The sequence below is a fragment of the Amphibalanus amphitrite genome, unplaced genomic scaffold, assembly GCF_019059575.1.
Source record: "Amphibalanus amphitrite isolate SeventyFive unplaced genomic scaffold, NRLGWU_Aamphi_draft 000814F_arrow, whole genome shotgun sequence".
In the NCBI taxonomy this organism is placed as follows: domain Eukaryota; kingdom Metazoa; phylum Arthropoda; class Thecostraca; order Balanomorpha; family Balanidae; genus Amphibalanus; species Amphibalanus amphitrite.
The window spans coordinates 23,325-84,272 of NW_024882308.1; the positions used below are offsets into that span (position 1 = coordinate 23,325).

At 45.8% G+C, this 60,948-nt stretch overlaps 2 protein-coding genes and 1 long non-coding RNA gene across 3 annotated transcripts in view; 1 reads left to right on the forward strand and 2 right to left on the reverse strand.

Annotated features, from left to right (window-relative positions):
- LOC122366537 overlaps positions 1–8,675 on the forward strand; it is a 20,525-nt gene extending 11,850 nt beyond the window's left edge. Inside the window, exon 2 of the long non-coding RNA XR_006253906.1 lies at positions 8,557–8,675. This is a non-coding gene — a long non-coding RNA (uncharacterized LOC122366537). The remainder of the gene's footprint in view (positions 1–8,556) is intronic.
- A 6,516-nt stretch (positions 8,676–15,191) lies between these two features.
- On the reverse strand, positions 15,192–16,383 carry LOC122366539. Its single transcript, XM_043338911.1, has 2 exons — positions 16,222–16,383; positions 15,192–16,103 (listed from the first exon to the last, which is right to left on the reverse strand). Exons 1-2 carry the CDS (start codon positions 16,350–16,352, stop codon positions 15,710–15,712), a joined length of 525 nt encoding a protein of 174 aa, XP_043194846.1. The 5' UTR covers positions 16,353–16,383; the 3' UTR covers positions 15,192–15,709.
- A 1,447-nt stretch (positions 16,384–17,830) lies between these two features.
- LOC122366529 lies at positions 17,831–59,632 on the reverse strand. The gene is made up of 18 exons (XM_043338893.1): positions 59,561–59,632; positions 58,947–59,185; positions 55,408–55,559; positions 55,122–55,251; positions 53,167–53,244; positions 42,777–43,076; positions 42,170–42,385; positions 41,564–41,758; positions 41,193–41,305; positions 40,887–41,076; positions 36,462–36,632; positions 30,210–30,428; positions 29,779–29,951; positions 28,206–28,584; positions 23,421–23,645; positions 22,128–22,246; positions 21,805–21,911; positions 17,831–18,212 (listed from the first exon to the last, which is right to left on the reverse strand). The coding sequence occupies exons 1-18, from the start codon at positions 59,614–59,616 to the stop codon at positions 17,831–17,833; spliced, it is 3,444 nt and encodes a 1,147-aa protein (XP_043194828.1). The 5' UTR covers positions 59,617–59,632.
- Positions 59,633–60,948: the final 1,316 nt, after the last annotated feature.

Below are 60,948 nucleotides of genomic sequence, written 5' to 3' on the forward strand. Positions count from 1 at the left end.
TCGAACTGAGACCCCTAGAAGGCACGTTGTCAATCCTTGTTCTATAAGTTGCGCAAATTTCAGCGCGCTAGGTGCAACAGTCTGCAGGCCTGCACCCCGCGCTAAGTAACACCATGGAGTATCACCATGCCGGAACCTCGGTAACAGACAGAATCTACATCACCACATTACCACACCACAACAAACCCGGCCAAAGGCAATAAATGTCCCATATGAGCGCGTTAAAATTTCTTGTGAGCTAATTCACGTAATGAAGAAGAATAATGACACAATCTAGGTACTACAGCAGCCAATAGATAACTTTAGGACAGGCACATGGGACTACAAAGTATGTACAGCCCACCGCTAAAGTAATGTAGGGTTTTACCAATCTCAACGGTTGGCTTTGACTGGCGATTGTTTAATGCGGAGTGATCGAAAAGAAGATGTCAATAGCTAAAGTTGCAGCTGCAAGGGTGACGATACATATAAGCTACATTCAAAGTTGCATTGTAGCCTGGCTAATCGTTCCTAAGCTTCAGAAGCAGAACATACCCATGACTGAAACCCCACATTACTTCTGCTGTGGACTGTACATATATCATATCTTGTCCGACAGAAGCAGGTAACAGCTCCGTTTGCATATATGCTATTTATTGCTATGCATATTGCGGAAGGCGTACATTTCGGCCTCGAAAGATACGAATTCATACTTCATAGTAACAGTACCTACCAATATTTCTGTCGTGGTCAATTTGCGTGGAAATTAACCCATTGATGACACACCGGGTGATTACCGTGCTTTTGTTCTATCAAAACTTTCCGATTCAAACTCGCTCAAGGGTTATCGTGCAGATAAAGGGGGCCCGCCCAGCAGAATGTGTATAAAATATGGAGAGATTCTGAAAAATGGGTGGGGGGCCCGCACACTAGGGGGCCCGCTTTGGAGGCGATGACCCCCCCCCCCTCGAAATGAAATCCTGGCTGCGCCACTGCCCTGTATTCATATGTTTCCTGGACGCACGAAAGGCGTTCGACCGTGTAAATCACTGGACATTGTTTGACAAATTACTTGATAAGGGGATGGATTCAAATTTAGTGAAATTACTCAGTTCGTGGTATAGGTCACAGCGTTTTCAGGTTCGATGGGGTAAGGCATTATCTGATGGTTTTTCCGTGTCAAATGGCGTTAGGCAAGACGGCATTCTCTCACCTTATTTATTTAATGCATATACGGATGATTTATCGACTCTTCTCGACCAGAGTGGTGTGGGGTGCCATTATCTAGGTAGTCTCAACCATCTCTATTACGCAGATGATATGGTCATTCTTTCGCCTACGCCTTTTGGGCTTCAAAAATTGCTGAACATTTGCTCCGAGTATGCGAATGATCATGACATTCTATTCAATACTAAAAAGACAGTCTGCATGGCCATGCTTCCCGTGAGTCTTCGAAATCTATCACTCCCTAAGATATCATTGTGCAATAGTGTGCTTTCATATGTCGACGAATATAAGTATCTTGAATATCACATTTCGAGCACACGAACCAAAGTGGACAATGTCGAGATCTGTCATCAATACCGATCACTGTGTTGTCGTGCCAATTCATTGAGTCGCAAATTCGCTTTATGTACATATTCGGTTAAAAAGCATTTGTACAATGCATATTGTTCTAACATCAGCTACATGCATTTATGGCACTCGTTTCATGCATCGGTTCTTCGGAAATTTAAAGTGTGTTTCAATAACGCTGCTAGAATGTTTTAGGCTACCCTAAATATTGTAGTGCCTCTGGAATGTTTGCGCAAGAACACATACACCTTTTTACATCCAAATATAGAAATAGTGCACACAGTTCAGAAAAAGTGCAACCATTTCGACAGTTCGGCATAGTGCACCGCTTCTTAGGCCGAGTGCATGAAATTCAGTAATAGTGCACACGGCTCCGAAACAGTGCAAGCAATTTAAAAGAGAATGCATTCATTTTCAGTAGTTGCGATTTCAGTTTCGCCAGAGTGCATTGCTTCGTCATATGCATTGGTATTCGGCGTACCGCAAAGCAATTTAGTTAACCTTCAAGCGAATTCGGTGCCCCATCTAGAAAATATTTTTGACAACGCTCTTGCTGTTCATCAAGTGTAGCGTGGTGCCATTCAAACAAGCTGCTAATGAAATTTTACTAAATTATTGAAATTTTACTGCTAATAAAAATTAATTTTTTAATGAATGTAATGAAAAGGCCCAATTTAGGCGGCAGTGCACACATTTCAAAAATAGTGCAGGCGATTTCGACAGCACGGCATAGTGCATTGATATATTGAATCGCGGCACGATATTCGCCATATTGCAGCCATTTCGTCATAGTGCAGGTTTAAAGTGACCCAGGTTCAGGCATATTAGACATATCGGACATTATTCGTCAGATCGTTTCAATTTCGGGGTCCCGCATGTAATTTAGGCACTGTTCAGTAACACGGCATTGCATAAATAAGTAAACAATTTTTATTTGACATTTCACGCTACCTGAGCCTCCAATGACACTCGTAGTCAGTCAGCAACGCAAAAAAGTCAAGTAGCCAGCTGCACTGCTCTGGATGCAAAAGGTAAAGGGTATTTAATGTTTCATCTGGGTGCCTTAGCTTCAATCATATAAGACATAGTGCACATAATTCGTCGGGTGCTTATATATTCGGCATGAGCAATATTTTTTCGGCTTTGTTCAATCAAATTCGCCATGATGCTGAAAGGCGATAACAAGAATCCATAGCATTTCTGATCTTTTTGAACCAGTTACGAAGATATGCACCCGATTCAGAAGCCCTGAATGCCACGTGACCGCCACTCGACCGTGTCACCGAGTTCTTAGAGCGAGACTAATGATAAGTTAATTCCTGAGAGCTGAAACTGCATTTGAGCAGGTTTTTGACCAAGATTCACGCTACTCTTGACTGGCAGATAGGGGCTTTCAAAAATATTTTCCCAATCCAGCAGCGAATTCACTTGAACATCGCCTAAATCGCTTTGCTGGACGCCGACTATCAGGCCACATGACGAAACCGTGCACTATGACGAAATTGAACCTACGGCTCATTGAATTTGAACGCACCATCTTCTAAATTGATTGCTCTTCATTTGAAACGTGTGCACTATTACCGAATATCATGCACTTGGCCGAACTAGAGGTGCACTATGCCGAACTGTCGAAATCGGTTGCACTATTATACTGAACTGTGTGCACTATTTCTATATTTGGCCGTAAAAAGGTGTAGCGCATTTCACGTTCACGTGACATCCCACATTCTTCATTAGCTCCAGAGCTTTGCTGAGGGCTTAAGTTGCGTAGGAAGGTGAGATTTGTTTACATAACCGCTTATTTGTACCGTGCTGGATTTATTTGAACGTTACCGTAAGCACATGCCGTATGTCGAAATTGAATTAACCTGACGAATTATTATTTGCACTAAGTCCAATATGTCTGAACCTGGGCCACTTTTAACTGCACTTTGACGGAGTGGGGTGCACAATGACGAATATCGTGCCGCAATTCAATATATGAAGGCACTATGCCGAACCATCGAAATCACCTGCACTATTAATGAAATGTGTGCACTTCCGCCTAAATTGGGCGTAAAAAGGTGTAGATGGCTTTGATGCGGCCTACCGTAGAGCTGTGTAGAATTTCATGTCGCGTTTGAAAAAGTCAGAAAACCGAATAATATCTACACTGTATTACAGTGATATCGCCCACACATCTCCTATGCGTAAATTGTTGACTGCAGCATTGTGTGGTTGTTGAGCGCTGCTGATGTTGGTCATTTACACATGTTATCTTCATACCGTCATCATCATATGATTGTCACGTCTTCATCATTGAGTGTTACTTCTTATGGGCCCAGCGTCTGCCAATAAAGGGATCTCTCTCTCTCTCTCTCTCTCTCTCTCTCTCTCTCTCTCTCTCTCTCTCTCTCTCTCTCTCTCTCTCTCTCTCTCTCTCTCTCTCTCTCTCTCTCTCTCTCTCTCTCACTCGTAATGTTAAATTTCACGGAACGAATCTGCTGTTTGGGTAGAGGCTACGCGCTCATGGGGCGGAGCCACGTAATGACGTCAGCGCTAAGCTTTGCCCTACCCCTCCTGAGTGGCGCGTCATGGTCACGCAACAGTAACCTTGCTAGCAGCCATTTCACTAATTTCTAGTCAGTGATAATGATTCAGTCATTTTCGCTATCCTGTGGCTCTAAATGAATGCTTAAAGCAAAAAAAGATGCCAGATTTTGATCAGCGGCAACAGATAAAACCTTGCATGTGTCAATTCAACCAAGTCACTTGAGGTGACATGAGGTCAACATACATTTTGGCCTCTCCAAACAAAATGTTAAATATTTGTCATTCGACGCTTCTAAATAAGACATGCATTGGTACCGCTGCCTTACCTCTGGGACCATTTCTGTTGGAGCTAGTTGCGAAGACTAAAATCTCAGCGATTGGTCGTTTAACTGACCTCTGACCTTGGGTCAAGAAAATTTGTTGCAATATTTCCTCAGATCATGCTACACAAACCTGCTCGTAACTTTTTTTTTCATCAAACCATTTTTGACCGCTATTTGAATTCCTCGTCTGTGGCGTCGAAATCTGCCGCTCAATGGTCTAGAAAAATTGACTCGGTGACGTCGTCGTGGGGCAAGGTCCATGTTTTATCCAGAGTGTATCAAATTGATAGGGAAAATGTACTAAAATTTTTGTGCTCCTATCCCTAAGCGCTCTGGAGCTATCGCAAATATTCATCAGCGGGGAGAGGCAAATTGTCCCCGGGCCCGCGAGAGTTAAAGGTAGTGTGCCACCTTCCAATGATTTCCCATTTTATTTTTCCTAGGATAAGAAGCTTCTGTTTTTACCTAATATCGCAAAAAAATCGAAAACGGGCCTAAAATAGTGTTTTTTTTTTTCGCCTAAAAGTTTATCGGTTTTTCGATATGTATAACAACTGTAGTGGGCTGACTTGCAAACAGGCGTCGGCAACAATCGCGAATGCGGCGCACATGTGACAATAAGCAAAGGTCATTATAGAGTTACGACGTACGGGAATGAGGTATCAGCTGTCTAATCGTAGACAACACAATGTCGAATTTAAACTGTAAGCCTGTATTGGTATTGTTTCTTTAATTTGGCTGTCGAACATTAATTTATGGTTTGAAATATTATTTTATGTAAAATAATTGATATGAAACAGCCGTCTCTAAAGTTATGACCCCATCCCACCACATGAAGTGGCAGAAATGACAATGATCAGCTGACGCATTTTTCTTGGCCGAAGTCAGAGCGCGCGGCCCGACGCACCACCACCGCACCACAAAGTATGAGCAGAAGCCACCTGCGGTAGACCGTGCCCAAAGCCAGGGCCCCGGTAACGTGAGGTAGCCGAGTCGGGGCAGCGTGCGCTGACCCAAGCCAGGGCCGCGGCTTTGGGCGCGGTCTACCGCATCCCCGCGGGCAGCCCCGGGCTATCACATGACACCGGGAGGACGCGCGGCCCCGGCTTGGGTTAGCGCACGCTGCCCCGACTCGGCTACCTCACGTTACCGGGGCCCTGGCTTTGGGCGCGGTCTACCGCACCACCTAACAGGCGTGTTCGAAACCGCAGGAGATGATGATGAACGGGTTTATCGAAACTTGATTGGATGAGCCTATCGGTAATAGCGATTTCAGTGTGTGCATTTATTGTTCATAGTGGTGTGAAATGTGGTTGGGGTACGACCGACAACCCGTCGGGGCGAATTTCGCACTGGGGTACTCAAAATTCGAAGAATTTAACCCTCGCCCTGGCAGGGCATTTTTCATAACACGGCCTGGCAGGGGGGGGGGGGTCGATGCGACCCCCCCTCGCGATTGGCTCCTATGGCACCTAGAAACACCAAATTTGGTAGGTAGGTGGGCCCCCTGGATTTCTCGCCCCTGTTCAAATTTGGTTGCTCTAGGTCAGTATTTAGGGGGGTTTTGGGGGTATAAATGTAAAAATTTCGCAAAAAACAGGTCAAAAAATTTTCGCTTATAACTTTTCATCTAATTAAGATAGAACAAAAAGAAAAGCACCAGTGAACTCAGCACATCAAGGCGCGTCGAATGATATACTTTTTAGCTTGCTTAAGTGTACTTAAAGTTTTTCTTAAATATTAAGTAAACTTAAATTTATAAATTAAGCTCAAGTTAACCAAATTGCATCATATCGTATATCATTCGATTCGCCTGATCACCAGGAACACAATGATACCATTTTTAAGCTCTAGCGTCATTATGTGCCAAGTTATTGGCAAAAACGTCATTTGACCTCAGTTGACCTCATTTGACCTGACCCATGGATAAGAACACCAAACAAAGAAGCACCAAGTGACCTGCTGTTACGTACTGTGGTTTCAAAGCACAAAAGTGATAGAACGAAGCGGATATCTCCAGTATTTTCCGAATTTAGTATTTTCCCATAGGCTTAACATTACGACGTAATGACCTCTAACTGACCTTAGGTCAGTGACCTCAAAAAACCCGAACTATATGTTATACAACTCGGTGAACTTAGCACATCCTGAAAGTTTGAAGTAAATCAGTCCAAAACTGTGAGTTAGACAGGTGCAAAAAGAAAATTGAAATTTGACCATGACCCTGTACCGGTTTTTCTGACCTGGTGACCTGACCCAAGGTCATCCGGACCTGAAATTTTCAGGTCATATGTAAAAAGGTTGCCCCATAGGCTGTGCCAAATTTGGCGGCGCTGCGCGCCGCCGTTTTTAAGCTAGCTTCGAAAAACCTTAGGGGGGTCGCATCGACCCCCCCTGCCAGGGCGAGGGTTAAGACGTTTCCATGAGTTTCGAAGGTATGGATAAGTTCTAAAAATCCGGTTCTCCTTATCTGGGCCATTAACTCCATACGGTCCAGGGAAGCTGGCACACTACCTTTACTGTTTTCAAACTTCGGTCGATCAAGTTAAGGATATGAATCGATAATTGTCGGATTTAATCCATTTGCCCAAGTGTCCCAAAACGTGTTGATTTGGGTGGGAAATGACATCCATATGAAAATTATTTCTTACTCTCATCTCTAAATTATAAGAGAAATTCACCCTCTCAATTTTACCAAGAAAAGGCATTTGCATGGATGATCGTTTTACATCCTACATTTTACCACATTTTTATATAAATAAATGCCATTGATCCCTTTTTACTCTTTTGGGCCTTATCTGACTGGCCATTTTTCACTCTTTCCCCCTTTTGGAGAGTAGGGGAAGCCGGGGGAAGCCCGGGCGCGGGGGAAGCCCGGCCACCCCGTTTCCGGCTAAATTATTCACAATAAAATGCTCAACTGTTTGTCCTTTCAGCGTGGCAGCTAAGGTAACGCCAGCAAACAAGTTAAGGCTAACCAAAATTGCATATTGTTAAAGTTATAGCGCAAAAATGATATTTTAAGGGTTTTTAGCTAAAAAGTGAGATATGTTGCACTGTTAATGTTATACCATACAGTACTAATATTTATACGAATGTTATGTAAGGACCGTTTAAGTGTTTGTAGTGAGGGGTGACGAGGCAGGCTGGCTTAAGTATGACATTTTTTCGAATATCGCTGTTCTAAAATAAAAATTAGCACATTGGGGTAACCCCGGGCGAGTGGCCAAGCTTACCCCCAACCGAGAGCAATGCCACTAAACCACTGTTTTCCATGAGATAATAGGTACTGAGCAGGTTTGGTTTACACCTAGATCAAAGATAAATTTCGAAAATAAACAAGTTATCATAGACAAAGCCAGTCATGTCACTTAAGGTCAACTAGGGTCAAACTACGTTTTTGCAGATAACGCGACAGACAATGAAGCTAGAGCTTCAAAAATGGTGTCGTTGTGTTCTTCTTCATCAGCCGAGTCGAATGATATGCAATATGATGCATTAAGGTAAAAAGAAAAATAAATTTTAAGGAATTTTGAAAAACACATTTTTTGTCAATTTTGCATCACGATTTTCATCGACCTGTACTGTAGGATGTGGAAGACGCTAGCTAAAATACCAGTAGTGACATAAACTCTAAGATGTCCAGAGCTAATCAGTACCTTAATATTTCACTTTCCGTTAATATTTGGAAGACACATAATGGTTTCATCAACTCGTTGTAAAGCGCTGGGGAGGTGGCCGGCGTTACCCCTATGCCGGGCTTACCCCAGAAAAATCAACACTTTTTTAAAACTCGATTTTCTCAACCTTATACTTATTCCACGAAACCGAATTTTTGGGAAAACACGGCCAATGAACTTAGCTAGCTAATAGGATATCAACATTTTATGCAGCACGTATGGTATGTAATAAAAATGAAAAAGAGCTTACTATGCCGGGCTTCCCCCGGCTTCCCCTAATATGCGCTCTGACACCCAAACAAAAATACAATTTTGAGACACTGATTTGCCCTGAATTCTAGCTTGGGTTGGCAGTGTAATTTAGCGGCATCAGCGCTAAAACCGTCAACTTGTTTACGGCTCAGATACCTGTGATGTGTTAGATCTATCGCTTACTACCATTGACACTGTTTTTTTTTTTCTTTCAGAAACTGTGGAAGCACATTGAACACAAGTATGTGGCTAAGGAAGAGGAAGAATAAGAAGCTTCACTAGTGTCAAATGAAACTGCACCCAGCATGTTTGTGAATATACGAGAAACAATGTATCTTTCTTGTTTTGCCTGGTGACGGGAGCCTCTTTGGAGGGGGACGGGGGCTAAGGTCTACCAGAGTAAGCGAAGTGTGATATCGCACATTATGTACCATCAGCATGTCGGTGTGATAATCACCCATCGCCATGGCGGAAGTCAACAGCTTGGACACCGATAACCGACAGAGTATGGACATTATTTCTGTTGTCCATAATTGGCCACTTTGGCATTATTTTTGTCTATTAACCCGCGCCCCAGTGGCGGTCTCGGCCAACTTCGCCCTAGTGAGGGGGGGGGGGTATATGTTACCACCCACCTCTAACTCAAAAACTAAGAGGGCTAGAAAGACGCGGCAAAAAGCAATCGATAGCTCTCAATACGTACGTTTGAAAGTATTTCGGTCATTTTTCACCTTAGAGCAATATTGGGGTCACCAGAGGTCATCAAAGGTCCAAATTTGCCAATTGTCATTATATTTTTCAGAAAACATGCCGCTATCTCAGGAACTATGGTAGCTAGAAAAACGCATGGAAAAGCAATCGATAGCTTTTAAACTCTTCTTTTGAAAAGGTCATTATCAATATTGTCCTCAGGTCAACGGTTTAGCCTCCAGAGGGCAAAAACTCCAAAAATAGCTGTTTTTACGAAAAGTGTTTTTCGGCAATAACTTTCGACTACAAAAAGCCACGACATTTGTATTGCCAGAATTGTGTTCCCCTCACCGAGACGCGTCGAATGAACTATAATTTGACCTTGAAAGGTCAACTTAAAAATTTGACCTCAGGTCAAGGTCATGACCTGACCGGAAAAGGTCATGTTGCATATCAGTCGATGCGTCTCAACAAGACAAACACAATGAGACCATCCCCAGCGTTCTATCTCTTTCCAATCGCGAGTTATTGGCAAAAAACTGTTTGTAGCCTCAAATGACCTCGGATGACCTTTCTAGAGGCTATCAGCAAAAATGACACCTTGGTCATCACGAGTGGACTAAATCATTGTCATTCTGAAATATTTGGACTGTTCCTATGCGTACACACGGATCTAGAGGCATTTTCATTTTTCTCCATTGACTTGTAATGGAAAGGTCATGCCACTGACCTGACCTTAGGTCACGGATATAAAAAATCCGAGATATACAAATTGTAGGCTCCCATAACAGCATGCAATCCACCAAGTTTAAAACCTTTCTGACAAACACTGCAGGTTGGACATGATTGCAAACTTTTTTTAAGGCTTGGTCAGTTAACTTGACCTGGTGACCTGACCTAACATGACCTGGGGTCAAAAATTTCACACATTGTCCAAAATTGATGTACCAAAAGCTACCCCAAGCGGCGCGGCTTTTTATTCACACGCGAAAAACGCGACAGGGTGGTAACATTTGCCCCCCTCCCCCCCCACTGGGGCGAAGGTTAAATGCAGCGAGGCGATGAAAAATGTGCCCAAAAGTCACAATGCTTTTATTCGCTAACCTCTGAATCGGCTGATGAATGCCAATTTCTTTAAAGTACCTAAATGCTTTGAAACAGTTAACGTAACCGACCTGACTGACCCTTGGGGATGTTGCGACTTTTTAGGACTGTGTGAAGGTTTACCTATGCCATCATTAGTTAAGTCAGTGACCTGACCCGACCTAAAAGAGGGGTTGATGGCAAAAGATCCGGCTCGAATCAAGGGTCGTGGGAAAATAAGCGACCAACTTTTCATTAGTCTCCGTTGCCTGCAACTATGTAATGCTCAAAACAACCCTCGTAATGTTTTTATTCATTATTTTGAAAGATGAGACTAAACTGGGTGACTTTTTCTGTTAAGAATTCCACTAAGCCAATATAATTCTAAATACAATTAGTAACTCTCCGTTTATACTGATTTTCAAAACTGTCGTTCTCGAACGTCGTCTTTTGTGCATTAGAGGTGTTGAAAAAATACACAGTTGAAAGAATACGATGCGCACGATTTATTGACAGCAAATCAAGCACTTTTACACATCACAGTGCACGAACAGCGATGATAACGCTTACGAACGACATGATCTACTTAGTGTCCGTAATGCTTCCACATACAAGAGCCAGGATGACGTGCAGAGCCGTAGTCTACGACTATGGAACAGTGAAGGCACTTGGGGACTAAGGCACTTGTTATTTGGTTGTTGGAAATTTGACCAATTAGAAAAGCTGTTAGAAAAGTAATTAGAAAAGCATTCATGCTGGTCAAAAATATATCGACATTAACTGTTTACATCTATCAAATGGATTAAAAGCTCTGCCATAGAAGAACCCTGGCAGAGTGATCACACGCTAATTTCATTCGCCGTTTTCCTTAAAAAATGGTCTGTATACCCAGTAATTTCCATTTCTGCATATTTCCTCAAAAGTCTGAACTATCTAATCAGAGGATTCCATCCAGTTTCTCCAGTTCTTAACCCGCGCCGGGACGGGGCTATCGAAAGAACGTCCAAAAGAAGGACAAAAACACTTCGGTCATTTTTGGGTCAGGTCAAAGGTCAGCTAACCATAGGTCACCAAAGGTAAAATGTTGACTATTTCAACATTTTGGAAACTGCCAACTTCTATCTCGGGAACCGATAGAGCTACAGCGCCGCGGAAAAGCGCATTCGATAGCCCTTTTACAGACCTTTCTGATAAATGTTCTCAGATTTGATCTTAGGGCAACGGTTTAGCCTCCAGAGGACAAAAACTAAAAATAGCCGTTTTTACGAAAAAATTTTCTCGGCAATAACTTTTGACTCAAAAGACCCACGACATTACTTTTGCCAGCATAGTGTTCCTCTCGTCGAGACGCGTCGAATGAACTATTTGACCTTGAAAGGTCAACTTGAAAATTTGACCTCCGATCAAGGTCATGACCTGACCGGAAAAGATCATGTTGCATATCAGTCGAGCTGCAACGTCGAGCCTAACACATCTAAGGCGTTTTCAGCGCTCTAGCACGCCTCTATCAGAAGTTATTAGCGAAAAACTTCGAGCGATTTTGTTCGTGACCTGAGATGACCTCGGGGACATAACGAGGGGTCACAGCTGCCATTTTCCGGTTCAGTGTGTCAATTTTACCTACATCTCGATGTTTGAGAGTGTCTAGAATAGCGTTCGTGCAAAACAGACGCTTTTCAATTTTCTCCCATTGACTTATAATGGAGAGGCCGCAAAATTGACCTGACCATAGATCACCGATGTCAAAATTCCGAGATATACATTTTATAGATAATGTTGCTCTAATCAATCGCTGAAAGTTTCAGGGCAATCGATGAGTCGGTGTAGCTATCACGAGCATTCTTAATTTTTTTCGAAGGTGAGGTCACTTGGCGTGACCTGGTGACCTGACCTAAGGCGACCTGGGTCTGACATTTTCACAACATGTGTGGAAAAGATGCACGAACAGGTGTGCCAAAAAACGGCGGCGCTCCGTGCCGCCGTTTTTGAGATATCTGCGAAAAGCCGGAGGGGTGTGTGTGTTCAAACACCCCCCCCCCCCCCCCCGGCCCGGCGCGGGTTAACATAGGTACCCACATTTTGTAATCCATACCTAAAGGCTATAACATAAAATACGTGGTTGCTGATTATCCGTGATTTATAACCCTCGCCGGACCTATTGGTTTTCTACATACGCGCCCGCCGAGGGGGGGGGGGGAGGGTACGACCTCCCCCTCGCCGTTTCGCCCTTGGTGGAGCTAGCTCGTCGCGGAAAAAAACGAGCATGTGCGCCGTTTCAAGACGCAGAGATTGATACCCGATTTCAAGGTCCTAGATCAACTGGTAACCTCTGAGGTCAGGTCAAGTGCCCCAAGGTGCGGTTCGGTTTTTGGTGAATAACTTCGCAAAAAAAACGGCCGCAGAGCCGCGATTTTGGCAGCATCGTTTTCGACTTGCTCAGGCGCGTCGAATGATGTACTTTTTGTTTGGGTGACGTCAACTTGTTGAGGTCAGCGCCCCAGGTCACGAAGCTGGTTGAATGAGGTCATATCGCATATCATTCGATTCGGCAGGTCTTCCTGAGTCCATTGCTGGCTTTCCCAACTCGCTAGCTCAATTTAATCGGGAGTTATTGACGAAAAACTAATATAACCTTAATGACGTCATAAATGACGTCACATAAGTTCAACATTGGAAAAGTACCGCATGAAATCTTGCAAAGAGTGCATGAAATCACGATTCTGTGTGTTTGAGATAGTTGGAGATCGTTCCCGGCGCCAGAATAGCAGTTTTCATTTTTCTCCATTGACTTGAAATGGTGAGGTCATGAAAATGGCCTGACCTCATATGACCTTAAGAGAAAATCCGAGATATACAAGTTGTGAAACTCTTAATTGATACTAGGTCCTGCAAGTTTCATTTCCCTGTGACATCTCCTCTGGCAGTGAGGGCGTTGCGAAGTTGCGACGTCTGCAGACCGTGCAGAGGTTCACTTATGACGTCATAGGTCAGTGACCTGACCTGACCTGAAAATGCAGTTGGTGTCAAAAGATCCGGCTTGAATCAAAGCTCAATTATGCCAAATTGCAGCTCTCTATCGCCGGCGTGTTCGGAAAAAAAACGCGAAAAAACCCTATGGGGGGGGGCGGCACCCCCCCCCCCTCGGCCGTCGAGGGATAATATACCGCGCACTCTCCTTTCAGTAACGCATCGAGTAATTGCAGATACGCCTGTAAATTGCGTGGATCCAGCCGTGAGCAACGGTTTTATCAATTATTAACACCACAAAAAAAACGCATGGTGACAAAAGCACATACAAATACACCTTTTTGCATTTGAATTCAACCATTCGCCAAAAATGTTTGAGGAGCCATTTCGACAATTGGCATTGAGCGCAACTATTCCGGCGTGGTGCGTTTCATTTCAGCCATTTAGGAAAACAGATTGAACACTGAAATGTCAAATAAACGATCTGCAAAACAGTTTTAACAGTTCGCCAGACTTCGGCATAGAGGGAGCCAGCTCGGCATATGACGAATAGTTTCGACCATTGACGATTTGTTTTGCACAATGTTGAACCATTCGTTCAATGTCGAGTTGTAGAGAAAGATCGCCGAATAGTTTTGCACAATGGTAATTCTTTGTGACCAACCGCCCATTTGTAACGCCACCTATATGGCGAATGTGTACAAATGTTTTGCCCGATGGTCAAAAGCTAACGCAAAAAGGTGTAGTACTTCAAGTGGCGGCAATAACGCGTGACCTCGCTACAGAGCAGGGACTAATCTTCTCGTGTCTCTTGATCCCGCGCCCCGTAGGGGGATGGGGGGGGGGGCGAAACGGCATCCTGTCCTTTTCCGCAGATATCTCCCAAACGGCTGCAGATATCGTCACCAAACTTTTAAGACCATTCCGGGCATCAATTTTACACATTGTGACCAAAAAAATTTCATAGGCTATGATAGGTTGGCCGTAAATGACGTCAGAATGACGTCATGTTCTGCCATATTCGACCCAAAAAGGTTTTGCGGGAAGAGCTGTCAGCCCTACAGCTTTGAAGATACAGAAAAATGTCTAAGACATGAAAGGTGTAGAATAAATAGGGCTACAAAACTGATACCTCATGGCTTTGAAATTCTGGGGTTTTGACCCCCTAAAATCGAATAAGGATTTTTTTTATAGCAGCAAAACAAATCCAAAATGTTGTTCGAAATAAAAAACGGATGTATATGATAACTCGTACCGTATTCTTATCTACATACTAAACTTGAGATCGATATCTCTTTTTTGGCCAAGTTATAGCAAAAAAAACTTCAAAATTGATGACGTCAAATTTTCAAACTCAGTTGTTAGCAATTCTAGACCATGTAGCGCTAAACAAACACCACCATTGGACTCCTTGTGACGAGCTGCATTGAATCGATATCCATTTAATGCAAAAATGTCAGCTTTGAAATTTGACCTAATTTGACCTGATCTTGACCTGACCTTCACCAGAATATAGCCTTAACTGGCCCTAAAGGTTGCCTGACTCACATAATCGCATTGGTCATGTAAAATGGACCATAAAACATGTATCACACGACCCTTTCGTATTGTGACCCTCAGTGACCTGACCTCTGTGACCTGACCTGGTATTAGTGACCTCGAATAGCAAAACATGTGTTTGACGGACAATTCCCCATCGATGATTTCCAATGGCATTCCTTTTTACTCGATTGTACAGTTTGTCTTAAAAGTACCGCGCAAAGTTACGATGGATCCATCAAGCCTGACCGAGGAAGGGCCTGCTATAATTTGAAAGTGACCGAACCAATTGACCTGGGGAATGCACGAGGATGTCAATTGCTTCGGTGACTCAAATTATAGTAGGTCCTTCCTCGGTCAGGCTTGATGGATCCACCGTCACTTTGCGCGGTACTTTTAAGACAGACTGTAGGTACAACACATTTCTTGAAATGCCTGTAAAAGGTGAAAATTCGACTTTTGACCTGACCTGTGACGTTATCGGTTGGGCCGAGGTCAATGAAATTTGGTCACAAGGTAGTAGTTCCCCGTTGGGACTATCCAACGTCATTTGAATTTTGAAAATCGGCCGGTAGCTTTCCGAGATCTTAGGTGGGGGCGTTTCGCCCCCCCCTACGGGTGGTAGGGTCCACCGATAGCCCTGCGGGGCGGGTTAAATTTGATATTTCGACACGTAAAATATACTTTTGGCCATCTAACCCGTGACTTCTTGGAGGGGGCTGGGGACGGTCAATTGGTGTTATCAAAAACAAAATTTTGGATTTTCCAGGATATTTACACCTTTTTGTCATTGACATTTTCTCTATTCTCAAAACGGTAGGCTCTTCCCGCAAAACTTGTTTATCGAAAATGGCGGAACAAGACGTCATTCTGACGTCATCTGCGGCCAACCTATCGTAGCCTATTTTTTGCCACAAAATTGTAAAATTGATGCCGGGGCGGAGGTCCTGATAGTTTGGTGACGATAACTGTAATACTGAGGAGATATCGACGGAAAAGGAGAGGGTCTGTTTTGGCCCCATACGCTGCGCTGGTTAAGAAGTCTATTCGTTGTGTTTCTGAATGTCCTACGATATGATTTCTGACTGATTATTCAGGTGTTGGCATGGATAGGATAATCTTTTTGTCGGCTTCGGCCGGGTCTGCGCCAAAGTGGAATGTCCTCTTGACAAACATGTTGTTACTCGTGCTCCCGGCCGGATGGACGGTGGTCAGTGTCAGGTTGGCTGGCGGGCGGCCGCCGGGCCGGGGCGCCGCCGCTGCTCCCTTTTGCGGCATCACCCGCTGCCTCCACGGCCGAGCGCCGGCGATGAAAGTGTCGGCGCACATCGCGCCCAGCGCCGCCGCCAGCAGCACTGTCGACACCGCCTCGCAGATGACGAGCGTGCGGTTGCCGAAGAAGGCCGCCGCGGCACCCAGCGCCCAGCATGCCGCCAGCAGCACCAGCAGCGCCGTGGTGGTGAAGCGCAGGCGTCCCAGCGCGCTGGAACGGAACACGTCCTGTTAGATGTGCAAACTCACATGAGCGCACTGCGTGCTGCGACACTGATCAGCGGGACTCGGAGCGGCTGTGGTGAGCCTGCTGCTCTGGCTAGTCTCACCTTTTGCGTTTCGCTTTGTCGGCGTGTTTCATTGCCAGTGGAACTTTGTCCGATGGAAGAGTGAGCGCCCGGAACGCCAGGAACAGTCCAGCAAGCCAGATAATGAGGAGGTGACACGCAACCACCCACATGATGGCGTTGTTTGGGTCCAAATCCAGCCAGCACCTGTAATAATGCGTTCTTAGCTACTTCAATGTTACAACTGGCGATACATTGTCATTGGGTAGCCTGCCAGCAGTCTCTAAAGTTATACGTCATGATACAGCTTGAATACGCTCACTCCTATTGATTGGAAGTTGGTAGTAACTAGTAGGTGCAATCTATCATCGCAACTGGCCTCGGAATGCAACGCAATTAGCCTCTGGTATATGATAGGAGGAGCACACCGCACCCTGATTTCATGTGTCTGTGCCGACGATGTTAACCTTCGCCCCAGGGGGGGGGGGGGGAGCATATGTTACCAACCTGTTGCGTTTTTTTTTGCGTGTGAAAAAAAAAACGCGGCGCGTAGCGCTGCGGCGCTTGCAGTAGCTTTCTGTACATCAATTTTGGACAATGTGTGAATTTTTTGACCCCAGGTCATGTCAGGTCAGGTCACCAGGTCAAGTTAACTGACTAAGCCTAAAAAAGTTTGCAATCATGTCCAGCCTGCAGTGTTTGTCAGAGAGGTTTTAAACTTGGTGGATTGCGTGATGTTATGGGCGCCTATAATTTGCATTTCTCGAATTTTTATACCCGTGACCTAAGGTCAGGACAGTGGCGTGACCTTACCATTATAAGTCAATGGAGAAAATGAAAATGCCTCTAGATCCGTGTGTACGCATAGGAACAGTCCAAATATTTCAGAATCACAATGATTTGGACCACCCGTGACGACCAGGGTGTGTTTTTTTGCTGATAGCCTCTAGAAAGGTCACCGAGGTCATTTGAGGCTACAAACAGCTTTTTGCCAATAACTCTCGATTTGAAAGAGATAGAAGGCTGGGGATGGCCTCATTGTGTTTGTCTTGTTGACACGCATCGACTGATATGCAACATGACCTTTTCCGGTGAGGTAATGACCTTGACCTGAGGTCAAATTTTCAAGTTGACCTTTCAAGGTCAAATTATAGTTAATTCGACGCGTCTTGGCAAGAGGAACACGATTCTGGCAATAGAAATGTCGTGGCTTGTCAAAAGTTATTGTCGAAAAAACACTTCTCTTAAAAACAGCTATTTTTTGATTTTTTGCCCTCTGGAGGCTAAACCGTTGACCTGAGGTCAATTTTGATATTGACCTTATCAAAAGAAGAGTTCAAAAGCTATCGAATGCTTTTCCATGCGTTTTTCTAGCTATCATAGTTCCTGGGATAAGGGCATGTTTTCTTAAAAATAGAGGTACCTAATGACAATTGGCAAATTTTGACCTTTGATGACCTCTGGTGACCCCAATATTGCTCTAAAATGAAAGATGACGGAAATACTTTCAAACGTACGCATTGAGTGCTATCTACTGCTTTTTACCGCGTCTTTCTAGCCCACTTAGTTTTTGAGTTAGAGGTGGGTGGTAACATATGCCTCCCCCTACTATGGCGAAGGTGGCTGAGACCGCCACTGGGACGCGGGTTGTTTAACCAGTCGCGCTGGGGTGGTATGGCGTCCGACTCACGTCTGGGGCGGCGTCCACGTATCCGCGAGAGTCGACGGCGGCGGCGATAAGCAGCATGACCACGGCCGTCTGCGGCCCGGCGGCCAGCAGCGGCACCGCCCAGGCGTGTCTGCCGGGGAAGCGGCCGGCCGCGCCGCCCAGCAGGCCGGGCAGCGCCAGCGCCAGCAGCAGGACGGCCGCCAGTGCCACCGAGAAGGCCAGGTGGGTGATGGCGGCGGCCGCGCGGCAGCCGGCCGTGCCGCCCGCCGACAGCGGGCCGCCGTGCGACAGCAGCACAAACAGATACCCGACCGACACCGTGATGGCCACCGTCACCTGGTAGATGCCCTCGGGAACGGGCACTCTGGAAAAAAATGGCAACTGGGTAGACGAATAGGCCGTTCACTGTTAGGGTAGAGTGGGGCAAAGTGGCCACCCTTACTTTCCAGCCTCAGTTATCAGTAGGTATATCTCTTTAGCTTACTGATTTTAATGACAACTAGTTAGCTGATTTGGTAGCTCATTACCTTGGCTTTCTTCGAATAACACATCAGAAACATGTGGCATGCACCTAGTTTTTTAGATATGCTATCCGAATTGAGAGGACTACAAATCGGGCATTTTGTCCTACCCATAGAGCATAACGCCCATACGAGTCGTGTTACGAGATGTACTAGGTATATTCCACACTTGTGTGCACACTTATCGCCGTTGATCAAATCATCGCGTCGGTACGAGAAAGTAGATATGCGTGTACTTAACCAGACACAATTCAAGGATCATTTCAAAACCGAAAAGCTCACTTTCAATCAAAGTTTCAATGTAAGTTCCAATCTAGGTTCTTCAATCTAGGTTCCTCAATCTAGGTTCCAATCAAGGACCCAACTAGGATCGTTTTCCCACCCAGTCTTTTCTTCGTTCTTTTTCAGTTTCACACATTCCGTCCAAGGCCATATAGGTATAGGCTCAAAACTCAGGCTCCAAAAATACAACGCTCGCGATTTGAAGCGTGACTAAAGGAAATCGGTCCTCCATTTTAGAATCCGCAATACCCTCCCCCGGGTGACCTGCAGCGCTCTCAGCTATTTGTTTCTGCACAGGTGAAGTCTCTGAACGGGGCACTGCAGGTCACAATCTACTGTGCGCAGAGCCGCCGCCCGTGCTCACCCGCCTCGGCCCGGATAAAGCGCCGTGAAGATCCCGGTTTTCCACAGCAGCCTGTTCCTGGACCGGTCGCCCTCGATGAGGACCAGATCGACGAAGTCGTTGAGAGAGAGCGTTTGTCTCCGCATGACCTCGCTCGATGTAATCCTGGATAGCGTCATCATATTTCTTCAGTCGCTTGTTTCTTTTGAGCGAGGCTTCGCAAGCTTCCAGCCGAGTGAGTGCATGACGTTCGTTAGTTGGTAGCTGTGTCTTCCCATCTTCCTTCCAGGGCCAGCGAGTCTCATATCGCCCATCTGGGAGGCGACTGCACGTAGGTACCGTAGAAATGTTGCATGATATCATCTTCTTTTTTGCAAGCTTTATCCGCTCATGTGGCACTAATTCCGATGCCCTCCAAGCTCCATAGGGCCTCAAGCTGGCTTCTCGCTTCCGTTTGCCGGGCTTATATGAAGTTCGAAATGACTAGAGCTGAGCCTCCGACTCCGGCTCTGGCTTTATTTCCATAATCGACTCCGACTATAAGTTAAGTATAAGGTGAGGTAATTATAAGGTAGGTTAAGTAAGTGTAAGTAAGTATATAATGTTAGTATATAGTTACCCAGTACCCACCCCGTGGGGTAAGACGCCCTTTTGCAAGACTTTTTAACACGCGCACCGACGGGGGGCGGATATCCGTCCCCCTCCTGAGGTTTTTTGCCGCGGCGCGTAGCGCCGCGAAATTTGGTACGACTATTCTCTCATCAATTTTACACATAGTGTGCAAGTTTGAACCTCCTAACGTTTTAGGTCAGGTCACCAGGTCACTTTGAATGACCCAACCTCAAGTCACTTTTTCGCAACTTTGTCACCGTGCCAGAGCTACAGTAGATGTCGGAGGCCTTTGAAAGTCGCAGGATGTATAAGGTCATTATTAGCTACAATTTGTATATCTCAGAATTTTGATGTCGGTGACCTAAGGTCAGGTCAATTTCGCGACCTCCACATTATACCTAAGTCAATGGGGAAAAAATCAACTCCCTGTTTTTACCACTAAAACGGGTCGGAATGGCCCCATTTACCATACATGACTTCATATACGATCAACCTTCACTACCTTGAGGTCTGTTTTGCTGTTGGGCAGCTGTAAGGTCATGTGACGTCATCAAAGGTCACCAGCGGTTTTTTGCCAATAACTCCGTACAGGTACAAGATACAGCCGCTAGGATGGTCTCATTATGTTCAGCTCGTCAAGACGCATGGAATGATATATATATATATGAATACTTCGAGGTCATGTGACCTGAGGTCAACCTTTCACCTTGATCTTTCGAGGTCAACATATATATCATTCGATGCGGATTGACGAGAGGATTACGATGGTGCCCTTAGTTTGTTCCTATCTTGACTAGTTCGAAAGTTATTCGAGAAAAACTCTCCCCATATCTGGCGCCGCCATTTTGACTTTTTTGACCCCTGTGACGTCATCTTTGACCTGACCTGAAAATGACCTTAGTAAAAATTGTAGACCTTGTCCGTGCATATCCGATGCCGTTTACCGCTTGTCGCTATCTTGCTTTGTTCTCGAGATCTCAGGGGGAGGGGGGCGGTCATCCGCCCCCCCGTCGGTACGAAGTTGGCGCAGACCCCCGTCGGTGCGCGGGTTAAAACATCTGTCTCGCTCACTACATAGTGATAATGCACAATTTCCAGCTCGCAAAGAAAGAGAAATAGTTGGTCTATTCTAATGCACACACATTTCCATGGTGGATGCGATTATGCGGCGAGTGTATGCATTTTCCCTTAAAGGAACTATCCCACCTTCTAAAATGTTGTTAAAACCAGTTAAATTGTGCCCGACTTTATAGATTGGATGACCAGAAACACGGTTCTGGCATTTATTTTTCATTAAACATCTTAGGCTTCCCATATTCCAAACACAAACTTTCAAATATGTGACGTCACAGCCCAAAATTACCTCCTTCCCCAGGCCACATTACTGTCATAAAGCTGATTCTTTTTACTCTGTAGGCACCACAACAAAGTTCAGACCAAGTTTTAAGCGATTTTTCAACGAACAAACCCATTTAAATCAGAATGACTAAACGAGGTGACGTCACACTAACGGTCGCTCCATGTTGAAGATAGGGCCTTGTACAAGGCCCATTTTCAAATGAAGGGAACGAATTTCTTCAACACCAAGAGGCCGCGGGGGTTGCAACCTAGATAGTGGTTTCTGAACCTCGCCGCAAACTTGGCTATCTCAACTCAAACCCCATGTTAAAGGTGGGATAGTCCCTTTAAGGGGAGCGTCGTACCCCGCTCTCCCCTACTTTTGTTATTTTTTTTCGGGGCCCTCGCTGTTCCTACGGCGTCATTTCGAGGCAATCATGTGGTATTTAAAAAGCGCGGCATTTACGGCAGATGTTGCGCGCAAATAGCATATATACCTACTATCACTGCTTCACAAAGATGTTTGTAGGTATAAGGTTTTAAAATCGCTAGATCTGCGCTAACATCAAAAATTCAGAGGGGACATTCAAATGCATTGGCCCATCTGAATCCAATGTGCTGCAACTTTGAACTTAAATATTTCCGCATTGAAGCCTTTCTCGACATTGTGAGTGCTCAAACCAGTAACTAGTAAGTGCGAGCCAGGGACCCCAATTTTGCTATCTCAACTCAAAACTAATGTTAAGGTGGGATGGTCACTTTAATCGCGAGGGATTGGGTATTCCAAGCCCATTGCGACACCTTACAGTGTTCTGTCGTAAGTGCCAGGTGATGCTGAAGTGGTCTCGTAATGCACTAACCTGGCCAGCAGCAGGATAATGGCGACCAGCAGGCCGGTCACCATCACTATGACGTAGCTGAGCGCCAAACACATGCGCGGTCCATCGTCCACCGGGAACATTGATGGCTGCAGGAGCATGCACAGACGAATCATAAATCGTATTAATGTATCATATAGGTATGTCTCCATTGTTACTTATGCATTCATGTGGGCTAGGCACTGGATGGGACCCACGCGTCTCAGGCCTAGCGGAAAGGATCAGTGACACACATCGCCAGGGAGGATCAGTGACACACAGGATCAGTGACACGTGTCGCTAGGGAAGAGCACCAGCGTTCTCACCTGACGCGGAGGATCCAAAGCGCGAATGATGATAGGTCCCACCATGGTCTGTTTTCCAGCCGAGTCACGAACTATCGTCACCTCGTACAGGGCGTTCTCGTCCAGCTCTTCCAGCACCACTGTCGTGCCAAGGGATACGCATTACACATGATCGCATTTCACACGGAGGTTTGTACTTAGGTTATAGGTACAGGGCTCGCGGGTTTTAGCGGTAGGTTTTGCACCTAGAAAATTTAGTGTACTTCAGGCTATATCTTCGTCGTCTTAAGCTTTTAACCCGGCGGCCGCTGGGCCTCCGCGCCACCCGCCGGCCGCTGGGGGGCATATAGTTGCCCCCCTTTACTTCTGCGACGATATCGTCGCAACGCGAAGAGATAGAGAAGCGAAACTTTGCACACATCTTCCTGAATACCTAGTTGAGGTTGTGTCCAAATTTGGTGTCGATCCCATTTGAAATGACGTCACAGTGACGTCATAAGTGAAATTATAGATTTGCGACTCTTATATTCCTCACGATACATCAGATATATGGGACCGAATATAAAGGGTCGATTATTGGCAGAAACTAGATGGAAGTGTAGTTAGATATTTTAGGATGACAGCAGGTGCTGTCTAGTTCATTTACAGTTGAGTTTCATACTCAGCGTCATCAGAAACGGTCCTATCGGAAAACGACAAAACTTTATGACGTCACTGTGACGTCATCTTAGGTGCTACAACCAAACTTTCCTCAAACATTGCCTAGGTATTCATTTGAAGCTATGCCAAGTTTCACGTTCGTAGCTCATCAGGTTTCGGAGATATTTCACAAAACGTAAAGGGGGGGGGGGCAACTTTATGCCCCCCCAGCGGCTCGTGGGTTAAGTGTTGAAGATGCGATCGACTTGTTGGGTAACAAGCCGGCCATGATCGTGTAAAATGGCTTCATCGTAGATCGATTAGTTTCTGAGATATAACCGGAAATGTAAAAGTGCAAAACCTACCGCTTAATCTCGCGAGACCTGTACATACATGCATTACATCCATCCGGGTATTCAGCACTGAAAGGGCTGAACAGTGTAGGACATATACCTATAGGTAGTATGTCTACGCGCTAACAATGGGGGTGCAGAGACCACACCAACCAGCTGTTCTTATCCCAAGAAAACAGCTGGAGAACTAAACCCCAGCAAAATTATGTTTGAGGCATTTAGCAGCTAGTTGACATCAGCTGATATCTTTGACGTGCTAAATCGTAAGTCGGACCCATAGCGCGCTGGAGGCAGCCGTGGATGGTCCCTCTGCAAGTCATACCTGGTGGTGACTTGTAGGTGTCGCTGGTGGCGGCGCGTTTGATGCGAACGTCGTGGCCGGTCCTGGCGGCGCCTGTCTCGGCGCCGCCGGGGGTAGGCGGCGGGCGCTTGTACACGGTCACCAGGTAGGAGGCCGACCACGCCTCCGGCACAATCCAGTCGATGCGGATGCGAGAGCTGCTCGGCTCGATGCGGAGGTCACTCTCCCGGAACTCTGGCAACGTTACTGCCGGGAGCAGAGGACTACTGTCAACAAGCATCCGGCATCCGACTCACGAGTTAATTGATAGATGGTCATGGGCCACCTCTACATTGTCCAACTACCGAAGTCTACATGGTCAAACTACCTAGAACTTGTGATCTTACACCCGGATATGATGTTCTTTTTAACCCGGCAGTCGCTGGGGTATTTCACTCGCCACTCGCCGCCACTCGCCGTTTGCTGGGGGGAGGGTGGCGTTAAACGCCTCCAGCCGATAACTGAAGAACCAATAGGCCCAGCGAAATGCACGAAGCGGCAAACGAAAGAACGCGACGAGACGCTTCAGGTGAGTACTTGAAAGTAGTTGGATTTCGAGGTCACAGGTCGGGTCAAAGTCAGGTCAAACACCTGAAATCGGGTTTTCAATAGCATGGACTTCAGCACCTCGTAATGAGTGCCTATCGTCATAAACTCTGTCAAAACTGTACACAGTCCTTCATAAAAGGCCTAGAAGAGTGTCAGATCCATGTAGGGGTCAATGAAACATAGGCCAGGGACAAGGTCAGGTCAATCAGGTAAGCACATATCCCCGAAATGAGAACTGTTATTCGCAGTCTATTTACACATGTTTTATGGGTAATTTTGGGCGTACAACACGATGTTGACATTCATTTTATCATATGATTACGTGTTTGGTAAAAAAAGTGAAGTTAATAATGCATGCATTATGGTCGTGAAGTACCTAAATACAAAAAAATGCCAAGATTTAGTTCGAGATTTTGGAAAATGTGGAACGATAATCGAAAATCCAAGATTGCTATTTGATTGTTCATGGTATTGGCAGTCTAGCGGTAGGGGGGAGTGGGGAAAGATGCCCAGGGTTTTGCTATGTCATATATTATTCGAGAATTACGATCGGAAATAAAAAACTTGGAGTTTCAACGGAAGCCGACATCATTTTTCTTAAAAAATATCACACTTTCGTGCCTGAAATATGAAAACTTATTTGCTATTAAGCATTTTCCTGAAGAAGTGAAAGGGGGCATCTTACCCCACAGGGTGGGAAAGACGCCCCCTGGGGTTGGGGAAGATGCCCCCTGCACTATAAGTGACATAAATGGGCACGTGAATCGCCTGAACGAATCAGTAGTCCCTTCGAGCCTGCAGTAGACACCAAACGTCATCGTAAGGGCCCTCAAAAGTAGTCGTAAGGGCTTCAGAGGTCATCGTTAGGGCTATCATAGTCCAGCGCGGCCACACAAACCTCCGTGGTGGCGTTCGGAGACCACTGTGGGGCCCTTATAGGTCTTCATGATGCTTGAGGGCCCTCGAGCCCATCGTGGGGACCTCAGATGCCAGCGCGGCCCGTGGAGCCAACGTGGGAGCCCTCAAAGGATGTCGTGAGGGGCCCTGGAGCCAATAATGGGACCCACAGAGGCCGTCGTGAGGGTTCTCAGAGTCAGATGCCGCCCAAAAAGTCGCTGTGTGGGCCGAGAGACCGGCATGGGGAGCACTCGACCGTACTGAACTCTCAATAGTCCCAGATCGGCTTTTGTCTCTCATCACAAGTATGTAATAAATTATTTGACGGGCTGCTTGAAGGACAGCCTACGGATTTAGGGGGCGTCTTTCCCCATCAGGGCAGGGGGCATCTTACCCCAAGGCACCGAATTAACGTTTTATCAGTACAATTTGTTAGCCCTAAAACTACACCCTGAAACAAACTGGCTGGGACACAGTACACGCATGCTAATGTATCACGACTATAGCAAGGGACGCAAAAATTGTCTACCTTCTTTGATATTTACAATGTTTTGACACCAAAATATTTTTTGAAAGCAGCAAATAAAAAACATGCAATCACCAGCCAGCCGTTGCCCAACTGAGCTTCGCAAATTTTTGTGCAGTTAACAAGGCAGGCTTCCGCTTTACGCTAAGAACATTAATTTCCAGGTTTGATTCTTTGTTTCGCCGCTAGAGGGGGTGGGGCGTCTTTCCCACCCTGGGCATCTTACCCCACTCTCCCCTACAGCTTTTACAGCATATCTGTATGTGTATCCTGTGGTTTTAGATGCTTTTTTGAACAAAGTGCCGTTTTCGGTCGAAAACTCAGAAATTATGACGTCACTAAAACCTCAATATCTTTTTTTTAAATTTCGTCACAATCAACTGCAATCAATTACCTACAGGTACCCAAAATTAGCCCGCACCCCGTAGGGCTATCGGCGGACCCTACCAACCGTAGGGGGGGCAGTTTCAGCCCCCTAAGATCTCGGAAAGTTACCGGCCGATTTTCAAAATTCAAACGGCGTTGGATAGCCCATACAGGGAACTACCTTGTGACCTAATTTCATTGACCTCAGCCTAACCGATGACGTTACATGTCAGGTCAAAAGTCGAGTTTTCACCGTTTACAGGCGTTTCCAGAAATGTGTTGTAAAATCGAGTAAAAAGGAATAGGGGAGACCCGGAAGGTATGGGCCAGTTTTGTGAAAAGGCAATTTTCTTCCAGTGGGCAGGGGCTAGACCCGGTTTTTCACTCTGTGTACGTGACATTGCATTTCGCCTGCAAAGTGTGCCTGATATTAGGCATCTGGGACCAACTATTTTGTCTCGAGATAACTTTCAATAAATCATGCACTTTTTCGATCCATCAAAATACACCGGGAGGTATGGGCCACGGTCCGGGAGGTATGAGCCGGTGCCATGTTACATATTCTTCTCTCGACAATGAGAACAATACTCGTAGCTGGTATCTACCTTGATATCTCTTAGAGTTCAGGAACTGCATAAGCGGCCAACAGCTTACTTCATGGAGGTCACTACTGCACATATGTATTTTGGTAAATTCAATCATGCTCTACGAAATAAGATAAATAATACTTTTTTCTGTTCAAATGAACTTTGTAGTTACATTTTTGACCTTGCGCGACAAAAATTGAACTTATTGAAGAGGACATTTAATGAAAAAAGCACCATTTCATTGATTTAGGATCAACGGGGGTCGGTGGCCCGAACGTCCCGAATAGCACGCCAGAATGTGTAGCATCTTAGCTCATAATCTTGCAAAAAAGCTTCAAATTTTCTACCCAGTCTTAATTTGCATGCTTTAAACTTGATGTTAGCGATGGTCTGACATAATTAAACGAGCCTGGCTCAAATTTATCACGAATTTTCTGTATCTACCGTAATTTACTCGAAGAGGGCAAAAACACTTTCTTATCGCTCATTGCCAAAGAAGACCGAGGAAGATTATGGAAATCACGTGGGTTGTATAACGGAATGGCTGCTACCAGTTTACGCGGCCAAATGTGTAAAAATATGCAACACTTCTTCAAAACTGTGATGGCCCATACCTCCAGAGGGCCATGCCTCCCTAGTCTCCCCTACCATTGCAAATCATCGATGAGGAATTGTCAGTCAAACATATCTTTTGCTATTTGAGGTCACTGATACCAGGTCAGGTCACAGAGGTCAGGTCACTGAGGGTCACAATATGAAGTGTCGTGTGGTGGTACGGGGACCCGCAGTTGCTACTGTACACGAACCCCAACTCTAGCCGTCTGTCCTGCCCAGTAACAACCGATAACATTGATATCGACTGCCAGTCCTGACAGCTTATCGTTGTTCCCTGTGAGGGTGCTGGGACAATTTACTCAGGGTCGCTGTACAGTAGCAACTGCGGGTCCCCGTACATGTTTTATTGTTCATTTTACATGAAAAATGCGATTGTGTGGGTTAGGCGACCTTTGGGGCCAGTTAAGGTTACGTTCTGGTGAAGGTCAGGTCAAGGTCAGAAGTTAATATTTTTACCTAACATGGGTAGGTATCAATTCGATGCAGCTTGTCACGGGGAGTCTAATGGTGGTCTTTGTTTGTGCTAGGTGGTCTATAATTTCTAAAAATTGAGTTTGAAAATTCGACGTCATCAGTTTTGAACAGCTTTTTCACTATAACTTGGCCAAAAAAGAGATACCGATCTGAATTTCGGTATGTAAACAGAACACGGTATTGACTATGATATAGGTATACCGTCTTTTTGAAATTCGAAAAAAAACTTTTTAGATTTTTTGGCTATTATATCTAAAAAATGACTTTTATTTAAGTGAGTCAAAATCCAAAAATTTCAAAAACCGGATATAGCAGTGTTGTAGTACTGTTTATTCCACACCTTTTATGTCAAGAATATTTTCCTGTATCTTTAATGCTGTAGGGCTGACAACTCTTCCCGCGAAACCTTTTTTGGGTCGAAAATGGCAGAACATGACGTAATTCTGACGTCACTTGCGGCCAACCTATTATGGCCTCTAGAAACCTTTTTGGTCACAATATGTAAAATTCATGCTCGGAGGAGTCTTGAAAGTTTGGTGACGATATCTGCTGCCGTTTGGGAGATATCTACGGAAAAGGACTTCTCGCCCCCTCCCCCCGTACGGGGCGCGGGTTAAGCGTGCCTGCGGCGCGCCATTTTTATGCTATAGCGCGGCGAAAAAAGTGGGGGCGCTTAACGCCCCCCTCTAGCAACTCGCAGGTTAAGTATCAGATATAAAATACTGCATAAGCTACATAGATCTCTCAACTTGCCTGTTATGTTGGTGCTGCACATGGCCTGCATTTCTTGATCGCAGCTGCTCGTGGAGGCCTGGATGCCGCTGCGGTCCTGCTGCACATACGTGCATGGCTTTAGGACTGTCGGCTCGGAAAACTCCACGTCGGACTCTGCAGCGGCGTCCATTTCGGTAAAGTTCTCTTCGGCTGTGTTCACCGCCAGATCCTCAGAAAGCAGCTCGGCCAGTGGGTCCGAGGTCGGCTCAGGGGGCGGCTCCTTGAAGCCGGGTAGCAGCTCAACATCTCCGGGCTCTGAGCGTCGGGTCAAGTCACGGCGGCGACGTCGCTTCTCCCGTTGGACGACCCAGAAGCTCTTGTTCAGCACGAGAGAGATGTTTTTGACCAGCTGGTACTCCTGCAAAAAACAATATTCAAACTAAAGCGGAATGACGGGCGCAGTTCGCATGGCATAGTGCCTCCGTAATTGCAACCGCAAAACCAGGGATGCGGAGCCGTGGAAATTTTAGACGGCTCCGGCTCCGGCTCCGGCTCCGGGTGAAATGTCATGGCGGCTCCGGCTCTGGCTCCGGCTCAGAGTACAATGGCTCGGCTCCGGCGGCTCCGGCTCCGGCTCCTACTCAGTACGTCCCCTATGCGATCAGTTAATTAAATACGGGTGGAAGAAATAAGGCGATGGGATTGTTACACGTTGCTTCTGTATTTGCATACAGGGTGACACAAAAAAAAAAAACGGTCATCACCAAATTTCGAATAACTTCGGAAGTTTTATTCAGATCAGCACCAAACTTCCGTCACTTAAGGTCACACCTATGTAGCATACATCCACCAAGTTTCAAGTCTTCACTACGAATACGTTTAGTACAGTGTGTGTTTTACTGACGCTCCACAATGTGCTCCAGGTGAGCGCCACGGCGCTGCAGGGCGTAGGCACACTTGCATCCGGCGGGCAAAGTTGTCGATAACCCGATGGCTGTGCACTTTACAGAGTGCAATGGCCTCTGGAGACACTGCTCAGGGGTGTGCTACCCCTGAAACGTTATTCTTATCGGGTTATCGGCAACTTTGCCCGCCGGATGCAGGTGTGCCTACGCCCTGCAGCGCCGGGGCGCTCACCCGGAGCACATTGTGGAGCGTCCGTAAAACACACACTGTACTAAAAGTATTCGTAGTGAAGACTTGAAACTTGGTGGATGTCTGCTACATAGGTGTGACCTAAAGTGGCCGAAGTTTGGTGATGATCTGAATAAAGCTTCCGAAGTTATTCGAATTTTGGTGATGACCGCTTTTTTTGTGTCACCCTGTATAACAAGGCTATTTTGAATGCCACATTGTTTTACGCCTTGTACTGTCAAACCGAACTAGGTAAATATTTTTTCCCTCTGAAAAAAAGAAGCCGGAGTCGCCCCGTTTTTTGACGGCTCCGGCTCCGGCTCCGGCTCCGGGCTATATGTATTGTTTCACGGCTCCGCCTCCGGCTCCGGGCAAAATATGCCGGCTCCGGCGGCTTCGGCTCCAGCTCCGCATCCCTGCGCAAAACACGTTGTTGCAAGACATACATGCATACATACCTACATGCTCATATGCTCACCTCTCTGGTGGCGATGGGGGCCACCCACGGGCGAGCCCTCAGGCTGGCGCTGGCCGGTCGGGCGTCGCCGCTGGTGTCGCACGTGGACAGAGCCTCTGAGTATGTCGCCGCCTCCTGGGACGGCCAGAAACAGAGGGCGCCCAGCTGATACTCGCCGGACATACAGGTGGGCCCTGTACAGCATGCAGGGCGTCCGTTACAGTCAGCCATGGCAATCACCGGAGCGGTGGCGCCTAAACACATTGACATGATGAATAAATGATCCCTCACACCACAGGTAAGGAATGACCACAGGTACTATTCGTAGTCCTCGTTATGACTTTAGACGCCCAATAACAGTACCCCGAGGCCAGACGTCGCTAAGGTGTACGGCGTGGTTAATAGAGGTGATCTGAGCATTGTTGGGTCGTGCGTCGCCGTGGCCTACTGACCGGCGCTGAATGCCACGTAGTCGGTGGTGTCGTTGGAGTCGGCGTCGAACAGCGCCAGCAGGTAGCGGGCGCCCAACTCCAGGCCCGACCAGCGGATGTTGTCGGACGGCTGGCGCCGCGCTCGGTCCGTGCTCAGCCTACTCAGCGACTCGGCAGTGGCCGCCCCGACAGCGCTCGCCGCGCCGTCAGCTTCCAGATCCGCAGCCCGCTGGGCGGCGGCTGGCCGCCACAGTTAGGTCAACAACGCAGAATACCCAACAATTACCGGGGTTACATGAACGATCCGTTCCAAATACGTACTACGGTAATGCGCATCAGCTCCCAAAAACGTATCTACGGCACCGGTTACATGAGACTAATTCGTTTTATCTACGTCAAACGGATCTTGTTTGGCTCACTCCTCGACGGCCGGTTATTCGCATCACAAACGGAATAGGATTGGCGTACAGTCATGGCGCAGTTGCGGCATTTACCGGGACGACTGAACGAAATTTTCAATATTCATATCATTTGATAGGCTCAAAAACATTTAAAATTAACATGAAATCAAAAAATGAAAACAAAGTTTCCTTGTTTTAAATCACTGGGCACTGATTCACCATGCAGCGACAGCAGGGTGGTCAGAAAAAATTATCCATCAAAATATTTCATTCATTTTATTTTTGATCTTTATCAAATTCACCTTCAAAGACTAAACCAAAATACCAACATTTTTTTTGTGCTATTTTCTACGAGGCAGCAAAAAAAAAATGCTTAGTATTTTGCATTTTGACGCTTCCATTCAGCAAAGAATAGTTCTTGTGAAATACGGCCCGAATCGTGTGCCTCGGTTACATGAGCGATCCGTTCCAAATACGTACTACGCTAATTCGCATCAGCTCCCCGAGAACGCATTCAGTGCACCGACTACATGAGCAAATTCGTATCAGTGACGTCAAACGGATCTAGTTTGGCTCTCGGCCTGACGGAAGGTAATGCGCACTACAAACGGAATAGCATACAAATGTGGCGCATTTCCGTAGCAATAGAGGTGACTGAATTAAAAATTTATTATCTTATGTCTTTTTTGCATTTAATCTGCTCAGATCATTCTCAATTAACTTAACAAAAAAAAAGTTGAACATAAAGTTGTCTTGCTTTGACTCATTGGGCACTTGCCTCTCTTGATTCGTCTGTAGTGCTGTCAGAATTTTTTTTTCAACTGAAAGTACTTAGATATTTACTTTTTGGTTTTCTCTATATTTATTTTTGAAAACTTGACAAAATACCGACATAATTTTTTAATTATTATTTCAAAAGAAGAAAATGAAAGAAGTACCTATAATTTTGCATTTTAATGTTTCTTTTTGGGAAGAAATAGTTCCTGTAATACGTATCTTGGTCCTATTCGCTTCTAAACCTCCTTTCTCAGCGGATTTTGTTCGGACCGCCGATTCGTACTAGCAGGTGGCTACATGAGTCGGTAATGCGTTCCTAATTCGAATAAACGGCTAAATACGTATTTACTGTGCTCATGTAACCCCGGTAAATGTAGGAAACACTGAGCCAAAATATATCATGGTTTCTAACCTGGGTACGGGCGTCGTCCCACGGGTTGTGTCGGCCTCGCACGACGCCATTGCTACATTATATGTATGGAAACTCTTGCGGAGGGGAGAGGATACGGATTTTTTGCTCCCGTCCGAGCGAGCAACGTTATAGCCGGTCCCCGTTTCCCGGCTACTTCGGCGGCCGCTAACGTTGCCGTGTCCGTTCGGTACGTTACTGTCCAGTGTCCACCGGCGGACATAGCAACACTAGCGCCAGCCCGCAAGCATATAGCGGCCGGTGTCGGAACTAACGGGCCCCGTGGCCCGTTAGTTCCGCTAGTAACGGGCCCCGTCTATACACTGACGGCGAAGGCTCCGCAGACAACAGAGTGTATTTCATATAATCTAATATAGGCGGCGGAACGGGGGGGGGGGCGCACCGGGGTACCATGCCCCCTTGATTTTGGCATTTTAACATTAGCCCTATGGGCGTTGCATGGAAACAATGGGACCAAAAGTCGGCAGTGCCCCCCCCCTAATTGAAGGTGTTCCGCCGCTACTGTAATCTAACCAAGAACGAATGCCAAATATTAAGATGCCCCAACGGAATTTTATTCTTTGAACAATTCTGAATCGATTGGTACCACACTCTTTCTATCATAATGTTGCAGCTCGTCGGACTCGGGATTTCTACACTCCCCCGCGCGAATGTTCGCCATGTAGGTAGGCACCCACTAGGCAATGCATATCCATGTGCCAGAGTTGGGGTATGCTGCACGTGCGCACGTGCAGGGCCCATGGGTCGTTTCCAGGTCTCGAGAACGGCTGGACCGATGGCGTCCAAATTTGGTACACGGTTAGGGAGCAGTTAGTAGAGTGCCGTGCACAAGTCCCATTCTGCACGTGCGCACGTGCAGGTTGCCGCTTCCAGATCTCGAGAACGGCTGGGCCGATTGTGCTCAAATTCGGCACATCGCTAGAGACGGGTGCCATGCACAAGTAAGTTGGAGATACCCCCTGGAAATTTCGGACGTGCAAGGCTCGCTTCCATGACAAAATATCGAAACGCAAAATATCGAAGCGCAAAATATCGAACGCAAATTATCGAAAGCAAAATATCGAAGTCGCAAATTATCGAAATTGCAAAATATCGAAATCGCAAAATATCGAATTGCAAAATATCGAAATCGCAAAATATCGATTTCGCAAAATATCGAATCGCAAAATATCGAATTGCAAAATATCGAAATCGCAAAATATCGAATAGCATAATATCGAAAGCAAAATATCGAAACGCAAACTATCGAAACGCAAAATATCGAAACGCAAAACATCGAAAGACAAAATATCGAAAGACAAAATATTGAAAGACAAAACATCGAAAGACAAAATATCGAAAGACAAAATATTGAAAGACAAAATATCGAAAGACAAAATATCGAAAGGCAAAATATCGAACGCAGAATATCGAAAAGACAAAATATCGAACGCAAAATATCGAAAAGGCAAAATATCGAACGCAAAATATCGAAAAGGCAAAATATCGAACGCAAAATATCGAAAAGACAAAATAACGAACGCAAAGTGTCGAAAAGGTAAAATATCGACTTGAAATGGCCCTCTGCGGACTCCTTAGAGCTCTGTCGAACTCATCGGGCCCTCCGTTATCTGTAGGCCTCAAAGAGCAATCAGCGGGTCCATGACAGACTTGGAAAACTCTGATATTGTTTTGTACCTAGATCTCAGCAGTGGCGGCGGAAGGTAATTTCGGATGGGGGTGCAAAGTTTTCTCAAGGGGCCTCTCTGGAAGTTTCGCCCCCCCGATATGTGTTAGAGTGATTATCATTGCTTTATGAAAAACGAAGATTTTGGAAAACTATCCCCAAACACACAAGTTCTGCAAAATATTTGAAATTACAGTGTACCTAACTCAAATAAAGCATAACGAAGCAAATGCAGATAGTTTTTATCATCTAATCTTGTTTTAGTCTCGCCACCACCCTCAGCATCTCAACCCACTTTTCTGGATCCGCAGTGGACCATTAAGGGCCCTACGAGACCGTTCTTAGAAGACCGTGTTTAAAGGGACTATCCCACCTTCTAAAATGCTGTTAAAACCAATTAAATTGTGCCCGACTTTATAGATTGGATGACCAGGAACATGGTTCTTGCATTTATTTTTCATTAAACATCTTAGGCTTCCCATATGCCAAACACAAACTTTCAAATATGTGAAGTCACAGCCCAAAACTACCTCCTTCCCCAGGCCACATTACTGTCATAAAGCTGATTCTTTTTACTCTGTAGGCGCCACAACAAAGTTCAGACCAAGTTTTAAGCGATTTTTCAACGAACAAACCCATTTAAATCAGAATGACTAAACGAGGTGACGTCACACTAACGGTCGCTCCATGTTGAAGATAGGGCCTTGCACAAGGCCCATTTTCAAATGAAGGGAACGAATTTCTTCAACACCAAGAGGCCGCGGGGGTTGCAACCTAGATAGATAGTGGTTTCTGAACCTCGCCGCAAACTTGGCTATCTCAACTCAAACCCCATGTTAAAGGTGAGATAGTCCCTTTAAAAACCCCTTGGAAACCGACCCCTTAGAGGCTCCTCCAGAGACCTACATGACTCCCCAGACCGAATGAGCCATCCGACCAGGGTCGGTCCCTCAGAAGTTGCTGAAGAGTTTCAGGAAGCAGTATACTCGTAGGCTCGAAAGGCTTTTGATGGCTCTCAGAGACTGGCATCGGACCCAAAAAAGCCTGTATGGTGACCCTCCAAAGCCTGGATGGCCACCAGGAGCCGATGATTAGCCTAAAGAGCCAGTATGGAGGACTGAATAGAGGAAAGGACTAGGAGTCTCAGTGGGGCCTTCAGGAGCAAGCGTTTGGGCCCCAAAAGTATGTGTGGGGTCTTAGAGGCAGGTAGGCCCCTGGAGCGTGCACGGGGTGGGACCCCGTGCGCTAGCGAGGTGGGAGCTAGCGTGTGAGCCCAAATATTCGACTGGCGGCTACTAGAACCTGCATGGGGATTCTTAGAAGCCGCTTAGACCCATATATGATGAGTCATGAGTCCCAAGAGTCGATGTAGGGGCCCTAAAAGCCGGTGTAGGGCCCATGGCCCCATAAGTTCCGGCGTTGGGACTCTCAGAGGCCGACGGAAGGGGAACCAAGAGCGGATAAAGTGATTCAACAAGCCGACATTTGGCCTGAGAATCAGTGTGGAATTCTAGGAGTCTGCGTGAGCTCTCGGAGACCTTCGTAGGGCCCACAAAGGTCGTTCTGAGTGCCCTCTGAATCTGAACTCTGCGGAGCCCTTAGAGGCCAGCATGTCCCCTGGCACCTGCCTGCGTTGATTTGAGACCCTCCGAGACCCTCCGAAAACTCTGGGTTGGATCCGCCTATGTTTGATAGCCCCGGAAGATCTGTCGAGCGAAACCTAATTTCGACAGAGTTCGACAGAGCTCTAAGGAGTCCGCAGAGGGCCATTTCAAGTCGATATTTTACCTTTTCGACGCTTTGCGTTCGTTATTTTGTCATTTCGATATTTTGCGTTCGATATTTTGCCTTTTCGATATTCTGCGTTCGATATTCTGCCTTTTCGATATTTTGCGTTCGATATTTTGTCTTTTCGATGTTCTGCGTTCGATATTTTGTCTTTTCGATATTCTGCGTCCCATATTTTGCCTTTTCGATATTTTGTCTGTTCGATATCTTGCGTTCGATATTTTGTCTTTTCGATATTCTGCGTTCGATATTTTGCCTTTTCGATATTTTGTCTTCCGATATTTTGTCTTTCGATGTTTTGTCTTTCGATATTTTGTCTTTCAATACTTTGTCTTTCGATATTTTGCGTTTCGATGTTTTGCTTTCGATATTATACTATTCGATATTTTGCGAGTTCGATATTTTGCAATTCGATATTATGCAATTCGATATTTTGCGATGTCGATATTTTGCGATGTCGATATTTTGCGGTTCGATATTTTGCGATTTCGATATTTTGCGCATTTGATATTTTGCTTTCGATATTCTGCCACTTCGATAATTTGTCTTCGATATTTTGCTATTCGATATTTTGCTTTTCGATATTTTGTCCGGAACCCGCAAGGCTCACCCTCTCGCTCGCTCCGTTAGTCGCCCCAAAAGGCGCTTTACTGGTAATGATGTTTAGGATGCCCCAGTTGATTGCAATGCTCCGAAAAATTCTGAAGCGACTGATACCAGAAATAAGTACCTACATACATAGTAGATTGTCATCGGACTAACGTGTTTTTGTTAAAACAGTGATGCTGATGAACATTGTTATCTTCTACTCCCAAATTCCGGTGTCAATTTTTCATGAACATGGGTGAAAAGTACGTCAGAGTGAACGAACATTATTGAAAGCTATTGTAGTATACAGACTTTTTAGTTAATAGTTAAGTTTTCCCATAGAGCCGTTTTAATCCCAAGCTCGGCCTCCGCGAGACCTACATAGTTGCATTGAGTGGCCGAGAGTGGGCGCTACCGTCGCCGACTGGGCCGCAGCCAGTATACTGGCAAAAATCCAGCTGTTATGATATCGTTTGTTGGTAACTAAGTGTGACGTTCTTTCTAAATGCTCGCTGCATATAGAAACAACCGTTTAGTGAAGAAAATTATTTAGATTTTATTAATAATAAAAGTCTGATCCCCAATGTCCGCTTTTCTATGGAGTATGGACCGTAACGACCTACCCAGAGCCTGCGAGAGGGCCTGCACACTGGGCGACGGCGGCTCAGCCACATCCATTCGCCGGAGGACCACGTCGACGGCCTGGTCCCCGGCGCCGGCCACGACCTTCCGCTGCCAGACGGCCGTCAGCAGGCCGGAGCGGGAGATGGCCACACTCAGCGGCAGCAGCGACACTGAAACGGGCCCGGCCACCGTCACCACCAGCCCCCTGAGCACACTAGAGGGCCGACACATGCACGGACAATTTCGAAATATCTGAAATCCCGTTAGACATTTTATACTTTTCCGCACATTGTTTGCACACGCCGCAGAACCATAAGCCTACATTAACACGCGCAGTGGAAGGGTTGCTAGTACTACGCCCAGAGATCTTAGGGGCGAATGTCGTCCCCCTAAGATCTCAGCTCCCACTGAAGCAAGAGAGACGAAATTTGGAGGGTAGGTGGGGGCACTGGGGTACTCTGTTGTGTCTGAATTTCATGACCCTAGGTCAAAATCTTCAAGGTCAAATGAGGTCAAATATGGCAAAATCTGCAATATGAGCGACATTTTTGCGTTTAAACGCCGATAAGACAAAAAGTTACCGGCCGATTTTACTTTTTCTTTGACTATACGAAAGAACGTACGTTTCTGAGTGTGTATGATGAATTTCACGTTAAAGGGACTGTCCCACCTTTGCATTAGTTCTGAGTTGAGATAGCCAAGCTGGCGGCCAGGTTCAGAAACCACTATATATCCTGGTCGCAATATCCTCAGTTTCGTGGTGTTAAAGAAATTCGTTCCCTTCATTTAAAAGGTGGGCCTTAGCTAAGGCCCCATCTCTTAACCCGCGCCCTGCTGGGGGGGGGGGGGTGTTTGAACACCCCCCGTTGTGTTTTTTCGCGAATATCTCAAAAACGGCGGCGGTACACCTTATTATACATCAATTCTACACAAGTTGTGAAAATTTCAGACCAAGGTCATTCAAGGTCAGGTCACCAGGTCACTTGAAGTGACCTCACCTCATAAAACGTTTCAATGTCTGTCATAGCTACACCGAGTGACCGATCGGTTTGAAACTTTCAGCGATTGCTAAGAGCAATAGCATGCACAAAATGTATATTTCAGAATTTTGATATCGATGACCTAAGGTCAGGTCAATTTTGCGACCTCCCCATTATAAGCCAATGGGAGAAAATTGAAATGCGCCTCTTTCGGACGAAAGACATCATAAACACTCCCAAACACTGAATTAGGTACAAGTGGTTTAGACACACTGAACATGAAAATGGTGTCCGTGACCCCTGTTTATGCCCTGAGGTCATCTTAGGTCACGAATGGTATCTAGTCAAAATTGATGTGAAAAGGATCAATAACATGCCAAAAATTGTATTGGGTTCTTTAGTTTACCAAAGAGAAACAAAATAGACAAGCTTTCGACAACACTGTCATCATCAGGTCTGAGTTTCCTTTAATTTCCTTTAATTCCTTTACACACTTCACAACAAAGTAAAGGAATTTCAAAAACTCAGACCTGATGATGACAGTGTTGTCGAAAGCTTGTCTCTTTTGTTTCTCTTTGGTAAACTAAAGAACCAATACAATTTTTGGCATGTTATTGATCATTTTCACATCAATTTTGACTATAATGTCTTCACTCATGCCAACCATCCAAACGATTAAGAATGGTATCTAGCAGTTTTTCGCAAATAACTTTTGATAGAGGCATGCTAGAACGATGAAAACGCCTTATGTGTGTTCAGCTCGACGATACGGATCGACTGATATGCAACATGACCCTTTCCGGTCAGGTCATGACCTTGACCTGAGGTCAAATTTTCAAATTGACCTTTTAAGGTCAAGTTATAGTTCATTCGATGCGTCTTGACGAGAGGAACACGATGCCGGTAAAAGTAAGCTCGTACAAGGCTTGGGTCAAAAGTTATTGCAGAAAAACTGTTTCCGAAAAAATCGGCTATTTTTGCAGTTTTTGCCCCCTGCAGGCAAAACCGTTGACGTTAGGTCAAATCTGAGAGAATTATTCAGAAAGGGCGTTAATAGGGCTATCGAATGCGCTTTTCCGCGGCGCTGTAGCTCTATTGGTTCCCGAGTTATGCGTTGGCTTCTTGGAAATTGTCGACATTCGACCTGGAAATCGGCGAAATTTTGGCTTCAATGACCTCTTGTGACCTGACCTTTGACCTGACCAAAAAATTGACCAAAGTGATTTCGTCATTATTTTTGACGCTCTTTCGAATGCCGCCTTCTGCGTATCGCTACGTGGCCCAGGAGCCGAGTTAGAAGGGGGGGGGGGTGTGTTCAAACCCCCCCCAGCAGGGCGTGGAATTCCAGGACCCCCAGCCGGGCGCGGGTTAACTATCAACGGCCATTTGATGACGTCATTTGCATTTTGAACGCCTGCCACGCATGTGAAGTTTCACTTGATTTACGAATAAGCTAATCAGAGACACTTGTTATTGTATGAGCCGCGTCATATTTGAGAGCAAATACCTATATTTGCTGCCAAATTTCCCCCACATTGACGTGAAGTAAATCCTTCATTACGTCACAGATCCGATCTAAATGACAGATCGGTTGAGGAGGATGCCATCAATGCCGAGGCTTACCGTCGAGGACGCCTGAGTGCTGGACACTGGAAAGGCGCCTTCGGCGCCCAGAAATGATCATGGAAGGTGCCATCCAGGATGGGTCTTTCCCAGAGGGCGCCTGATAGATTTGGGAGGGACTTAAAGGAAGGGTGCCACCTTTTGGACACAACGCAGTTTTTACAAGATTAGCCTCACATGAACCTAAAAACCGGCTTCACTTACCTATGCTCGAGACGGTCAGCATTGAATCCGCACGTGAAGTTATCATTTGCGAGTTTTGCTGCCAGCATTCGGGCAGGCAAAAATTTTCAGCACTATTTCCTCGTCGTGTTAAGGGTATTTTATAAAACATGAAATCAGCAAAGGTATGTATAAAAGTTATACTTTTGAAGCATGTTTTATCATTTTGAAAGGGTATATTTTTTCTTTATGGTATACACTTAAGTTTTAAAATTTTAATTGGGAAGTTTTTCTAGTAAGTTGCATGAAGGATGAAGGGTTCCATAGATCTCTTAAGCATTGTAAAGGAAAAACCTTTACTCGACTTATTTGATGTTCTTTAACTGTTGGCAAATATGGCCAACAGTTACCTACTTGGTTACCTACAACTTAGTTCAAATCATGTTATCTTCTTCCTTTTTATTTGTTCATCTTTTTGTCTCAGTTGCGCCATCAATGCAAATGGCAGAATGATATGTTGCCAAATATGTTGCCATGACAACAGGATATGCCAGCCGTCCTAGCTGCCACATCAAACGACCTTGAGTTGTAGTGGTGATATAAACAACGATCTTTTTTTGGCCAATGTATTAAATGCAATGTTTCGGTTTTTTGTATATTGTGGACGCGCTAACCACGTCTAAAAATTCAAATAAGTAAAATAGATTCATAGAACAAAAATTTCGGAAGGTGGCACCCTTCCTTTAACCCTCGCCCGCACATGCCATTTTCCCATCCTAGAACGCACATGGGGGGGGGGGTTGGTTGCCACCCCCCGCGCCATTTCGTTCCTGTTGGAGATAGAGCTTAGCGGTAAAGACCAAAAAGATTCTTTGGGAAGAAACGAATCCAATGATACCCATTTTACCTTCTCAGGTCAGTCATTGACCTTCCAAGTCAGGTCAAACTAAAAAATGTTGCTATTTTGGGTCACCGTTGGATATCAAGTGCGCTGCTTACCAGTTACCATATACCGATGACGATGCTGTTTTCTGGTGCCAAGCCAGCTAGAACCTCTTTGTCACACTACCCGACCAGATTTTTGCTGCTGAGGTCATGTCAGGTCAAGTTAGGTCAAGGTCAATTATATGTGTTTGTATGTCTGTGTGTGTCTGTGTGTATACTGATGTGTGCACCGATTGTTTTTGTGTCCATATTACATGAACTCATGATCTGAGAAGCTTTTACCAAAAATGCAGTCAAAAAACTTCACAAAAAGTAATTTCCGCTTACCTAAAACGCAATTATAGGTTGACCTTGACCTTGACCTTGACATCTGTACATCGTCGAACAACATGTTCCATGATAGTTGGGAGGTAAGACTGACAAAAAAGGCCGAAATCAAGGTGTCAAAAGCTCACAAGGCCCATAGCCAGCGCAGGATGTTGAGAATTGGCCATTTGGGTCATGACATGACCTGAAAAATAAGGTAATATCTCCGAAACCAAAAATCACAGAAACTTGAAATTTTCAGTGGACATTAAGAAAGGATAGAGGAGCAGCTATACGAAAAATCAGCCTTCTAGCTTTAAAAATGTTGAGTGCAGAGCAGAAAGACTACCTGGGGGGTGGCAACCACCCCCCCCCCATGTGCGGGCGAGGGTTAAGGGACAAACTCACGTGATCTAGCTGTCACATAGGCGGCTTCCGTGGACTGTATCGAAGCCAGCTGGCTCCAGACGGTCACTTGAAACTCGTGGTATCCCGGAAGTCCGGAAATGTGAGCTTGGCGCCCGTCTGAGGAGGTCCAGTTGGTGCAGGGAAGCGTCAGCGACGTTTCGCGCTGCGACAGGTCCCTAGTGGGACACACCTGGACAACAGGCGAAAAACGGGTTAGTGGGGGTGTCCGCGTTGGCACCAACGCGCTATCCAATGTCTAGTCCAATATGCTGGGCGCCTTCGCCCTGAGGTGTTATGTACTCGTACCTGAATCAGACAGGAACTGGGCGCCCACCCGGAACTGCGCGGCTGCCACGACAGGTCCAGGCTGAGAGGGTACTCGGACCTGGCCGTCAGGTTCTCCACCGGGTTCAGCAGCTCTGAAATGGTCATAATTTCCCTCAGTATACGCTGCATTATAATCGTTCAAATACACAGTTTTTACCCAGTTACTTGGCAGCACCGAACCCTATTTATAGCAGGCTCCTGGATGCTCAATGGTACTGGGTAGGAATTGGTTACAACTCCGTACGCATCTCATCGTCTTTTTAACCCCTCTCTGCCGCGATCCGAACACCGACATCATCTGAAGTGCGTCAGTACGTAAATTTATAGCTGAAGGTGCAGTGTCGCCTCACCTCCTTCGACGCGGGAGGCGCAGATGGGTGGGAGCACAGACTGGCACATGTCCATCCTCCACTGGTAGTGCACCGTGCCGCTGGTCACGTCTTCCGTGCGGAACAGCTTGACGCAACACTCGCCGGCCGCCGCGGGCGGTGGCGTGCCCATGTCTTCGAACCGGGCGCGCGATCCGTCTGACCAAGCGCCCGTGACTGCAGAAATCAACCCCATCATTGATAGGGAACATTAGCATTTATCGGGACACATCAGCAAGGAAAGCCGCATTACGAATAAATTTTTTGTTTTCCTTAACAGTATAATTCGTTTGTAAAACATTATCACTCTCCTTGTATTCATGTCATTGACTGATAACAGCATTTTAATGTTGCCAGTGACCGGTCACAACGGCTCTAGGTCAAACACCGTTTTCAGAGATCGGTGATGGCAACCCCAGTGTAGCAGGCACCGGTGACAACGGGTCAGCTTGAGAGGGTAAGAGATGCCAACTACCGACAACCGATGGGCAGGAGCCACTTCATTAATAGGAGGCGGAGAAGGGACAGCCAGCGCTGATAAACGCATGACAGAGCTTGTCACGGGTCAGAGCTAATGAAATTACTGACAAGGCGGGCAGACGCTGAGTCCGATCCAGGCCTGCGACAGCCCCCGCCTCTCGAGCAGGTCGGTCAGCTGCTGCTGTCTGTCCGCGGAGGTGACCGCCACCAGGTGGCCGCCGCGCCTCTGGCACGTGCTGCTGGCCTCTGCCCAGGAGCCGGCTGGCTCGGGCACGTCCAGCACCAGCCAGCCGGAGTCAGTGGGTGTGGCGGCATCCGGGGCCGCTGAAACGGCGCACGACGGCTGCGTCAGCCACAACTCGGCCGATAGCTGCAGGACAGTTCAAAGTACCGACATTTGTAATGTGACACATACCGGAAACGCTCACGATCTTGACACAACCACTAGATAGTCATGCACGGTAACCGCAGGCAGTTAAAAATTGACAAACACTATTCGGTAGCATTGTTTTGCAATTGAAAAACAACCGGATCAGTCCTCGGTTGAGGTGTGTTACATGCAGCTAAAATCCGAGCCTATTCCTCGGGAAAAAAAAAACTTGAAAAAAAGATGCATGAGCGCCACCACTAGCTGATGCAATTCATTTTTAATTATCTCGCTAAACATTGCAAAATGTAGTCTGGCAGTCGCAGTTGCGTCACATTCAACACTCACTAGGCGTCACGGTGACAGCGCCACAGGAGAAGTTTCTGGTCGGGAAGGAGCACTCCACGTGGATGCGGTACTCGGTGCCGGCTGCCACGGTGCCGGTGTAGCGCCACTCGAAGACGGCCGCGGTGCGTGCTCCGTCCACGAGGTCGGAGCGCAGCTGGCGCCCGTCGGCGGACACGACCAGCCGGTAGGCGGAGGCCGGCAGGTCGCCGCCATCCCCGCGCAGCACGGCCGGCCGCCACTGGACGGCGATGTCGCCGGCCCAGCGCGGCCAGGCGCGCAGCGATACGTCCGCGGTCACCGCTGCTGGCGGCCGGGCGGCGCGCCGGGTCAGCCAACGGCGCCCACAATCACAGCTTATCCGAGAAACAGGACATCGGACAATTCCCGGACAAACAGCGTCAAGAGACTATATTAACCCGGCGGCCGCTGGGCCTCAACGCCACCCGCCGGCCGCTGGGTACATATAGTTGCCCCCCTTTATATCTGCGACCATATCGTCGCAACGCGAAGAGATAGAAAAGCCAAACCTGACACACATCTTCCTGAATACCTAGCCAAGGTTGTGTCCAAATTTGGTGTCAATCCTATTTGAAATGACGTCACAGCGACGTCAGAAGTCAAATTATAGATTTGCGACTCTCAGTCTCCTCACGATATATCCGATATATGAGACCGAATATAAGGACCAATTATTGGTCAGTGACTAGTTGGAAGTGTGCTTAGATGTTTTCGGATGACAGCAGATGCTTTCTAGTTCATTTACAGTTGAGTTTCATCCTCAGCGACATCAGAAACGGTCCATATCGGAAAACGACAAAATTTTATGACGTCACTGTGACGTCATCTTAAGTGCTATAACCACCAAACTTTCTTCAAACATTGCCTCGGTATTCATTTGAAGCTATGCCAAGTTTCACCCTCGTAGCTCATCAGGTTTTAGAGATATTCTACAAAACGTAAAGGGGGGTGCAACTTTATGCCACCCCCAACGGCTCGTGGGATTTTTGGTTAACCCGCGCATGACTGAGGGGGGCTCTACAGAGCCCCCTCCCGTCTTTCTGTAATATCTTCTAAATAACCTAACGCATCAACACGAAATTTGCAGTAACTTTAGTTGCATCAATTAGACACCATGTGTCAAAATTACAACATCGTAGCTACGCTAGGTGAGCCGGAAATGACGGCAGAGTGACGTCATGTCAGCCGATTTTGATGCAAAACATTGATCTACGGCAATCGCTATATGATATAAAATTTCAATGACCTAGGATGACCTGGTCTTGACCTGAAAAATTCAATGTACAAGTTTGCTACCCTCGTGGTATCTAAGGCATATATAAAGGCGTGCGTAAACCAAAAATGAGCGTGATCGGACTTGTTTGCCGGCGGCCAGAGCCTAAATTGTGAACAAGCCAAAATGCTGATAATTTTTTACTTTGACCCAACCTGTGATGTCATCGGTGACCTCGAAGTCAATGAAATTAAGTGTCGCTGGACAAGTTTTCCAGGGCTATCAGACGCCGTTTGAATTTTGACGATCTGCCCAGTAGTTTCAGAGATAGGAGGGGGCTCTGTAGAGCCCCCCCCCCCTATTCACTCGCGTTATGGAAAATACCTCAGTCATGCGCAGGTTAACAGTCAAAAGTAAAAGATAAATAAATATAATATAAATAGAAAAAAAAAATTGGGAAAACAAGCCAACACACTGAAAGCCAGCTTATTGTAGTGGTTAGGATAGTGGGCTAATGACATGAGCTTTGACAGATCGATCTAACCAACATGTCCCTTGTCCATCCGGTTCAGTTCCGTGCTAAGAAAACCCCGGGCAAATTTAAAGTGCCACGAGCTTATAGGGGAGAAGGAGGGCTGACTTCAAATATTGTCACCTAGCGGTAAAAGAATGGGGCTCTGCCGCATGCCAAGCTCCTTCATTGTAACCAGTGGGCGGCAAATGACCACCGAAGGCCCATGTAGGCCCATCAGGATTCGGCGTAACTGGTCAGAGGCCGTGTGTGCCCATCAGGGATCGAGGTAAGCCTATCATAGGGGCCGGCCATTAGCCAGTTACCCATGACTCATAACCTCTCCTATCATCCTATCTACATATACACCTCTATTACCTCTGCGCGACCCGAACATATCGATGCATTACGCAGTCAATAAATGATTGTGTGTGAAAGTTGTCGAATGCAGAAAGCAACAAAGTTGTATAATGAGTCGCGAGCACGGCCGATGACCTAGGGCATCGCTCCAGGCTCCAGCGAGCCGATCGTATTCATGATTCGTGAAACGGTGCGAGGCCAGGCAAAATTATGACGTGTGATGTGTTGTCAAGGCAGTAATGTACCCATTTATTGCTGTGTGTGTTGTGTTTGCAACACACACAGCAATAAATGGGACACTTATAATAATGGGAAACACCTACATAAATGGGAAAACAGACAATGCAATGTGGCAGACGAACGCTGACTGGCAAAAAAAGAAAAAATTAATTACCGGGGTTACATGAGCGATCCGTTCCAAATACGTACTACGGTAATGCGCATCAGCTCCCAAAAACGTATCTACGGCACCGGTTACATGAGACTAATTCGTTTTATCTACGTCAAACGGATCTTGTTTGGCTCACTCCTCGACGGCCGGTTATTCGCATCACAAACGGAATAGGATTAGCGTACAGTCATGGCGCAGTTGCGGCATTTACCGGGACGACTGAACTAAATTTTAAATATTCATATCATTTGATAGGCTCAAAAAACATTTAAAATTAACATGAAATCAAAAAATGAAAACAAAGTTTTCTTGTTTTAAGTCACTGGGCACTGATTTGCCATGCAGCGACAGCAGGGTGGTCAGAAAAAAATTATCTATCAAAATATTTCATTCATTTTATTTTTGATCTTTATCAAATTCACCTTCAAAGACTAAACCAAAATACCAATATTTTTTGCCATTTTCTACGAGGCAGCCAATAAAAAAATGCTTAGTATTTTGCATTTTGACGCTTCCATTCAGCAAAGAATAGTTCTTGTGAAATACGGTCCGAATCGTGTGCCTCGGTTACATGAGCGATCCGTTCCAAAAAAAGTACTACGCTAATTCGCATCAGCTCCCAAGAACGCATTCAGTGCACCGACTATATGAGCAAATTCGTATCAGTGACGTCAAACGGATCTAGTTTGGCTCTTGGCCTGACGGAAGGTAATGCGCACTACAAACGGAATAGCATACAAATGTGGCGCAGTTCCGTAGCAATAGAGGTGACTGAATTGAAAATTTATTATCTTATGTCTTTTTTTGCATTTAACCCGCGCCCTGCTGGGGGGTGTTTGAACACCTCCCCCCCTTGTGGGTTTTCGCGAATATCTCAAAACGGCGGCGCGGAGCGCCGCCGTTTTTGGTACACCTCATCATACATCAATTCTACACATGTTGTGAAAATTTCAGACCAAGGTCATTCAAGGTCAGGTCACCAGGTCACTTGAAGTGACCTCACTTCATAAAAAGTTTCAATGTCTGTCATAGCTACACCGAGTGACCGATCGCTTGAAAACTTTCAGCGATTGCTTAGAGCAATAGCATGTACAAAATGTATATCTCAGAATTTTGATATCGATGACCTAAGGTCAGGTCAATTTTGCGACCTCCCCATTATAAGTCAATGGGAGAAAATTGAAATGCGCCTCTTTTGGACGAAAGACATTATAAACTCTCCCAAACACCGAATAACAAGTGGTTTAGACACACAGAACATGAAAATGGTGTCCGTGACCCTTGTTTATACCTTGAGGTCATCTTAGGTCACGAATGGTATCTAACAGTTCATCGCAAATAACTTTTGATAGAGGCATGCTAGAGCGATGAAAACGCCTTAGATGTGTTCAAATCGACGATACGGATCGACTGATATGCAACATGACCCTTTCCGGTCAGGTCATGACCTTGACCTGAGGTCAAATTTTCAAGTTGACCTTTCAAGGTCAAGTTATAGTTCATTCGATGCGTCTTGACGAGAGGAACACGATGCCGGTAAATGTAGGCTCGTACAAGGCTTGGGTCAAAAGTTATTGCAGAAAAACTGTTTCCGAAAAAAATCGTTTTTTTTGCAGTTTTTGCCCCCTGCAGGCAAAACCGTTGACGTTAGGTCAAATCTGAGAGAATTATTCAGAAAGGGCGTTAATAGGGCTATCGAATGCGCTTTCCGCGGCGCTGTAGCTCTATTGGTTCCCGAGTTATGCGTTGGCTTCTTGAAAGTTTTCGACATTCGACCTGGAAATCGGCGAAATTTTGCCTTCAATGACCTCTGGTGACCTGACCTTTGACCTGACCAAAAAATTGACCGAAGTGATTTCGTCATTATTTTTGACGTTCTTTCGAACGCCGCCTTCCGCGTATCGCTACGTGGCCCAGGAGCCGAGTTACAAGGGGGGTGTTCAAACCCCCCCCCCCCAGCAGGGCGTGGAAATCCAGGACCCCCAGCCGGGCGCGGGTTAATCTGCTCAGAACATTCTCAATTAACTTGACAAAAAAAAGTTGAACCTAAAGTTGTCTTGCTTTGACTCATTGGGCACTTGCCTCTCTTGATTCGTCTGTAGTGCTGTCAGAAAAATGTTTCAACTGAAATTACTTGGATATTTACTTTTTGGTTTTCACTATATTTATCTTTTAAAACTTGACAAAATACCGACATATTTTTTTAATTATTATTTCAAAAGAAGAAAATGAAAGAATACCTATTATTTTGCATTTTAATGTTTCTTTTTGGGAAGAAATAGTTCCTGTAATACGTATCTTGGTCCTATTCGCTTCTAAGCCTCCTTTCCCAGCGGATTTTGTTCGGACCGCCGATTCGTATTAGCAGGTGGATACATGAGTCGGTAGTACGCTCCTGATTCGCATTAGCGGTGATTCCGATCGTGATACGTATTTGTTTTGCTCATGTAACCGCGGATCGGATCGCCGATTCGCACTAGCAGGTGGCTACATGAGTCGGTAATGCGTTCCTAATTCGAATTAGCGGCTTAATACATATTTACTGTGCTCATGTAACCCCGATACATACTCTCGAGGGTTAACCCTCACTGAGCCAGTCCCATTTCCATATCACGAACGGCCGGGGGAAGGATTGTTACAACAACAGATGTCTGTTTTGTCAGCCTGTGTTATGAAGGTGTTATGAACGACTATCAGGACAGCGAGGGCGTCTAGCAGCGACAGTCATACGACAGCGTCGGGGGTAGTCAGGCCAACAGTCGATGTAAACAGACGCACGCGGCCGCCGTCCAGCGATCCATAGCGTCCGATCGGGGCACAGACCGTGGGGAGCGTCGGCCGCCGTCACCATTGAACCTGGCCGGTCGACATGACTAGCGAGGGCGCTCATTCGCCGGCGTCAGCGAAAAAATTGCACGCCTCTTGGTAATAGGGACATAATGCATCATATGTATCATCAAAGGCGACTTTTTCATGCATTGTTGATAGGTTGGTTCAATCTTCAGGTCAGCTCAATCAGTGGGCGCTCCGTCGGCTATAGATCTTGCGCATTAAAACTACTGACAGCTTTACATTATCCGTTTTCACGACAGGTCACCTCGCACCTAATCTAACCAAGTGTGCACCAAACATCTTTTACTGCAAATATCTTCGTTTCAGGAATTAACCCGCGCCCTGGTGGGGTCTGTTTATAACGCGACCTGGTGGGGGGGGGCTATTTTTTGCCCCCCCTCGTATCTCCGAAACTACTGGACGGATCCGCAAAATTCAAACGGCGTTCGAAAGGCCTGTCAAATTTGTCGAGGAAAACCAAATTTCATTGACCTCGGGGTCACCGATGACGTCACAGGTCAGGTCAAAGATGAAATGTTTCACCGTTCACGGGTCTTCTAGGGAATGCGCTATAACACCGAGGAAAACGCATTTTGTCGAGAATCAGCGATAGGGCGTCAGTTGCCTAGTAGATATATTACTATTAGAGGTCACTGACAATACCAGGTCAGGTCACAGGTCAGGTCACCAAGGGTCACAGGTCAGGTCACATGAGCCCAACTTTACTAAGGTTGTGTGATGCATGTTTTATGGCCAATTTTTCATTTCCAACTCAATGGTATTGGTTATAAGACTATCAGGTACGGCTTAGGTCACTTTCTGGTGAAGTTCAGGTCAAGGTCAGGTCAAGGTCAGGACAAAAAAGGTCAAATTTTAAAGTTGATAGTTTTGCATAAAATGGGTATTGATTCGATGCAGCTCGTCACGGGGAGTCTAATGGTGGTCTTTGTTTTGCGCTACGGGGTCTAGAATTGCTAAAAATTGAGTTTGAAAATTTGACGTCATCAATTGTGAACAGTTTTTTCGCTATAACTTCGCCAAAAAAAGAGGTATCGATCTCAAATTTGGTATGTGGATGGAAGGCGGTAAGGACTATCACATATATTCCGGTTTTTGCGAAATTCAAAAAACTTTTTGGATTTTTCGATTATTATATGCAAAAAATTTATTTTTTGATTTTTGGGGGTCAAAGTCCAAAAATTTCAAAAATCCGAGATTACAGTTTTGTAGCCCTATTGATTCTACAGCTTTTATGTCTTTATCATTTTTCTGTATTTGCAAAGCTATAGGCCTGACAGCTCTTCCCGCGAAACCCTTTTTTGGGTCGAAAACGGCAGAACATGACGTCACTCTGACGTCATTTCCGGCCAACCTATCATAGCCTTTGGAAAAATTTTTGGTTACAATGTGTAAAATTGATGTCCGGGAGGGTACTGAAAGTTTGGTGACGATCGGCGCAGCGGTTCTGGAGATATATCAAAAAGTCTGGAGGGGGGGCAAAAAATAGCCCCCCCCCACCAGGGCGCGGGTTAACATCAGTGCTTTAACCTTCGCCCCAGTGGGGGGGGGGGGACATATGTTACCACTTACCCTCCTGTCGCGTTTTTTGCGTGTGAATATAAAACCGCGGCGCGTGGCGCCGCGCCGCTTGGGGTAGCTTTTGGTACATCAATTTTGGACAATGTGTAACATTTTTGACCCCAGATCATGTCAGGTCAGGTCACCAGGTCAAGCTGACTGACCAAGCCTAAAAAAGTTTGGAATCATGTCCAGCCTGCAGTGTTTGTCAGAAAGCTTTTAAACTTGGTGGATTGCATGCTGTTATGGGCGCCTACAATTTGTTTATCTCGGATTTTTTATATCCGTGACCTAAGGTCAGGTCAGTAGCGTGACCTTTCCATTACAAGTCAATGGAGAAAAATGAAAATGCCTCCAGATCCATGTGTACGCATAGGAACAGTCCAAATATTTCAGAATCACAGTGATTTGGATCACCCGTGATGATATGGGTGTCATTTTCGCTGATAGCCTCTACAAAGGTCATCCGAGATCATTTGAGGCTACAAACAGATTTTTGCCAATAACTCCCGATTGGAAAGAGATAGAACGCTGGGGATGGTCTCATTGTGTTTGTCTTGTTGAGACGCATCGACTGATATGCAACATGACCTTTTCCGGTCAGGTCATGACCTTGACCTGAGGTCAAATTTTAGAGTTGACATTTCAAGGTCAACTTATAGTTCATTCGACGCGTCTTGGCAAGAGGAACACGACTCTGGCAATAGAAATGTCGTGGTTTTTTGTAGTCGAAAGGTATTGTCGAAAAACACTTCGTAAAAACAGCTATTTTTGGAGTTTTTGCCCTCTGGAAGCTAAACCGTTGACCTGAGGTCAATTTTGATACTGACCTTATCAAAAGAAGAATTTAAAAGCTATCGATTGCTGTCCCATGTGGTTTTCTAACTACCATAGTTCCTGAGATAACGGCATGTTTTCTGAAAAATGTGACAATTGGCAATTTTTGACCTTTGATGACCTCTGGTGACCCCAATATTGCTCTGACATGAAAAATGACTGAAATACTTTGAGTTAGAGGTGGGTGGTAACATATGCCCCCCCCCCCCCCCACTAGGGCGAAGTTGGCTGAGACCGCCACTGGGGCGCGGGTTAATCGATAATACTGTCTGATACTTTGACAAAGCAGGCATATAAGCAATCAGTGCAACCCTAGCTGATAGCTGCTAAAAACAAACTGAACCTAATTTAACCAAATGTGCACCAATTCTTCACCAAATCTGCACCAATTGTGCACAAAATGTGTACCAGCTGGCCGTCCTGAAAACGGTTAATAGTTATGCTGCATGGGCGCCGAAACTAAACTAGTTCTCAGCAGTTCAAACGGGTAGTCAATTTTAAAACCAGCTCCAAAAACTACCCTAAATAGTTGAAATATTCAAACAGTTCAGTTGAGGTCATCAAAGAACCGTGACTTGACCAGCTTCACATGACCTTTGATGCACTCGCTAGGGAACTCCTGGAGACATTGACGGCAAGCATGCAAAAAATCACTAAGCGTAAGACAAGGACTAAGACTAAGCGTGCAATGACCTTTCAACAGTACGTGGTGAACTCTAAAAAAATCTGATAACTTTTGTATCTCAAAATTTCATGACCCTGACTCAAATGACCTTTGACCTGTAGCCTACTTTCCGAGACTATGTTTGGCCGGAATCGCGATTCGGCGTATGTCGGCTCGCATTAGCCGCGCGTTTGCAAGCTTTTCGTGGTTTCAAACGTTCAAACATGTGACTTGATGTTGCTCCCATGCATTAGGGTGGATTTCAAGGGCACCTGAAGGTCATGTCAGGTCATTGACCTTTGGTGACCTCGGTTCATTTTTTTTTCGAGTTTTACATGTTTCTAGGCTAGTTTTTGGAGCTGATTTCGAATTTAGCAACCGTTTGAACATTAACGAAGTATTTTTGGTGCCTTCGTAACATGCTACGTAGCTGTCAGAGGCGGTTGACAGTGTACTACGAATACCTACCCGTCACGACCCCTACTGGTTGACCTGACCTGACCTGGTCTAAACGCTTAAAGACATCATCTGTGATCAAACCTAACACGATATTCATGATCAGGACAGCGGAAAGCCCCATAGCATCCACACTTTACGACTTTCTAACAGGTCCCGATTTTTCCGATTTTTGGGTCATTGACCTGACCTGGAAGATCATCCGATGACCTAGGAGTCTAGGACCTTAAAATTGGATATCATTGGCTAGTGGCTACCTCTCGTGACGGGCAACACGATCGTTTTTTTCCGCGAAGCTCTAGCTCAATCAGGGGCCAACATCAGTCACCAACCGTGGCATATGGATATGCGTTGCCCAGTGGTAAGTACCTACTCACATGCCAAGTTTCAGGGCAATCACAGCTGTAATAGCCGAGTTATGGTAATGGGAAAAAATTGACACTTCTCTTTGCATTTTGCATGTGCAGTGGGGGGTCATCCACGTGCATCAAATGTATCCGAAGTTTGGTAGAAGGGATGGAACTACCCTACACAAATTACCGCAAGTCAATCGCCCCAGCAGTTGCTGAGATATAGGCCTCTCAAAGCGCTACTTCAACAGAGCAGCTTGAACACCCTCGACTTTTCAAGCGCCACGCGCCACGACGGTCACCAAGATGCATCAAGAGTAGTCAATTAAGGCGTAGAAGGCATTGGGCTTTACAACCAAAAAGACTGCAGGCTAATCGGCGCAGCGGTTGCTAAGCTTCAAAAACGTTACAGCTCAGGCCAGGGGGCCACTCATACTGGGATTGTACTTAGAGAGGTGTGCACGTGCGCACGTGAGCACGTGCAGAGCTACATTTTTCGGCTAATTGAAGATCGCGGCGACTTACTAGTTTTGGGGCGCACACAAAATGTAAACATGATTGGCCGACTGGCTTCCTAAATACAACCATAGAACTACGAACCTTATTCGAAAAAGTGGGCTCCTATTTTTCGCACTAAAACCGAGTGTCCAAACCAGGTAGTTCATGTTATTTACGAGTATGTTCAAGTACACAATCAAGTACGTTCGGGTACTCGGTGTAGCTATGGCATACATTGAAACTTTGTATGAGGTGAGGTCACTTCAAGTGACCTGAACTTGAATGGCCTTGGTCTGGAATTTTTACAACATGTTTAGAATTGATGTATGATCAGGTGTACAAAAAGCACAGGGGGAGGGGTTGCTCAACTGAAACACCCCCCCCCCTCAGCAGTGCGCGGGTTAACATTGCTATCAAGTTGGTCTGAAAAAGGCCAGTGGCCGAAAGATTACCGTTTTTTAAATATATTATTCGTTTTTTTACATTTTTTGATGTCGAGGAAAAGGTCAATTTCTTTCATTTCTTTGTTCAATTATATTCAATATGCTCCTCACTCGAGCACTTAATAATATTAACAAAGTTCGATCAGTTTAGCGAGTGGAAGGAATATCTTCGTACCAAAAATTGTGCCAACAGATGTTTCTATCGGTGCTACAATGGAACGCTCCGTTGCTGTCCTTACCTGCGACAGAGGATGAGCTGCTGCCTCCTTGCTCCACGATTTTAGACAGCTCGGCCGACTGAGCAGGAGACGTCGAAACTGCCAACAAAGTGAGCTGTATGACTCACATAGGCAGAAAATGCATAAGAAATGTGAGCATTCGCCGGGACTATCGGTTTTCTACATACCCCTCGCCCAAATGGGCTCAATACCATAGACAATTATCATAGCATTTAGTTTCAGAGATAATCTGAGAAGCGTTAAACGCCCTCTTCCCCTAGCTCAGTCAACGGCTGAAAGTTTAATGAAATGCGGGATGAGCTTCACGTAAATTACTCTCATGCTTTAGTATGTTTCCTTATTCCTATAACTGGTTATTGAGTGTGCGGTGATTCTGCTCTCACTTCCGGGAGTCCAACGCTCTACCAGCTGAGCTACGGGAAATGCCTATTAAAATAATCCCAAAACACTTGTTGAGTGTTTCCACCTTTATTAAAACCGCGCAGGGCCGGTTTTAAAAGCGTCCAAAATCACGACGATAATACTGCAGTCATTTTTTATAGATCAGATGCCAGTTTTACCATCAGAAAAAGTCGCCTGCCGAAATGTTTCCGTTTCACATACGGAGCGTAAACGCGATGGGCACGTAGTTAATATAGTAGTAGGGCTTTACCGTTTACGCTCCGTATGTGAGGCGGCTTTTAAGCAAAAAATTCCGGCAGGCGGCTATTTTTCTGTTAGTAAAACTGGCCTCAGGTCAACGGTTACGTGACCAGGGTTATCAAAGGTAAAATGTTGCCTGATACAGCATGGAACATCGGTGCATAACTGGGGAAACAATAGATCTACAGCGCCACAGAAAAGCGCATTCAAAAACCTTTTTAACGCTCTTTCTGTAGCAAGCTCTCAGATTCGACTTGGGACCAACAGCTTAGCCTCGAGAGAGCAAAAACTAAAAAAAAAGTTTTCAAAATTTAACCTCAGGTCAAGACAAGAATATCACCTGACCGGAAAAGGTCATATCGCATATCAGTCGATCCGTTTCGTCGAGGTGAACACATGTAAGGTGGTTTCATCGCTCTAGCCCGTCTCTATCATACATTATTGCAAAAAAAAAAAACTGCTGGGGACCCTTCATGACCCTTCATATAATCGACCCTTCATGACCCTTCATATAATCGCCTATGGCGACAGGCCTGAATAAAATAACAATAGCAAGATATCGGGGACATAAGAATGGGTCACTCGATGTAGCTACGAGCATTTCAACTTTTTTTAGGAGAGGTCACTTGACGTGAACTGATGATCTGACCTTGGGTGACTTGGATCTGAAATTTAGACATGTGCCGAAAGGATGCATGAACGATATCTGCAAATAAAATCACAGAGGGTATGTCCAAGCACCCCTCCCTCGGCACGGCACGAGTAGGCCGCCCCACACTGGACCTCGCATGCGGGTTGCGAGTTTTTGGGTTTTCGGGTTTCTTCAAAATCAAATAATGCAATCTAAGCTGAGTGACCCACACTACCATCTAACAAGCGAGTCTGCATGTTTTTAGCTTGAGAGCGACCTTGCATCGCATTCCAAAAGTTGATTTTGAGTCAACTTGCGATTTTCCTCGCTGCGAGGTCTGCGAGTTCTGCGGGGTTTGCGGGTTTTTCGTTTGAGTCGAATTTTGGTTCGTTGCGCTGGTATTGCGACTATATGTAAGATTCTGACGGTGTACCGGGTTCACTGCATTCATGAAGTTATCATAAGGGAACGGTCTTGTCACTCTGTGAATTAGTATTATGCCCGCAAACTCAAAACCCGCAAACCCGCAACCCGCATGCGAGTTCCAGTGTGGGGCGGCCATTGACTGTCCACTAAACACTCGCAGCTGGCAGTTCTAAATAAATCTCAATAACGCTCCGCACAACCGCTGAAAACACCCTTCCACGTACTCTAGTATATGCAATCTAGCATAATCACTTACCAAGCACAACTTTACGATGAAAGGTTGGGGGCGACGTGAGCTCAGGTACCACAGGTGTAATGAACACCTCATAATCCTGATCGCTGGCCAGGTTGGGCATATCCCGCCCGGTCACTGACGAGCTGATTATCTGACGAAAACCCATCACACGCTGTCAAGCGTTAATGCATCTGAATTGCATGCAACTGATAATTAAGCACACATGCTAGAGCTTGCGTTAACTAATTGCAATTTGAGATGTGTATTTTAAGCATTTGAAATCGTTGAACAGCACTGTCTTTCTCACCTGATTGGTGATCCCCGACCCAGCTTCGCTGACAACCACTGAGAACATAAACTCAGGCACGCGCCAGCCATGTGATGTCATCGACCAGTTGGCCGTCAGCGTATTGTTTGCGCTGTCCCAGGACGACAACAGCACATCGGGCAGCTCGAACACTGGCGAAGGAGGGACGCCATAGTCACTCCAACACCGGCGAGGAAGGAACACCGTAGTAACATCGCTTGGACAACGCAGAGGCAAAATGAACGACAGAGATCAGAGACGCTTCCACAAATGACGAAAATGTCTTACTATAAGTCTTGGCATTGTTAAATATTCGCTGCTTATAGCAGATATTTGGAATGAAATTGCGAATCTGGGATAAAATTCGATGCCAACATCAACATGAAACAGTTGCATCATCGGATTGAATAATCAAACGCACGTAAGTAAATCTTCACAGTTTTGAAGAAAAAAACCCTTAACCCGCGCCCTGATGGGGGGCCATTTTGGCCCCCCCTATGGTTTTTCGTTAATAGCGAGAAAACGGCGGCGCGCAGCGCCGCCAAATTTTGGGTACGTACCTTACCGGGCATCAATTTGACACCTTCACACAAAATTTCAAGTCACAGGTCACCTCAGGTCAGGAGTTATTGAGGTCAAACTGAGGTCATGTTCGAGTAAAAATGAGCAAAAAACATGACAGTTTGAAACGCTCACCAATTCTACAGTTAACAAGCAATTTTAAAGTTCTTTATGTGGTTATGTAGAGAAAAGACGGCGCTACAAAACTGCTATGTCGGATTTTCGAAATTTTGGGATTTTGACCCCCAAAAATAAAGAAATGATTTTTTTTTTACAAAAACTCAAAAAAAACTCCAAAAAAATTTCGAATTTTGAAAATCCAGTATATATGTGATAGTCCCTGCGCTCTTCGATATACATACCAAATCTTAGATCGATACTTCTTTTTTTGGCCAAGTTATAGCGAAAAAACTGTTAACCCTAATAGTGGCAGGGGGGTTGTTTTTATCCACCCCTCAGGTTTTTCGGGAATATCTCCGAAACCGCTGAAGCTACGATGCTGAAATTTTCTGACTTTTCCTAAAACTAAATTGGGCACATTCTCTGAAAATTTCAAGTTCATAACTTTACCAGGGGCGGCTCCAGAGCACTGGGAATTGGGGGGTCCTATTCGTGAAGCGAGTCATTTGGGCGAAGATCACGATGCTGCACCAGTTTTACGAACAGTGAATGAAAGGTATCATGTGATAACATATACAAAGTTATTGTGCATCCTCTTTTGACACGTTTTTGCTATAATAGGCGGATCCAGGCGTCCAAAAAGGGGGGTTATTTTTTACCTCCCAACATAGGTGCCCTGACACCGCCTATGCATGACCAATACAATTTTAGTCGTTCTCTCATAAGAAAATTGTAACATAACAAGACCATTGCCACCCTTTTTAGAAACAGTACCAACAAAAACCTTATTTACTATACTTTTTGTGTACCCCCAATCTCAATGATCTGTATCCGCCTATGATTTTTGAAAATGCATATTTTTAGGATCCATGTGAATTCCTGGTTCATTCTCTATCGATCGGCAAAAGTTGTGTTAAGATTGGTTCAGAAACCTGGCCGTGATAAACAGTCTAAAATGTATCTGCAATTTGCCCGTTTTTACCCCCCTCTACCCCCTATTGACATTTTTTAATTTTATTTTTTTTTAGAAATGTAGATCCCGTTGAGCGAAATCGAATGCCGTTTGAATTTTGAAAATCGGCCCGTTAGATCTCGAGATATCAAGGGGGGTCGTAAACAGCCCCCCCTGCCACTAATAGGGGTAGCCAGGAGCCTGCCACTAATAGGGTTAAAAATTGATTACGTCAAATTTTTGAACTCAATTTTTGGCAATTCTAGACCTCGTAGCGCAAAACGGAGAACACCATTGAACGCCCTGTGGCGAGCTGCATCGAATCGATACCCATTTTATGCAAAAATATCAACTTTGAAATTTGACCTTTTTTGACCTGACCTTGACTTGACCTTAACCTGACCTTGACCTGACCTTGACCTGACCTTGACCTGACCTTGACCTGACCTTGACCTGACCTTGACCTGACCTTGACCTGACCTTGACAAAAACGTGAACTAAGCTGGCCCAAAAGTCTGCCTGACCCACATAATCGCATTTGTCATGTAAAATGGACCATAAAACATGCATGTATCACACGATACTTTCATATTGTGACCCCCCCCCCAGTGACCTGACCTCTGTGACCTGACCTGGTATCAGTGACCTGAAATAGCAAAATATGTGTTTTAAGAACATTTCCCCATCGATGATTTTCAATGAAATGCATTTTACTCGATTTTACAACGCATTTCTTGAAATGCCTGTAAATGGTGAAAATTCGACCTTTGACCTGAACTGTGACGTAATTGGTTTGACCCAGGTCAATGAAATTGCGTCACAAGTTAGTTCCCCGTTGGGGCTATCCAACGCCGTTTACCGCTTGTCGCTATGTTGCGTGGTTCTCGAGATCTTAGGGGGGCATGGGGGGGGGCAAAATGCCCCCCCCCCCCATCAGACCGCGTTGCTCGGCAGACCCCATCAGGGCGCGGGTTAAGAACTTAATCATATATCACCGTTAGGTAGACATGGACAGCAACATAGCAAAATGAGGTAGCGTCCCTTAGGCAGTAGTGATATCCAGTCGAACAGCCCTTTAAACAGAGGCACATGTATGCTGTGAAATATGTACCGTGTAGCGTAGTGCATGCTTTTGCGCTTATTGCTGTCATCAAGCTTTTATGAAAAGTAAGTCCCGAGTTAATCGGGAAACTTTCAATTACATGAATAGGAATATGCATAGAAGTCACAAACTGCATTGTTTCTGTGCAGCAGTTGTCATTTACCTCACCCAACATAGGGTGAGGTAAATGTATAACTGTGGTGCCCCTAGCCGAAGGACATGTGCATCCATCAGCACAGGGTCGCACAGGCGCGGCGATCGTTCCACGCTATTGGTAATTGAATCGCCGCGCGGCTGCCCAGTAACGAGCCTGACACGCTCAATGGCCTAATGGGTATGCTCTGGTGTGTAATGACGCCCACGGTGCGCCGCCAGCGCTAATACCTATCGCCGACAGCAAACTAATTTATCGTAAGCTTGGGTACATCATGCTACGGCTAGTAAAAAAGCCAACAATGAAGCGAAAATTGGATAGTTATTAAGGCCACGTTCAACAAATAATTTATTTGTATTCGACCAACATGCCTTTATGAAATCAAAATCAAATTAAGATAGTTATAGGCATCGATTCCCAAATTCGCCAAAGAAATGGTCTTGGAGCCAATGTGAATTCAACCGATAACTGGGACTTCATTGGCGTCCCACGCCGTCCGGTGTGCCATGAGTGTCATGAGTGTCACCCTAGTGTAAATTACCAGCGCTGTCCGCTGCGTCATCTGTGTCTAACCTGCGACTCTTACCTGCGCCGTCGGCTACGTTATTAGTGGTTTACCTGCGCCGTCCGCTGCGTCATTAGTGTCTTACCTGCGCCGTCGGCAGCGCAGCGCTGCTGGCCGTCCGGACAGCCGAGTTTGGCGCGCACGCTGTACTGAGCCCAGGGGAACTGCACGCCAGCAATCTGCACCCACAGCAGGAGCTCGTACGCGGCGCCCCACAGTGGCCGTGCCACCGTCCAGCGCGTGCCCGTGGTCTCTCCGCGACTGGCCACGTGCTCGGAGCCCTCTCTATGAAGCACCTCCAGGGCGAACCGGTCCACCGGCAGTCTGCAGCCAGACCGCACAGACGAGAATCAGATACGACAGGTGGAGTCTGCTACACGGGATGGCATAGCAGCTAAATAGCTAAGTCTGCAAACTGCATTACCTGGCTGGGACAATTATTCGATTTGGTGGAATAAAAAAGATGTACTTATTTTACATCCCAGGGCACAAAAATTAGTGTGCCCTGGGATATTGTCCTTATAGCCATGTCAGGTCATACACTTTCAAGATAAAAATTAACAGGACACCTTGTGTTATGCGCCGCGTTTACTTTTTCAACACGCAAAACACTGGCGAGTGTGGCCGGAAAGACCCCCTCACCCACCCTAGTGCAAAGCTTATGTTTAGAGCCTGTAGTGTTTGCCGTTGCTCTCTGACCTGGAAATGACAGGCGTCTCTCCGTTGTGCAGGTTTGCGGACAGTGGCTGCCACATTATATCCAGCCATCCACGAGCGTCGGCTACGTGCCAGATGCGCGGCGCGGGCAGCCATCCTGGAAACGGGGCAGACCAGCGCATCGGCAAACGGGTGGACCGAGAGCATCAACAATGGTCAGAGCCACGGCTCAAAACGGGTAAATCATAAATAGGTCATACGTATATCTTAACAGGAAGGCCATGGGGACACTCTCCAAGTAACTAACTAGTCGATGCGTTCAATCACACCGAACAAGTGATAGGTGAGCACTTGTAGCGCGACGCCAGATGTCCAACCGATTGTTGGCCTCTTATGCATCTGCACTTAATTCTTTTGTTGGCCTGTTATGTCTGTGCACTGAATTTCAACATAGAATAGCGCGACAGGAAGTTTTAAAGGCAGAATTACTCAATATGGTCTGGTGAATTGACCTAATTAGATTTGGGATCAGAATGATAAAACATGAAAAATGCTCGTTATGCTCGTAAGCAATCCGAAGTTTATTGTCGTTGCGCGCCGCAGTTTCCCTTAAACACATTTTGGAGATTTCACGGATTTGAAACACAATTTAAGAAATCTTAGTAGGTCTAAAAATATTTTGAATGTCATATTTTTGCATCCTTAAAATCCTTTTGCAATACTTAAAAAGTTTATTGTACGAAAATGCTGCAAGAGCTTAAAACAGCAAATTAATTTAGGTGCAACGTAACTTAATTTGAACTTGTGACTTGAAACTAAGTGATCTGGATTAAAATGCTTCTACGCTGAATTAATATTTCTCCCAGACAATAAATTACCTGGAAAGGTAGGTTTTATTACATCGGCGTTCGGTTTACAGCTTCCTTGCTAGTAATGTATCCTTAACCCTCGCCCGCACATGGGGGGGGGGGGTTGCCCCCCAAGGTAGTCTTTCTGCTCTGCACTCAACATTTTTAGAGATAGAGGGCTGATTTTTCGTATAGTTGCTCCTCTATCCTTTCTTGACGTCCACTGAAAATTTAAAGTTTCTGTGGTTTTTGGTTTCGGAGATATGACCTTGTTTTTCAGGTCATGTCAAGATCCAAATGGCCAATTCTCAACATCTTGCGTTGGCTATGGGCCTTGTGAGCTTTTGACACCTTGATTTCGGCCTTTTTTGCCAGTCTTACCTCCCATATATCATGGAACATGTTGTTCGACGATGTACAGATGTCAAGGTCAGGGTCAAGGTCAACCTAGGTCATCTAAGATAATTGCGTTTTAGGCAAGCGGAATTTACTTTTTATGAAGTTTTTTGACTGCATTTTTGGTAAAAGTTTCTCAGATCATGATTTCATGTAATATGGACACATAAACAATCGGTGCACACA

Coding starts and splice junctions, on each gene's coding strand:
- LOC122366529 (XM_043338893.1), bottom strand. CDS start 59,616: ATGTGGCAGCCACTGTCCGCAAACCTGCACAACGGAGAGACGCCTGTC. Junction 41,077..41,192: donor CCAGTTCCTGTCTGATTCAG/GTACGAGTACAT, acceptor CCTGTTGTCCAG/GTGTGTCCCACTAGGGACCT. Junction 23,646..28,205: donor GTGCAGCACCAACATAACAG/GCAAGTTGAGAG, acceptor TGCTCCCGGCAG/TAACGTTGCCAGAGTTCCGG.
- LOC122366539 (XM_043338911.1), bottom strand. CDS start 16,352: ATGTGGGTGGTTGCGTGTCACCTCCTCATTATCTGGCTTGCTGGACTG. Junction 16,104..16,221: donor GACAAAGCGAAACGCAAAAG/GTGAGACTAGCC, acceptor GTTCCGTTCCAG/CGCGCTGGGACGCCTGCGCT.